At 36.4% G+C, this 72,089-nt stretch overlaps 1 protein-coding gene and 1 pseudogene across 1 annotated transcript; one reads left to right on the plus strand and one right to left on the minus strand.

Annotated features, from left to right (window-relative positions):
• Positions 1-17,518: 17,518 nt before the first annotated feature.
• On the plus strand, positions 17,519-17,682 carry LOC132055068 (small nucleolar RNA U3; annotated as a pseudogene).
• A 6,506-nt stretch (positions 17,683-24,188) lies between these two features.
• LOC132053545 ((+)-neomenthol dehydrogenase-like) lies at positions 24,189-46,124 on the minus strand. The gene is made up of 5 exons (XM_059445628.1): positions 46,000-46,124; positions 45,170-45,431; positions 31,408-31,512; positions 29,393-29,572; positions 24,189-24,697 (listed from the first exon to the last, which is right to left on the minus strand). Exons 1-5 carry the CDS (start codon positions 46,035-46,037, stop codon positions 24,317-24,319), a joined length of 966 nt encoding a protein of 321 aa, XP_059301611.1. The 5' UTR covers positions 46,038-46,124; the 3' UTR covers positions 24,189-24,316.
• Between the last annotated feature and the right edge of the window lie 25,965 nt (positions 46,125-72,089).

A 72,089-nucleotide genomic window follows, 5' to 3' on the forward strand; every position in this document is an offset into this window, starting at 1 on the left:
AAAATTATTAATTTACAACGTATGAATTACAGCTCATTTTGACTGCATTTTTCACATTTTTAAATATTACCCAGAACTATATCAATATCGGGCTTGTTTTAAAGCTAATTTTTTAACTTTATGAGTTTTAAATTTTAATTTGCCTAAATAATTGTTTTACCTACTATTATAAGTGTTTATAATATGTAGTTTATAGTTGATTAAAATAGGGTGGGAGCTTGTTTGATAAGTTTTAAAACTTACGCGGGAAGGGTGGGGGGGGGAATTAAACAAACAAATAAGGGTGAGAAGTTTGTATTTTGTAAAATACAAACTTCTCACCCCCCCCCCCCCCCCCCAAAAAAAACCTATGGGGAACTTCCTAGAAATTTCCTAAATTAGGGTGCACAAATTGGGGATTTTATCTCCGTTGTACTATTTAGTACGATTGTACCGTTTGGAATGGCACAATATAGGTTGTATTAGTACTATCCTAAATTTTCAGATTTTTTTTTTTTTGATTTTTTGATAGATCTTAGGGTACAATTGGTTGTGATTTTGTTGTCGTATGTGTGAGAATTTCGAATTATGTGATATACAGTACAAAATTTAAGGTTTTGGGGGAAAAATTTAGGATGAGGTGTCCATATCTATCCTAGGACTCCCTAATTTTGTTAAGTCTATAAATAGTAAGTTGAGAAGTTGAAATAAGGACCTTGGACCTTGACCTTTTTTTTTTTCAAAAACTTGAGAGCAAAAACTGAAGATATAAGAGTGATACAAAAAATATACACTATCTACATACATATACAAAAACAGTCTACAAATCTACATACATATACAAAAACAGTCTACAAAATACTATAGATATCTACTAATATTCACTCAATATACAAATAGATATATAAGAAGAAGAAAATATAAGAAAGAGGTTTTGGAAGACAAAGAGGGTTCTTGATTACTTGAAGTTGATTTCAACCCCTTTTTGGTCCTTAGGTTGTCTCTACAAAAGGTAATCCCTTTTTCAAACTACTTTACTTTCAATTTTGAATACTTACTATTTTATTGCTTATTCATTATGTAAATCTTATGAACTGTTGTTTCTTACTCTGCTATAATAAGATTCGGTTTTAGTTTGAATGTCTAAAGTTATAGAAAAATAAGTTAAAAATTTGGAATATGATAGTATTAAGTATGTTTATAACTTGTTATTCATAAAATGAGAAAAAAAAAAAGTTAAGAAGGGGGGTGGGGGGGGTGTATAGTCTTAAGTTCTATATTGTGCTTTGAAATATGGACATTTGGATTGTTTCATTAAAACAGTGTTATGCAGTTATTAGTTTTAGTTTAAATGAGACTATTTTGAAGTCTGGAAGTAGTTTGTGTAGTATTAGGCTCAGTTCTGTTTAAGCTGGTTGAATGTAATCATTAGTTGCTATTTGGATTCATTCTAGAGTAATATACTTGTTTGAGGTATGAAAACTGTTTTGAATTGATAACTTCCCTCCTAAAAATGAATTAGAGAATCACTTGTTTGCTTTGAATGCATTTTTGTGAAAAACTGGCTACTTGAAGTTGTTTGTATTGTTAATCATATTCTGTTCCTATTTTACTATTCTAAAACTATTAAAACATGACCCCTAAAGTTTAAGAGGTAAAAATGAACCTATTTGGACCTTAAAATGTTAAATGTAGTAATATGTTGTTGTAACTTTCTACTTGTTTGTGTCCATCGAATCTAGAATTCCAAAAACTGAGTGGGAACCTCATTTTTCAGTGACAAAACTACTTGAACTTTGTTGTGTTATAAATTGTGATAGACTGTGGGATTGACAATATTGAACCATGTCTTGTTTGGCCTTATCTGTGCTTATGGCTTAATGTTATGTTGAGTTGAATCTACTACTTTGCTAAAATAAGATCATTAAAGGTAAAAATCAATAAAACTGAATCTGTCTTCACCTAGAATGTGAACTGTGACCATTTGCTATCCTATAACTTGCAACTTGTTGGATTCTTGAATCTGGATCTTCAAAAATGAATGAAGAACCTTTCTGTGTCCTGATTGCCTTATACGATCCTTGTGTTTGTTGCTTTGCAACATAGAATAGGAGCTTGAAAATGAAATACAGGATCCATTTTATCTTGTTTATGTGCTAAGCTGAGAAAATAGGTTGTTGAACTACTAAAAATAGGATTTGTGATCTTTTGTGAAAACTGATAAAAATCGGAACTTGCTTTTTCTTAAAAAATTGACCCTGCACTTAGGTAGAGGCCTTCATATGCATACTTAGTCTAAAACCTGGATCTTGATCAACTGACACTTCATAGATATTTTAGGACACTGTTTAGAGATATAATTTGTCATTCATTTGGAATTCCACACCTTACGTTGCTGTTGATGTGGAAGGTACATTATATTGGGATTTTGGAAACTTGTTTGGTTTTAAAAAAAAAAAAAAAGAAAGTTTGGAGTTCTGTGTGTGAATATGTGCTTAACTATGTAAGTGCTAGTTTCTGTGACTCCTACTTAATTGCTTGTGCCTTATTTAAGTCTTGCAACCTGCATTATTAAGCAAAGATGACTGAAATTGATAGAACAAGGTTGAAACTTAGTATTTGAACTAGAAAGGTAAACTGCAAAATTTGAAAAAATGGAAACTGCCTACTTGTTTTGTTGACTGGCTTGACACTGCTGCATTCCACCTAGTGTCATCAACTAGTTTTGAATCTCTTTGAGAGATCATGCATTATTGGACTACATTTTAAGTTGATAAGATCATGCTATTAAGAAAACTTGCAAGAACACAATATATCTCTGTTTCTTTCCTGAGTACTGATAGAGCATTCACCATGATTGAAGTTTATTGTTAATTTTCCTACATGATACTTGTCCAAAACTGTTTGAAATTGCAACATTGATTCACTTGTGATCCTTAGGAGACTGTGAATGTTTTAACTTTGAAAACAGCTTGGGAATTTGCAGTTTTGAAAACAAAAAGCCTTCGAGCCTGTTTTGTCTTTGAATTTTCCTAAACTAATTGAGTTTGAATTGAAGACCTTGCTTGTGAATTGCATTTGTCTAACCTGTGCCTCTACTTCTTTAAAAGCTGGAAATTTGAAAACCTTTATTAAGTGAGAATTGCTCTCATTCTAGACTGTATAGATCATGAACCTTTAAGTGTTTATTTGGCTTCAAAACTTGCTTGGTATGCTATATTTGTGTGCTGATTTTGCTTTGCTTAGACTCTAGATCTTTGGCTATCTGTTTTCACTGGAATGTTACTTAAACTACTTGCCTAAAACTTGCTATGTGAGAAGAAAGACTTGCCTATCAGCTTATTTGAATCATTGTTAAGTTCTGAGTATTTTTTGGAAATTTGATGCTACTTCTGGGTAGTTTTGAGGAGTTGCTTGAAAGAGAAACACGGGAATACATAGTATACAATAAGTATATGTGGAGGGTATGCACCCTTAAGGGTCTTCATATATGGGTATATCACCTAGTATATCTAGTATATTAGGGCTTCAACACTTAGAAAAATTCAGGCTTATGTGACGGTTTGGGCCCGATTCAGCTGAGATTCTTTAAATTTTGTCCCTTTTTGCATAAAATGACCCCTCCCCTTGATATTTAGAAATTATGGGCCTGGCACAATTGTCTTGTAATTAATTTTTGGATATGTAATTAAATTTATGTCCTTAGATTAAGCACTAATATGTTGTATACCTCTTATTTTGTAAAAATCCCTATCTGTTAGTGGGTCCAACGAGGCCCACCAACTCCATTTAGATCAAGTCGACCTCAACCATGGACGAGCTAAGCATTGGAGCAGATTTGGAGCAGAATAAGTTTAAATTGCATTATTTTTCTGTTGGGCTTGGTAGGCCCAACCCCTTCACTTGATATTATTTATTTGACAATATATGCTTATTGGAACCCTTTAAAAATTGTCACGAATTTGGAGTTGCCAAAAAATTATTTCTAAGTTATAAAAACTGATTTTGATAAAAATTGACGTGTAAAAAAAATAATTTTTGGGACAGAAACTGCTTTATGGATAAAAATGGACATTTTTCAAACATAAACTATGATTTTGAATAAAGAGGACTTGGCAATTTATGGACATTGAGACAAATTAGAACCGTACCTATGGACAATTTGGACAAATGGACTTAAAATAACCTTGGATTGATATTGGACTAAAAAGAATAAAAAATCTAGAAATGTAAAAAATGGTTAACATATGGACACTAATAGTATGCCAAAAAGATTTTATAAAACTTAAAACTAAAAGCCTTTTCTAAAAAACTCGGGTGGGCTTACGTAGTGTTCTACTTAGGTTAACGCTTTCGCGTTTTAATCTAGGTGTTCTAGTCTGAAACCCAAAACACCCAATTTTGGGCAAAACTCTACCATTTTCATTTCTTAAAAAGTGAGTATTTTTGCATAAATGACACACCTTGATTTGTGAAAATATAAACAAAAGCAGTTTTTATCAAAAACAACTTATATCTACAAGGCATACTATCAGAACCCGTAAGTCAACCGTAATTTATGGATCCTTAATACCGGGTTGCCGAACACCTTTCCCGGGGGATCACCATAACCCTTATCCAAACTTTGATTTAGATTGGTTTCTTTTAAAACTTAGCCGTTTTAAATGAACCCTTTTGAAATGGTTTTCCTAACTTACCTATAAGTTAGGTGGCGACTCTAAAAAAAATGTCTATTTAGAGCACCATCCACGTAGAAGTATATTTTTTCCTTTTTCCCGATATGATTGGCAACCGTACTTTCCCGGGACACTTTCCTTTTTAAATGAGGCAAGTGCAAATACGAATCGGAAAAAATAGAACCGCTACAATATGAATTTATAATATATGGTTTATATTTTAATTAAATAAGGAGGGTTTCTTTTGGCCATTTTAATAAATAGGAGGGGGATTTTAATTAACAAACTTCCAACCCCCCCCCCCCCCCACACACACACACACACTTTATTTTCGTCTACCTGACCTTTCCTTTACCTCTCAGAGAGGCGACATGGCGATTACGGTTACACCACCTCTGGTGGTGTTTCACGGCGAATTTCAGGTCATTTGGACCTAAATTGAGAGGGCTTTTATGTCCTTTCATGTGTTCTTGCGATTACCAGGTTTAATTTCATTTAATTTTTAGTTATTTACATCATTTGAGCCACGTTCTCGTTGATGTTGCTCGGGTTTTCCACGCATGATGGTTGCCATGGGCAGGACCTCGAGTCCTTAGCCATCTTGTGCACCACACGCACTTGTGTGGAAACCTAAGGTAATTTCCACGAAGTTGCATCGGTTGGGTATGAATTTTGGGGATTTTATCCCAGTGGTACAATTCAGGTACAATTGCACCATTGGAATTGTACCATAAGGTGATTTGTGCTGGCAAGTGTACCATCCTTATATTTATCTAATTTTTTGTGGATTTTATTGAATTTTAGGATACAAGTTTGTTAGATTTTTGTTTGTCTTATTTGTTTCATTTTTGAAATTCTGATAAGGTGCAATTTAGGAAATTTTGGGGGGGGGGGGGGGGGGGGGAATGGGAGGATGTGTGTCCTTATTTTCATCCTAGGGATTCCTATACAATGGAGGTTATAAATAGTGAGTAAAAAAACAAGAAAATGGTCCACATTTTTACTCCCTAAAAAAAAACTATGTTTCATATACACTAGCTATTCAATTGATAAGGATATAAAAAAATACAATATATAGAGAAAAATATAAAAATATAAGAAGAAAAGGTGATTTAAGGATTTGTGAAGGGTTTTTGTTGCTTGGAGTGTTGAACCAATCCCCTTTTGATCTTTAGGTTGCCCCAACAAAAGGTAAATCCTCATTTCAATCCTTGTTTCATATCAAGTTATGATTATCTATCATTTGTGTCACGACCCAACCCCGTAGGTCGTGACTAGTGCCCGAGCTGGGCACCCAAACACACTTATCAAACAGAATCACATACGGATGGCTTATATATCTGTAAATATCAAACGTGGCTCCAAATGGACGCATACAAACACATAAAATGTACAAAAGCCGGTAAGGCTGTCATAATATACATAACATGTCGAAGCATATACACACGCAGCCGACAAGGCTGCCACAGCGGATGGGCCGCCCAAACACAACCCACACGTCGCATCCGAACAAAACTGTACATAACCCACATCTATGTCTACAGACCTCTAATACCGAACAATGTAATCGTATGACGGGACAGGGCCCCGCCGTACCCTGAATAAACATAAACATATACATCGGAGAGTATATACCCAAAATATCGGCTCCAGAACAAAGGGAGCACTCTGAACAGCAGAATGGAAATCCTACGCCGGTGGATCACCAAAACGCGTATCTGTACCTGCGGGCATGAAACGCAGCCCCCGAAGAAAGGGGGTCAGTACGGAATATGTACTGAGTATGCAAAGCAGAAGATATAGTAACAAATCTGAGTCATGATCGAAACAGAGGTATAGAAAGTAAACATAATAACCAGAATACCAAAATGCCTCGTTTTTTTTTTTTTTAATTAATCCGAATCACAAACAGATAGCTTACGCGTATATAAATATTAGACGCTGTTTCAGATTATATCAAGCTGTCTCAACCACAAACATATATATATATACGGAAAATCAAACATATCATATAAGCTGACAATTAACCAAATGCCGAGGAACGTACGGCCCGATCCATAAATAATACCATAATCGTAAACATACCGTAGCGCATCATAACATCATGACCGGTCATATGAGATGCCATTAACCGATGTGGGATTGGCCTAAACCAATGTGGGATTGGCCTAAACCAGTGTGGAATGTTACCTCACTACTGGGTTTGCCCCACCATTGGGTTTGCCCCACCACCGGCTCTGATTCCAACAAATCACATATTCCAAAAATCCATACATATAACATATAACGTAGTATACATACACAGTACCCGACCGAAAGGGGCTCGGCGTACCGGACACATCATAACAGCAGAATAATATATATATACGGTTCCCGGCCAAAAGGGGCGCGGCGAACTGAACACATCATACCTCAGAACACAACATTGTGCACACAATAACATAACCGGCCCGAGACTTGGCGAACCATATAACCACAGAATGTATGAACAAAATCGTGAGTAACCAAATATAGTTTAAAACATTTTCAAAGACTCAATGGGTTAATCAAAACGAACCGTCTTTTATAAGCCAAAACAATAGTTAAATCGATTTTCTTCCGAACATCACTCGGGACATACCAAACCGAACTCTGTAAACCATAGTCACGTACCAAAATCATGTGCATAAGATCATTATCATAAACTTAAAAGGTAGGTAAACGATCATACTTGAAATCGGGATAATAGTCAAATCACATTCTTTTAAAAGTCGTCAGGATTACGAAAGAAGAGTCGCGGGACCCACGGATGGGTGTCGACCCGAGTCGGGCCCGCCTATGAAAACATACTTATCATATGCCATACAATCACCTACGAGCATATCGAGGCAATCCGAGCCTTTCTGTGAAAGATACGGGCGTTCGTAGTTACGGAACTTTTAAAAGCCAAACTTTTCATGCAAAAAAGTTGAAAGTCAATTATTTCAAAGGCATAAAGGCCAATATTTCATCATATCAACATACGAATTTCCAAGAACGAATAAAAGTCATAAACATGCTCGGATTGCGAGAATAGAATCTCCTCGAGGCTCGTGTCATAGCCTATTTGTAACTAAGGCATGCCAAAAGAAGGAAGGGTTATGCTTTACATACCTCAAATGCTCTCCAAGCTACTCCAAACTCAAGCTAATGTCAACCTACGCCTCGGGCTCCCCAAGGTCTACAAATGCGTCAACGGATATCAAATATTAGCTATAGCCATTTAGGCATTTAATTCCAAACCAACACTAAATTCTACAGAAATTTGGGCAGCATTTCCCCAGTAAATAGGCCACCCCGAGAATTTAACTCAACCAAATCAACAATCAACAACAACAACAACCAACCTAGCAATATCAATAATCAATCCGAAAGGTAATATAACATTAATAGGCCCCTTTTTCATCATTCAACAACTTTCAATTTATTTGATTCAACGGCTTACGTTCAAGCCAACATTAACGCTTATACATTCAAATACTCATCCGAATCCATATCAACAACATTCAAGGACATCTTAAACAATTTATACAATATTTCCAACAATCCAACCATGGCTCCAATTTACCCGAAAACTGTCTCCAACCCGAGAACACAACTATAGTCCATTTCTAACTTCCGAATCATGATTTGCATCAATAATCCATACCATAACGATATCATTATCATAAATACACAAATTACATCAAACGCATAATAACCCTCAATTCAGCCCATACATTTACAACATCAATCTTGAATCATTAAAACTCATTTCCAACATAGAATTCATTACGACAACCACTAAAACACTAAGCGACATTAATGCGTTCTTTGTCATATAACATGACCCATTTTCGGCCAACATACCAACATGCACATATTGATAATTCTCACTCATTTCTTCACACTGCAACAATTAACATACTACATAAAACTTAATTCATCACTTAAACACAACACAACACACACACACCTCACACGGCTTATATGCTACACACACACCACCTTCACTCCAACATGCCATATTTCATGATTTTCATCCATTTTAACATACTACAACATACATACAACCTTTATAACACATAGAACATGATCAAATCTTACCTTTCTTCTTTCAACTCCACACTAAGCTAGGGTTTGCAATTGGCACAACGAATGGTTGGATGACCCGAACAACACTTCCACGCTACTTAGGGACCTCAAATTAGTGGATTTGTACCAAAGAAATAATTTTGGGATGGCTCAATTTGGACTTGGTTTTTCCTTGTCTTGGCCGAATGGGTGCTAGTGTTGTTCTTCAACTTCTTGTGTTTTTCTCTAAGTATAGAATGAAGTTAGATGACTTAGAAGTCATCTTTTAAGCACTTAGATGATCCATACATGTGTCCATGGCCCACACATATGTTGGACCAATTAAAATTGTCCACAAATTGTGTGGGCCACCTCCCCCACCAAACGGCCAACATGGCCTATTTTTGCATGATTTCCAACTTTTCAATTTTTCACTTTTGGTCCCAAATTTTCCTAATTGTTCCATGCCAACAAATTCATGCACGCTTTAGGTCTTAAAACGAAATCGAAGGTCAAAAGTCTCGACTTTGCATCCCGGAATGGTTTTGTCCCCAACCTATCATAATGTGCAAAAATGTGGGATATAACAATTTGTGATGCTTGTTAGTTAGAAAAATGATTGTATATCAGTTGATTCTATTTTAAGTGATTAAGTGAGTATTCTGTTTCCTTGTTGTTATTTGAAATTAAAAAAATGAATTAGGAAGTCTAAACTTAGAAAATGTTAAGTAAGTTTGAGTTGGTTAAGTTAATAAAAATGAAGAAAAGATAGCGTAAGTTAAGATTCTTGACACTAAGTTGGTAAAGTTGATATTTTGATCTAAGTTAGCTATTTTTGATGGTTCTTGTTAAAAAGCATTAGTGGGTTGGAAATCTATCCTAGTTGATAACCTTATGCCCTCTTGACTTTGTTTGATGTTTTTAAAATCATAAGTTGGATTGGGGAAACTGCTTGAATAGTTTGAGAGGTAGATGTGATCAAGTTGAAAACATCCCTAAGTCTAAAATGTGCCTCTTTGAACCTCTTTTAGCCTTAAGCTTTTAAAAAGACTTCTTTCCTTCATTATTGAGTGAATGTTTACTCGTTTCAATAGCTTGATTCATTTAGAACTACGTGACTGTTTCTAAGAATGTTAAAACCGTTTAAATAAGTAAGCTTTTTCCAAAATAGATCCTGGAGTCTTGTTTGAAGATTAATTGCAATTTATGAAAATTTGAGTGTCTTGTATGAGTTTGAGTGTGAAAAACCGGATTTGCAAGTCACTCTTGATTTTAAAACTGCTAAACTTTTTAATCTAGCAAAGTAGAAGGTCCTAACACTTGATTTGTAGTTTGTTAGCCTCTTGTTTTGCCAGAAAAACAATTTTTAAGAAGTAAAAGTTATTTCTGAAATGTAGTTTAGAGACTTGAAGTTTGAAATGTAGTTAAAAGTTATGTCTAAGTATGAATTATAGTTTAAAGTGAAATTTGGATGCCTTATCAGCTTTTAATTTTGTCAAAATAAATTAAAGGGTTGTAAGTTAGTCTTGTGTGTGGATTATAGAGTTGTTGAGATGCTAGACTTAACTAAGTGATGCTAAGCTTAACTTTTGGAACTTATTTTTGCTAAACTATGGTCTTATAATCCTGTGCAGTTTTCTATTTGTTCTTGTCTTGAAACTTTGGAAGTTTAAAAATAAAGTAGGCCAGAAATACCCTTGTTTTAATATTTGTCCCGTTTTGAGGTCATTTATGTTATAAAGAAATTGAAAATTGAATTGTGTCTTTCAAGAAATAAGTGTAAAAGGTTCAAACCAGTTTTAAAGTTGAGAGTAATTCCAAAATCTATAGAAGTTGTTTTCCTTTCTTTGTAAGTCATAAATTGTGCAGAACTGTCTATTTTTATGACTTGAGCTCTCAAAAACCAATTTGGCTTGATCATAGGTTCCAAAGCACTCAGTTTTAAGAGTTTTGACAATTAAAGGTTTGAGAATTAAAGGTTGCATGAATGACTAACCTTTTATTGCGGGAATCTAAAACAAAAACAGTTTTTATCAAAAATAAAATATATCCACAAGGCATACTATTAGAATCCTTAGGTCAACCGTATTTTATAGATGCTTAATACCGGAGTGCCTAACACCTTCCCTGGGGGATTACCAGAACCCTTACCCATACTTTGGCTTAGATTGGTTTCTTTTAAAATTTAACCGTATTAAATGAACCCTTTTGAACTGGTTTTCCTAACTTACCTATAAGTTCGGATGCCACTCTAAAGCAATATCCATTTAGAGCACCATCTACATAGAAGTATATTTTTTTCTTTTCCCGGTACGATTAAATCCGTACTTTCCCAGGACACTTTCCTTTTTAAATGAGGCAAGTGCAAATCCGAATCGGAAAAAATAAAATTGCTACAGTCATATCTTGAATGCATGCTTGTAATTGATTACTATCACCATTGTAGCCATCATCACTTTGAAATGTTTGAACATTTGTCATGTGATTATAGTTTTGTTTAAGTTGCTTAAGGACAAGCAAAAGTTTGAGTTTAGGGGTATGGATGTGCCGTGAAACTACGGCACATTTGATGCTAATTCCTTAGACTTTTGTGACTCTTCAAGTACTTTTGGTGTTAATTTTCTTGTGTTTGTGCCGTTTTGTAGGATAGGATGTTCGGAGAGTATAATGGAGCAAAACAGGCCAAGGATGTAGGGGAGCATGACCTGCGAACCGCAGGTCATGCCTGGGAGACGCAGATGAACCGCAGAAGGTGACATCCATTTGGGAAATTGAAAGCAACACCTGCGAGACGCGCAGGTTCAAACTGCTATCCACATTTGATGATGCCACTCACACAGTAAAGTTGGCACAACTTGCGGAAGTTTGGCGTAACTTGCAGCTCACATGCTATGCACGCAGGGGTATTTTTGTCCAAAGCTGGTGCACGTTTTTAGGATGTTATAAATATTCTCCTAGGATTTTGTAAAAAGGATTCTCTATTCAGTTTTTGTTGTCTCTTAGTATTTAAAGCATTTAATGTTGGTTGTTGAAGACTTTAAGAAGAATCTTGTACTTTTGTAATCATCTTCCATTGCCTTCGTAAGCATTATGAATATTTACTTTACTCTTGTCTTTTATTTAATGAAAATGAGTAGCTAATCCCATTAGCTAAGGTTGTGGGACCTAATGTGTAATGACCCGTTTGGTCGTTATTGCACTTCCGGCCCTTTTGACCCTTTCTCGAGCTTGGTTAGCTCATTTTGACCCGAGAGGACCGTTGACATGCTTCCCGAGGTATCTAGATTTGATTCAAGCGACTTTTTACAAAATGTGGGCTTAAGCGAAAAAGAATTGACTCAAAGTTGTTATGTGGTTTGGGAGTTGACTTTGTCAACAGGACCTTATTTGGGAAATCCGAGACTGCGGGTGAGTTCGTAGCGTATTTTTATGTATATCTGCATATTTTGCTTGTATAATTTGGATTCCGTATGATGAGTTTCGGGGATGAAATAGTGAAAACATGAAAACTGATTTCTGGTGTAGCAGTTACTAGTGTCCGCTGCAGCGGCATCGCTAGGGCGATGAGAGTACCGCTGGAGCGGTGGCGCTGCAGCAGTGACGCGACCGCTGCAGCGATGCCACTGAACCAGTAGGGTTTTATTAAATAAAAGCCTTAGTCTTTCTCATAAGTTCTATATTCGTTGAGAACAATATTGGAGGCAATTTGGAGCTCTAGAAGGTCATTTTCTTCCTAGAGTAAGTGCCTTGGCCCTATATCTTGTTATTTTAGTCTCCTAAACATGATTCTAACCTAGTAATAACTAGAATCAAAGAGGGTTTTCATGGGTTTATGGAGAAAAAGTGTTAAAAATGAAATTGATGAATAGATGGAGTTTAATGACGAAATTGTTGATGTTTATGATAGATTATCATGTTTCCATGCTTAGTAATCAATAACCCATGACTATTTCATAGAAATTCTTGAATCAAAATTAGGGTTCTTAGACTCAAATTGGGGGTTTTTTCATATAAAAAGAATTTTGAGGATTAGTTGAACATTCCTTCGATTTTAATGATGGGTTTGGGGTAATTGGTGTTGAAATTGGTATTTTGATCATAAAATTCTCGTTTTGTCCTTGAGTCCCATTTTCCTAAATTAAAGAGCGGGTTTGACCCGAATAGAATATAGCCAATATGGGTGTTGTTCTTCTCGTATTCTTTCATAGAATCTATATTTGATTAGAGTTTGATTGTGTGGAGACTCACCGTGAGGACAAGAAATTAGTTCGTGGTTCGTGATTTTGTTGTTCGGCGTTCTAGGTAGGTTATGGCTTACCCTTGGAGAGACTTCGTATAGCGAAGCATATATTTAGATTATATTATCGGAGAAAGTATGTAAACCTTCGGGTATGAAGTTGGGTTAGATATTGCCTTTGGTTGGGCCCTGTTGTGTGATTGGGGCTCTCCACCCCGCTGTGTTATGACTTGATTGTTTTATTGTGTTGGTTTGATGCCACGTGTTGTTAGTAGATATTGGGAATTGTTGTTCCATCTTGATTGTGATATTATAGTATTTTACGGGTGGATGTTAATATGAGGATAGAGTTCTATATGATTTGTGTAGTCTCTCATAATATTGTTGGCGTACCATGTTGCTACTTGTGATATTGACCTGATTCTTGATGTTGGCACATGCACTGCACACATTCTCATGATATACTATTGATACATTATTGGTACTTGATGAAACACTGTGATGAGCTGAGCTCAGTTTGCATGCAAGTGATGTGAGTAGTCCGATGTCCGATGGTTGTTCGAATCGTGGATTGTGTTAAAAAGAGATGAGAGTCCGTGATCTGAGGTCATGTACCGAAGCGGAATGAGTGTGATAAGAGATCTTGTTGTTGTCATCTGCATATTTGAATCATACATTGAGCACTCATCTTGCATATATATCTATAAGGCACATTTGATAGGGCAGTGATAATGTGGCCTATGTTGTTTTGAAATACTTAGGAGGTTTTACACTAATTGCGCGACCATTCTATGCTGTGTGATACGGGATGGTCGGCAGGCGTGAGGGGTGGAAAGGTCGTCTCTATGTTGTGTGCTACGGAGCGACATAGTACATGGACTTCGCGGGTCCCCCATGGGTTGTGCTACCGAGCCGTCGATATTTCCGTCCAGAGTACATGTGTACATAGCATTGCATTGCATATACATTTAATACATTATTTCATTGCATTGCATTGCACTTGGTTTCTGTTGTGATATCCTTTTGATGTACTTGATATTCTTGTGAGGTACTTGTGATGTATGGATTTGGACTGAGTATTTGAGGCTTGGCACATTTGGGGAGTAGATGCTTCAACTTAGGTGATGATATGTACTTGGTTCTGGCTTATGTATGACTTATACTTGTTGATTTATCTGCCCATCCTGCTTTATTGTCTGAATTATGTCAGCTATGCTTAGTCGGCCGATAATACCTACCATTACCGTTGTTTTGTACTGACCTACGCTTCTTTGCATTCTTTTATGGATGCAGAGTATTAGATAAGTTCCACTCTTTTCCCTCGGGGATGATTGGCAAGGGCCTGTAGAGTCATTCCAGGGTGAGCACGTTGACGGCCGCTGCCTGGATGTTCTCTCCGTTACTTACTTGTCTTACTCTTATTTTGAGACAGTTGTATTATGAGATTTTATCATCTTTTGGACTCGTATTATGTAGTTAGTGCTCTTGTATGACCAGACCAAATCTATGGGGTTGTACTTAGTATTTCCGCACTTTATCTTATGTGGATTATTTGAGATTTATTCTATAGTTATTTCTTCCGCCTTTACTTACATTGGTTATATTGGGATAAGGGTTCGCCTATCGTAGTGGGAATGATAGGTACCCGCACGGCCTAGTAAAATGGGTCGTGACATAATGTGTTAGTTATGTAATTGAGTTTTTGTATTCCAACTATATTTGTATGTTAAAATGTGTTTTCTATTAACTCTTCAAGCTTGAACTACTTTTAACGGTGGCCAACATTATTTGTGCCTAAATACTTTTACTTTGCTTGGAAAAGAAAGTAGAAGTTAGGAAAAGAGTTAAATAGCAAGAATTTGGGGCTTTAAACCCTATCTAATAGCTTGCTTGAGCTAGGAATAGAAAAGCTACTTGAAACTAAAATGGGTGTTCATATTTGTAACATTCTAAGGCTTGGAAAATCTTAGTAATGAGATTTACCAATTTGGTTGAAAGACTTTTGGTAAAATTAAGCAACTCATTGTTTACTACACCTAAGCATATAAATAAGTTGAATTAATACCCAGTTGCATTACTTTCCTTTGGAACCACAACCTTAGTCTTTTTACCAATAGATTAAATTCACAACAAGATTTCTCTAGCAATTAGTGTGACAAACTTAAAATCATCCAATATTTAGGCCTCATTTGTTTGCACTTATTGGAGATCTGAATCTGAATGGTTCAGACCTTAAGCCATTAAGTGCATTTGTTTATATTAAGATCTAAGCACTTATTGGGTCTGAATAGGTCTTAATCATTAAAATCTTGAACCAAGTCTTAATATCATTCAGAAGTATTTTTGTATGGAACTTTTTTACCACCAACTCCAACCCCAACCCCAACCCCAACCCTCCATCTCAACCCCACCCCCACCGGCTCTCCACTCCAACCCTACCCTGCCTCCCACCCACCCTCCACTACAACCCACCACCAACCCCAATCCCACCCAGCCCCACTACCCCTATTTCCCACCACCAACCCCACTCCCACCATCAACTCCTACCCCACACCACTCATCCCCACTCCCTACTACCCTCATCTCCCACCACCAACCCCACCCTCACTCCCCGCCAACCCCACCACCAACCCTACCCCCACCCCCACTACCTCCCACCCACTCACCCCTCCACCCCTACTCACCACCCACCACGACTACAAAACATCTCCACCTTTACTAGTGAGCATAAATGTTTCATTTTTTTTTAATCAAATAAATTTTTTTTTATTAAATTTGTATTTATTTTCTACTATTTAGTTACTTTTTAATTTGAATTGTATATTTATTATGTTTAAATAAATACATTATGCATATTCAGATATTGAAAAACAAACAGTCTTAATCATTTAGTATTCAGACCTAGAGACAACATCTTAATGATTCAGATCTGCATTCAGATTCAGACGTCTTAATCTTAATGAAAACAAATGAGGCCTTATACCCCTTCCCTAGAAATATAGACTAATAGTTGAGCATTACACTTGCTAAGCACATTTCTTCGTCGTATTCCCTATGGGATTCGACCCCAACCTCGTTGGGTTTTATATTTGACCAACAACCGCTTTACTCCTATTTTAAGGGTGTAATTTGGGCGTATCAACGCCATCCAGACCTAGCGGATGGTTGTCCTTATTGTGTCCAGTACTCGTGTTGTGATTTCCACTTGTCAACGGATACTTAGGAAAACAAAAAACTCAAGGAAAATTAGTAAGACAAACGATGGTCACAATGACAACCACAACTATCTTGGCCCTATGGTGGGCGCCAAACTGTTTACCAGAAAAACGGTTCAGTTGAATTTGTGTCTGTGGTCAAGGAAACGTGGATCAAATTGACCAGTAAATCAACATAATATGCAAGTAACTCAAATGTAAACGAAATAAAGCAAAGCAAGGTTGAGAATAGACTGAGCCTTGATTGAGCTCGGTGTTGATTTCTCCGGCCAAGCCTGGGATTTAGCCCTTAATAAAATAGTAAAAAACTTAAGAAATGAAGTAATTGCATATAAATGGTGTGTATTCCTCATGAATTTCGTGTCCTTACAATGGGAATGATAATCTCTATTTATACTAAGAGCTAGGAGCACATATTCCATGTATTACGCCCCTGCCCATAATGAGTATTAATTGGATATTAATAATGAGAAATAAAGAGGACCATTAAGCCTAATAACACCAGTAGATAACGTTCAACTCAATCTGTAAAGGCAGTCCGTTGAGCTCTATTCCGGAGCTATTCCAACAGTCTTCCGGTCCAAGTGGTTTTTCCGGTGCAATGGCATTTCCTCCGGTGACACTCAATGCTGACTCATCTTTGACTTATCCCTTAAGCCACGTGGCCTAACGATATAGGTCCAGTTATGCTTCACGAATTTAACCCAATACATACGGAAACTCAACCAATTGTAAAAAAATTTGATTATACTTGCTTGCAACGGGTGTTTATACCTAACTGAATAAATTTACTATAGTTAAGTGATTTAATGAGGTGAGAATACATGTTAATTAACCATGATTAAGTACTTAAAGATTTTATACAAGCACATGTCATGCATCGATTAACTTGGTGTAAAAATCGGGTGCGAGTACATCAATTGATACGCTATTCTAATTAATGCGTGCATCAATTGCCATGGCTGAGTGGTACAGAGTGGAAGTAACAACAAAAACTGGCAACGTATATTAATCTCAATGCCGAAAGGTAAACTTCCAAATTCAAAGAATAATTGTTCTCTCAATACCAATCTTCCCTTTTCCATAATTTCATAGAAATCTCTATAGAAAAAACAGTTGGGTTTCATCTTTGAACCATTTGAAAAGAAAGAAAACACAAAAGCGAAAAAGAACAAGGTGCTGACCAAAGACTTTCCTACCGTCATCCCTTCTCCACGGGCCCACATTAATTCTTAAATCTTTTATTAAAAGAAAAGAAGCTGTGCTTTGCCATTATCCCACATCGAGCAAGTATTGTACTGAGAAAGTGTTTTTAATGTCGAGCAGGGGGATAACAAGCGACGACCTTCCTTGAACGGGATCTGTTCTATAGGCTTGTGGAAATTGAGTTTGGTTGATGAAATCGTGGCCATTAGATCAGAGTGTGGTTAATGGTGATCAAGTAATGGAACTGTAGAGGATCCTTCTCAGGTGCTGGGATGGCCTACTGGCTGTTTGACAGACTCTCCCACTTTTTGGCCGTTATGTTATTGAAGATAAGCTAAGCCTTTCCATGGCTGCTGAGATCAGAATTTGTAATATTCACCAATTTGAATGCTAGACCAACTTTGTTGGGCACCAAAACAATGGTTACAACCACCGAGGAAAAGAACGAATGACAAGTATTTCTTCGGTGAAATTGAGTTTGGTTGATGAAATCGCGGCCATTAGATCAGAGTGTGGTTAACGGTGATCAAGTAATGGAACTGTAGAGGATCGTTCTCAAGTGCTGGGATGGTCTACTGGCTGTTTGACAGACTCTCCCACTTTTTGGCCGTTATGTTATTGAAGATAAGCTAAGCCTTTCCATGGCTGCTGAGATCAGAATTTGTAATATTCACCAATTTGAATGCTAGACCAACTTTGTTGGGCACCAAAACAATGGTTACAACCACCGAGGCAGCAACGAATGACAGTACTTTCATGTATTTTCAAGGTTTTATTTTATCAATACGGAGTAGTAATTTCTTAAACTAAAGAATATGTAATTAAGTTCATTTTTCTTGAAGCCCATATAGATAGAGTAAATACGGAGTACTTAATAAATATACTTGCCTGGAATTCTTATTGATAGGCTAGTCTTTGTTTTTCTTATTGATAGGCTAGTCTCTCGATGTGCTTGGTACCTCGGATGGGGCTTATTTCCATTTCTCATTCTCTTCATTAGACCAGAGCGTAATTAACAGTTCATTTGGCCTTCGGGTCATGGAGCTGTAGAGGATCGTTCTCAATTCTGATTCTGGTGATGGGATGGTCTAATGGCTATCTAACATACTTCTAAACCTTTTTTTATGCATTTTGAGATAAGCTATGGAAACCGCCATATGATTGTTCCCACGAAGGTGAGTTCAGAGTTTGTAATATTTTTCCACCAATTTGAATGCTAGACCAACTTTGCTGGGCATCAAAACAATGGTTAACGGTGATCAAGTAATGGAACCGCAGAGGATCCTTCTATGTGTAAGGCCGGGACGGCCACTTTCGGTCGTTTGACGTACTCTCCCACTTTTTGGCCGTTATGTTATTGAAGATAAGCTAAGCCTTTCCATGGCTGCTGAGATCAGAATTTGTAATATTCACCAATTTGAATGCTAGACCAACTTTGTTGGGCACCAAAACAATGGTTACAACCACCGAGGCAGATGTATTTTCAACGAATGACAAGATTTCTTCTAAAGAAATTGAGTTTGGTTGATGAAATCGCGGCCTTAATAAATATATTAGATCGTTTTTTCAGTGTGGTTAACGGTGATCAAGTAATGGAACCTGGTAGAGGATCGTTCTCGGGCGCCGGGATGGTCTAACATTCTAAACCGCATTTTGCCGTTTGATTGTGACTCCCCACTTTTTGGCCGTTATGTTATTGAAGATAAGCTAAGCCTTTCCATGGCCGCCGAGATCGTAATTTGTAATATTCACCAATTTGAATGCTAGACCAACTTTGTTGGGCACCAAAACAATGGTTACAACCACCGAGGCAAAGAACGAATGACAGTACTTTCATGTATTTTCAAGGTTTTATTTTATCAATACGGAGTAGTAATTTCTTAAACTAAAGAATATGTAATTAAGTTCATTTTTCTTGAAGCCCATATAGATAGAGTAAATACGGAGTACTTAATAAATATACTTGCCTGGAATTCTTATTGATAGGCTAGTCTTTGTTTTTTCTTATTGATAGGCTAGTCTCTCGATGTGCTTGGTACCTCGGATGGGGCTTATTTCCATTTCTCATTCTCTTCATTAGACCAGAGCGTAATTAACAGTTCATTTGGCCTTCGGGTCATGGAGCTGTAGAGGATCGTTCTCAATTCTGATTCTGGTGATGGGATGGTCTAATGGCTATCTAACATACTTCTAAACCTTTTTTTATGCATTTTGAGATAAGCTATGGAAACCGCCATATGATTGTTCCCACGAAGGTGAGTTCAGAGTTTGTAATATTTTTCCACCAATTTGAATGCTAGACCAACTTTGCTGGGCATCAAAACAATGGTTAACGGTGATCAAGTAATGGAACTGTAGAGGATCCTTCTCAGGTGCTGGGATGGCCTACTGGCTGTTTGACAGACTCTCCCACTTTTTGGCCGTTATGTTATTGAAGATAAGCTAAGCCTTTCCATGGCTGCTGAGATCAGAATTTGTAATATTCACCAATTTGAATGCTAGACCAACTTTGTTGGGCACCAAAACAATGGTTACAACCACCGAGGCAGCAACGAATGACAGTACTTTCAGGAAATTGAGTTTGGTTGATGAAATCGCGGCCATTAGATCAGAGTGTGGTTAACGGTGATCAAGTAATGGAACTGTAGAGGATCGTTCTCAAGTGCTGGGATGGTCTACTGGCTGTTTGACAGACTCTCCCACTTTTTGGCCGTTATGTTATTGAAGATAAGCTAAGCCTTTCCATGGCTGCTGAGATCAGAATTTGTAATATTCACCAATTTGAATGCTAGACCAACTTTGTTGGGCACCAAAACAATGGTTACAACCACCGAGGCAAAGAACGAATGACAAGACTTTCATGTATTTTCAAGGTTTTATTTTATCAATACGGAGTAGTAATTTCTTAAACTAAAGAATATGTAATTAAGTTCATTTTTCTTGAAGCCCATATAGATAGAGTAAATACGGAGTACTTAATAAATATACTTGCCTGGAATTCTTATTGATAGGCTAGTCTTTGTTTTTCTTATTGATAGGCTAGTCTCTCGATGTGCTTGGTACCTCGGATGGGGCTTATTTCCATTTCTCATTCTCTTCATTAGACCGAGCGTAATTAACAGCTCATTTGGCCTTCGGGTCCGCGAGTCGTAGAGATCGTTCTCAATTTCGATTCCGTGATGGGATGGTCTAATGGCTATCTAACATACTTCTAAACCTTTTTTTATGCATTTTGAGATAAGCTATGGAAACCGCCATATGATTGTTCCCACGAAGGTGAGTTCAGAGTTTGTAATATTTTTCCACCAATTTGAATGCTAGACAGTCTTTGGATCCTTCTCAAAGCCAACATGGGGCCGAGATCGAATTTGTAATATTCACCAATTTGAATGCTAGACCAACTTTGTTGGGCACCAAAACAATGGTTACAACCACCGAGGCAAAGAGATAAGCTAAGCCTTTCCGAGTTTTTGATGAAATCGCGCCATTAGATAGAGTAAACCAATTTGTTAATATTCATCAATTCTTATTGATAGGCTAGTCTTTGCATCAAAACAATGGTTAAACCCATTTTGGCCGTTATGTTATTGAAGATAAGCATTTGGCCTTTCGGGAATGATATTACTTTCATGTATTCTCAAAGGTTTTATTTTATCAATTGGAGTAGTAATTTCTTAAACTAAAGAACATGTAATTAAGTTCATTTTTCTTGTAGCCGATATAGATAGAGTAAATAAGGAGTACTTAATAAATATACTTGCCTAGAATTATTGAGAGGAGCTTTTCTTATTGATAGACTAGTCTTTGGTTTTCTTATTGACAGGCTAGTCTCTCAATGTGCTTGGTACATCGGATGGGGCTTACTTCCATTTCTTGTTCTCTTCACTTCCCCAAATTTCTTCTTGGACGATAGAATTGTGCCATAGTTAAGAAATAAACAAATTGAATAAACTTGTTCATTTTATTCATTTTTTGTTGCTAAAAATGTGAATGGAACAAAACCATCAGCTTCATGCTTGGTATAAACCGGTAGGGGTGGCTGTAGTGACAGGGTTAATCCATGTGTCTAGGTTTTTTATTTTATTTCACTTGTCCTACAGTCTTGCTGTAAGTAATATTAATGCAATTTAACTCTACCATAATATCATAAATAAAATGGACAAAATTAAACAACACACTCACCAAGACCAAGAGATGTATAGATAGGTCCTTCTCATCCACATCGCATAAAATATTTTTTTGTTACTTTGACGAGTATATATATATATATATATAACATAAGCATTACCACCTTTTGCATCCAGGGGCGGAGCTACAATGTGGCATGGGGGTTCGGGCGAACCTAATAGCTTTTGAGTCGAGCCTGTATTTGTATTAGAAATTCCAGTCAATTTACATCAATACTAATGTGCAAACCCACATCAAAACAAGTAGATAGTTCAATGGTAATGAAGAGGCTTGCAATGCCCTACTTTCTACGTGATGTGGGTTCAAAACCTCATGTCTCATGCAATTTTCATTTTTAGCTTTTACTCTTTTTGGCTATTTGCACTGATTCTCTTTTTGAAAGGAACAATAAAATAAACTTTCAAAGGCACAATATAATAGACTTTGCATCAGTTTTCTGTTTTTGCTATATGGAGAAATTGCTTTATTAAACTTTTTTTAATAAAAGAAAACATAAAATAAACAACTAAAAAAAAAAGGAAAAAACATCTTCCTCTCTAAACAAAAGATAGTTCAGTTCCTTTCACAAAATCAAATATATGCTCAAACCCAAAATTAGATTTTCAAAGAAATTTAGGGTTCTAACTTTTGCCGCTGACCACCACTGCCGTCTATCGAACCGTGGCAAACGTCCTGCTGACTGCAGTATTCTCTTTCTCCACTCTTCCTCCTCTTTTTAATACTAAAAAAAAAAAAAATGTTTTGGTTCAGATGAATCCATTTTTTATAAAAATAAAAAAATGAAGAATCATTTGTTTGTCTATTTTGGTGTTTTAAGTGGTTCGTTACTTTTTAATTATATATTGAATATCAACACTCGGTAATTAGTTTGGTGGTTATTATATTGCTTGCTGGCGTCGTATGCTGCGTCAACTTTCCGAACTCACAAACCTCGAATCCTGGCTCCGCCTCTAATTGCATCCAACGAAGTTCCACATGACAACCCAAAAAAGAATGGTACATAAATATAATTTGAAGATAAGTAATTCGCATACCACTTCTTCACCACCAAACTGTCCTTCTAAAGCCATTTTTTGATTTGCATCTTCAACTGATTCGTTAACAAATATAAACCTAAAAAGTAATAAGCAAATAGTTAATCTTACCAATCAAAGAGGGACAACAAAAGAAAAAACATTAGAGAAAACTAGAAAAATTCATCATTGCAACATACTACATACCATTTAATGAGAGGGCTAACCTGACACTAAAATAAAAAGAAGCACACACGCCAAGATGTTAGATCGTGTGTCCTAAATGAAAAGAAAATAGAAAATAGTCAACCCGTGAAGTTCATGGAGATTGTGGATCCCTCAATCTGCCTATCTCTATCAAAATCGAGTAGTAGGGGTATCTATCATTTATCTATTTAATCAATAAAAAGAAGATTCACTTATTACGAAAAATATGTTATTTAAGTAAAGATGGGGAAAAATGACAATTACCTACACCTACACAATCATCTTAGAAATAAATTACATACATTAATCATACATAAGGAATAATTAAAGACTACATTAATTATACATAAGGAATAATTAAAGACTTTAGTCACAGGACCCCTTGAAAAATCGTGTCGCCTCAATTGTAATTAAAGCACGGGAGGGAAGTTATTGAAAGAGACATGTTTCCAAGTATCCTGAGAAACATTTAATGCTTGATTATTACTAAAGATAACTAAATATCATGACACTCAACCAATTTAATTACTGCAAGTTCATTCAACTCGAGAATTTAACCTGCAAAAAAAATGTTATCGTCATGTATTGATTATCACCGGTAAGAAATTGTATTTCAAGCATAGATCGCTCAAGGATAGGTCACTAAAACATCTATTTAGGCATTCAACAGTTAACGGCTCCCAAAATCTTTGCTATTATTAAATAACTAGTTATTAGTATGTGTTTATAGTTTATAGTCCTGTATGTAAAAAAGTGACATGTCTTATTATATAACTTGGGAAAGGTTCTTTCAAGTTAATAAGAAGTTAGGAATTTGTTGGAATACAATATCTTCGTTCTTGTTGTCAAAAATTTTATTGGTAGATATCAAGATTTAAATAATTTCATTCAAAGCTCTAGAATATCAAATAGAGTTCTATTGTCATTTAATTAAAAACAGAAAATTTTGAACAGAAAATTTATTACATTCCTAATGCCATGACCATATAAGAAAATAATCAACTTTTCTCATATTAATTATAATTGTAACTTTATAATACGTATAGTAATTTCCTAGTCGTTATAAAAAGGCTTTTGCTGAATAATTAAAATTAATTGTAACTTGAGATATTAAAATAAAAACTTGAAAATATAGAAAGGATACAATTGAAAAATATTTCTTAGATAATGGAATAAGAATCTCCATAACAGTGATAATTAGATTTATTATTTTGCCTATATAGAACGACAAATATTATTGTTACTTCTTTTTTTATAAATTTTATCAAGCCTATCCGCCATTGTTGCAAACAATAGTTTATAAGCCTGATGTCTACTGATTTCATTCTTATGATTCAAACGATTCACCAGCTATGGGGCAGTTAGAGACATCAAGTAAGGGCTCGTACGCTACTCATGCCAAATGAACATCCGATTTTATTCAGGGGAAATAGAAGAATTCTATTCTTTAACATATAATAGTACAAGTTCATGTGGTGTTTTATGTAAGTAGCTTCACAACGCTTAAATTGGACCTTTTTCTTTTCAGAATGTTGTCGGAACGTTCTTCTGATGAAAGAACTGGCCAGTAGGCCCACCTTCAGGCAAAAGGGCCAGAAGTATTGGGCCTTCAGCAGCATCTTGTGGAGTCATAGGCCCAGTATTACAAGTAATATCTGTCTTTGCAAAGCCTGGGCAAATGCAGTTGACACATATGGAAGAATTCTTTTGGGCCACAATTCTTGTGTATGCATTCATGACTGCTTTTGAGACTGTATAAGCTGCCATATCAGTGAGCCAGCCCTTTTCTTTTAATAGGCCCTCCTTGAAATCCATAAGAAACTCATTGAGTACTTCATCCACTTTTTCTGTTGTAAGGCCTTCTCCATCACTTAAAGTCTTTATGGCCCATTCATTTGATACCAGCTGAACATGTATTTTAAAAAAAAAAAAAGTGCAGTATAAGAAAACAAAAAAGATGATAAAAAGGCAAGAGAAAATAGTATTGTGAGCTGAAACTGTCTCTTTTAGATCCCGTTCAGATTAGCTGAATGTAAATAGATGATAAGCATTTTGTGCTTTTGAGTGTTGAAATTAATTTTGTAAGTAAGTTGTTACGTATTTGGATAAAAGTGTCAAAATTAGTAATAAGAAAATGATGTGTTTGGTAAAAGAGTGTTGATAAGCTGTTCCATTATTAAAAAATCAAATGCCCTTAATTTTTTTAATAAAATTATTAATCTAAAAGTATCTTTGCAACGAAAAGGATGAACAACAAATATAGAATGTAGAGGAAATTAGCAATTTTGTTTTGACCAAGTACTTTTAGAATTAAAAGATATTAAGGATAAAATAGGAAAAAATTTGGTCAAATTGAAAGTGCTTATAAGCGGGAAAATCACAAAATAAGGGTGACCTACTTGTAACTCTAGGCTTAAAGTACTTGATTTATAAGCACTTTTGATGTTTACCGAACGCGTAAATAACCGAAAAAATGCATATAAATTAATTTGATCAACTTATAAACTTAGCCAAACACCCTCTTAGAATTACGACCCTAAGCATTCAAAAACAGGTGAAATGGTTTTTCCGAAACTTCTTTTCATATTATATCAAGAATTGACAAAATTCTCGCAAAGAAAAAATAAATAACTTTTCTCTAATGACAACAACAACAAGCCCAGTATAATCCCACCATGTGGGGTCTGGGGAGGGTAGAGTGTACGCAGACCTAACCCCCACCTTGGGTAGGGCGGTTGTTTTCGAAAACCCTCGGCTCAAGAGAGGAGAAGAGGAAGATAAGAGGAAAACAAGACAAAAGGTCGGATAGGGCCAAGCATATCGAAAACAATACGATAACACAAATACCAAAAGCGAGAAAGTCATGGTAGACCGATCAAGACATAAAGGAGCATTAACTACTATATATAAATAAAATAATCAAAGTACCAACGGCCCAACAAATATAAGCAGCAATCAGATGCATAAACCAAAGGTAATAAACAAATGAGCGAAACTGCAACTACTAAGGTGAAAGGGTAAGCCACCTAGCCTTCTATCCTAATCTGAGTCCTCCACAACCTCCTATCTAAGGTCATGTCCTCGGTGAGAAAACCGTGTCATATCCTGTCTAATCACCTCTCCCCAATACTTCTTCGGCCTCCCTTTACCTCGCCTGAAACTATCCATAGCCAACCTCTCACACCTCCGCACTGCAACATCTTTGTCTCTCCTCTTCACATGCCCAAACCATCTCAGCCTTGCTTCCCGCATCTTGTCCTCCACCGATGCCACTCCCACCTTGTCTCGGATATCTTCATTCCTAATTCTATCTCTCTAGTGTGCCCACACATCCACCGCAAGCATTCGCATTTCGCGACTTTCATCTTCCGAATGTGGCATTTTTGACCGGCCAACACTCCGCTCCGTACAATAAAGTCGGCCTAACCACCACTTTGTAGAACTTGCCTTTAAGTTTTGGAGGCACTTTCTTATCACACAAACACTCCGGAGGCGAGTCTCATTTCATCCACCCTGCACCAATACGATGTGAAACATCGTCGTCGATATCCCCATCTTCCTGTATAATAGACCCAAGGTACTTGAAACTTCCTTTCTTTTGAATGGCCTGGGTACCAAGCCTCACTTCCTCATCCCCCTCACGCGGTACGCCACTGAACCTGCACTCCAAGTATTCTGTCTTGGTCCTACTCAATTTAAATCCTTTAGACTCCAACGTCGTGCCTCAAAACCCTCAAACTTATCGTTAACTCCGTTGCGAGTCTCGTCAATCGTAACTATGTCATCTCATGCGAACAACATACACCAAGGCACCTCACCTTGTATTTGTCGCGTCAATTCATCCATCACCAAGGCGAACAGAAACGGGCTAAGAGTCGATCCCACGCAACCCCACCGAACCGTGGGAAGTGCTTCCGAGTCTCCTCCTACCGTCCTTACCCTCGGTCTTAGCTCCATTATACATGTCCTTTATCGCTCTAACGTACACCGCGGTGCACACCTTTAGCCTCCAAGCATCTCCATAGTGACCTCTCTGGCACCTTGTCGTAGCCTTTTCTAGGTCAATGAATACCATGTGCAAGTCCCTCTTCCGCTCCCTATATCGCTCCACCAATCTCCTTACAATATGAATGGCTTCTGTAGTCGAGCGCCCCGGCATGAAACCAAACTGGTTCTCTGAAATAGACACACCTCTCCTCACCCTCATTTCCACCACCCTTTCCCACACTTTCATAGTGTGACTTAGCAGCTTGATACCTCTATAGTTGTTGCAGCTTTGAATGTCTCCTTGTCCTTGTACACGGGAATCATTGTACTCCATCTCCATTCTTCCCGCATCTTCGCCGACTTGAAAATGACATTAAACAATCTAGTCGCCCACTCCAAGCCTACCCCCGCCCCGCATTCTTCCAAAATTCTCCGAGGAATCTCGTCGGGTCCTGGCCGCTCTTCCTCGCGCATCCTACGAATGCCTCCCTTAACCTCCTCAACCTTTATACTCCTACAATAACCAAAGTCGCGACGCCTATCGTAGTGCTCCACCCTCCCAACACAATGTCTCTCGTCCGCTCCTTCGTTCAAGAGTTCATGAAAGTATGACGCGCATCATCTCTGTCTAATGCGGTCTTCCTGTACCAACACTTGGCCATCCTCGTCCTTGATGCACTTCACTTGATCCAAGTCGCGTGCCTTCCTCTCTCTCGCCTTGGCGAGCTTAAATAGCTTCTTATCCCCACCTCTGTCCTCTAGTTCTGCATAAAGGCGTTCAAAGGCTGCCGTTTTAGTTGCCGAAACTGCCAACTTCGCCTCCTTTCTCGCCATCTTATACTTTTCCCTATTCGTCCGCTTCTCTTCATCGTCCTTGCTATCTACCCCTTCATATATACCTCTTCTTTGCTTCTACCTTCCCTTGGACTTCTCCATTCCACCACCAATCCCCTCGGTGCCCACGACGGCGGCCTCGCGAGACCCCCCAATACCTCTCTAGTCGCTTCCCGAATGCACCGGCCGTCCTATCCCACACATCGCTCGCATCCCCCCTACTATCCCACGCTCCCATAGCTATCAACTTCTCCCCCATCTCTAGGGCACTAGACGGAGTCAAACTCCCCCACCTAATCCTCGGTCGGTCATCCACAACCTTTTTCTTCTTCTTCTTCCTTCTTACCTCCAAATCCATCACCAGTAGCTTATGTTGGGTCGTAAGATTCTCACTCGGTATGACCTTGCAGTCCTTACAGAGGCCTTTATCATCTTTTCTAAAGAGCAAGAAGTCTATTTGCGTCGCGCCCACCGAGCTACAAAAGGTTACCAAGTGCTCCTCCTTCTTCGGAAAACACGAGTTGGCTACCACCAATCCAAAAGCTTTTGCGAAATCCGGAGTGAGACTCCTCCACCATTCCCGTCCCCCGAAGCCAAATCCTCCACGCACCTCGTCATAACCCCTCGAAACGTACCCAATGTGCCCATTGAAATCTCCTCCTATGAATAACTTCTCAGTAGGCGGTATACTTACCACCACTTCGTCCAAGTCCTCCCAAAAGCGTCTTTTTACTTCCTCGTCCAAACCCACTTGTGGCGCGTAGGCACTAATAATGTTCAAGGTGAACCCTCCAACGACTAACTTAATCGCCATCATCCGTCGTCGATCCTCCTAACCTCTACCACCGATCTCTAAGCTCACTATCTACCAAGATCCCTACCCCATTCCTATACCTCGACTTGCCCGAGAACCAAAGCTTGTACCCGTCCACATCCTTAGCTTTAGGTCCTACCCATTTAGTCTCTGGACACAAGCTATATTAATCCTCCTCTTTTAAGAATCTTAACTAACTCTATGGACTTTCCCGATAAAGTCCCAATATTCCAAGACCCTACTCTCAATCTAAGAGGCTCCTCAACCCCCTTAGCCCCCTAACCCTAGTCCCCCGATCCCAACCGAGAACATGACCCTAGTCTACGATCCCTCACCAAAGCCAGTAACGCAAATATACGCTAGTGAAAGGTTAATCTAAGACAAACGAAAGATCAATACTATAGCACACGTTAGTAATAGTCTATAAGCAAAGAAATAGGTATTCAATCAGGCAAGCAGGCAAAAATTTATAAGGCTAAGTGACAGGAAATGGGCTATTGGAGGTACCAACTCCAAGTAAGTAAAACCTGTTCACCACCGAGAAATCTCTGTTTGCCGCCGAAACACCGGTTTCTCTCGCCGGAAAATACCGTTCACCGACCGGAATCACCGTTTCACCGACCGGAATCATCGTTCCCGATCGGTGCGTAAATTGCCCGAAACCCACCGGTGCGGTCGAAAGATAGAGAAAAAAAAAAAAAAGGAAGGAGAGAAAAGAGAGAACAGAGGAGAGAGAAAGAGATCTGGCCGGCCGGAAACAGTGGTGGTGGTCGCCGGTTGGGGTGGGTGGGGTGGGGGTTGGGGGGGGGAGGAGGTCACTTACCGTTACTTATGAGAGGAGAGAGAAAATAAGAGATGAGAGGAGAGAGAAAAATTATGCCCAACTTTTCTCTAATGACATTAAGTGGAAACAAATTTGCAATTCAGCAAGTCGTTATTAGTAAAAGGAAAAAATACAATCGTACCTTTATCTTTCCAAGCGAAGAAGAAACATTAACAACCCTTGGTGAAGGAGACAAGAGGAGTAGTGGAATAAAGGCATCAATCATTCTTTTTGCTCCATAATAATTAGTGTTTATACATTCTTCTGCCCATTCAAAATTCTCTATCAATTTTCCAGTTGACTTGATTGGAACTTCATCCTCCTGCATTAGTATATTTCAGAGTTAACCATATTTAATACAAAATTCAATTACTATCAATGAGTTTATTTTACTCACAATTGTATTTTTTATGGTATTGTATATTTTTCAAGGGAGAGAATGGTAGATAAGAGTTGACACAATTTGAACCTTAACAACAATAACATACTCAGCGTAAACCCACAACAATTGGAACTTAATGGTTAAAAATACTTTGAAATAGGTGGTTATATCAACATAAATGATCAAGCTTTAGACTAGTGGTTACAGTGCTATCTAGTATTCGCACATTAGAAAAAGGATAGTGGCATATTAAGCATCTTGGTATAACGAAAACTTTTTCCCGAGAATTGTTTTAAAAAAAAATTATTTTTTCTTGGTTAGTTGTTGATATTGTTTTTTTTTTTTTTTTCCCATCAAATGGAGGAAGATAATTTTGCCTTACTTTGGGCGAAAATCATTCTCTTCATAACCATCTTTCGTAGCTTCATGTCAATAATCTAGTTAACCAACACTGATACATTAATACCAACTTTTGATTATATTCAAAAACTTCATTGTAACATTATCTAATTTGTTGACATTATTATTAATCTTTAATAAATATTTCTCCAAAAAGTATTTTGAACTATTCAATCTAACTATGTTGTATGGAGTAGAATGTTGACTAGTCAAGAACCCCCATGTTCAAAAGATGAAAGTTGAGAAAATGAAGATGTTGATATAGATGTGGGCATAGTAGGAGAGATAGGATAAAAAATGAAGATATTCCAGGCAAGGTGGGAGTGGCCCAGTGGCAGATGCGGGAATGTAAAGAGTCCCACATTGGTGGGTTAACGGGTACATGGTCTCCTTATATGGACATGGGCAATCCTCCTCTCATGAGCTAGCTTTTGGGGTAGAGTTAGGCTCAAGATCCATTTCTTACATGGTATCAGAGTCAAGCCCGCGCGCCCAATTCATTATTACCAATGTTGTGCCCACATATTAAAATTGCCCACGCACTAAATGTCCAGCCCTGGGCATGAGGTGTGGTATTAAGAGTCTAACATTGGTGGATTAAAGGATAGAGGATCTCCTTATATGGACTTGGGCAATCCTCCCCTCATGAGCTAGCTTTTGGGGTTGAGTTAGGTCCTAAATCCATTTCTTTACAGGAAGGCAAGGGTACATGTGAAGAGGAGACATGCAGATGCCCCAGTGAGAAGGTGTGAGAGGTTGACGATGATGGGTTTAAGGAGAGGTACAGGCAGGGCAAAGAAGCATTGGGGAGAAGTTATTAGACAGGACATGATGCATCTTCTGCTTACTAAGGACATGACCCTAGATAGGGGGATACAAAGGTCGCTCATTAAGGTAGACAGTTAGCTAGTAGGGCGCATTGTCTCAATTTTCTCGGATAGGCTTGGTATAGTTTGGAGCATTGTATCTGCTTCTCCTTTCATACTAGTCGTAGTAGTAGTAGTATCCTCGTAGTTCCTTGTTCTTCGATTTTCTGTTACTATCTATTGTCGCATTATTTAGTTGTTCTTTCTCTTAGAGTGCTATGTCTTGCTTTTCTTATTATTTGTCATGGTTTCTTCACTTCCGTATTTTATTTTTGTTAAACTGCTTTGAATTGTTTTCCTTGAACCGAAGGTCTATTGAAAACAACCGCTCTACCTTCCCGAGGTAAGAGTAAAGTCTGCACACATTATTAGGTCTGCACACATTATTCTTCCTAGACTCCACTTATAAGATTACACTGGGTTTTTTGTTGTTGTTATAATCCAACACCGAAAAACATTTTTTACGAATATATAGGGATTGGAAAATGTAGCGAAAAATAAAGCACTAACCTCAGTTGTGTTGCATAAACCTCGAGCAGCTTGTCTTTCTATCATCTCCGGAAGGATTGAAACATCTCCCTCTACCATTATTCCATTAACTCCTGCATTATTTACCTGCAATTATCCAATTTCACAATTCCTTATCATGGAAAAATAAAAATAAACTGAGTATTAAGTAATAAATTTGTAGTATAACTATTAACTCATTCAAATAATTTTAAGGTGGTTTATTATAAGTTCCTAAAGTTAATTAACTAACACAGAAGAATAACCTTTTTAATTACTCCTACTTATAGTAGAGTTAAATCTAAGTAAACTTGTCTCGTGTGTAATAAGAAAAATCAACCTTCTGGTTTTTAGAGTTCCATTAACCACATATTTCCTAACAAATCAAGTACTTGCACATATATGTCGATAATGCGTTTTAAAAAGAGGGGGCGTGAGGCGGCGCATTTTACTTAGTACGGATCAAGACATGGATTGTAAGTTCCATGAATTTTTAATTTTTGAAAACTTATACTTTAATAAAGTAGCATAATAACAATAAAAATGTAGAAAGTACATTAAACGTTTAAGAAAACTAAAGAACTCCCAAGAAATAAAATATCTAGCATATATTCACAGGTACAAACAATGCAATAGCATTAAAGTCATCATGAGATATAAATTAACTATATGTATTAGCATCCAAATAATTGAAAAATCCCAATTTCTTACAGGACAAAAGGTTAAATTTGGTCCTGAATTACGCGAAATGGAACATAATTGCCCTCCATTAATAGTTGATATCAAATTTGCCCCTGAACTTTGTGAAATAGAACAAATCTGCCCTTATTTTAAATGGTGCAAGCTTAGCACCCAGTAATGACATGTGTCACGCAACTAAGAATTAATCTTTTTAAACGGAGGAAAAATTAGACCCTTTCGCATTGTTCAGCGGAAAATTTGACCCTTTCGCATAGTTCAAGGACAAATTTGATTCAAGGACAAATTTGATCCTTTCTCCTAATTTTGAGTTTTCTATATTTTTTTTTTGTTCCTCCTTTCTCTCTTTCCACCACTACCTCTACCACAAATCACCCTTTCTTCCTCCTTCCTCCTTTCTTCTTGTCTCTCTTCCCACCACCATTGTTGCCATCACCTCCACCACCATCTTCTCTTTTCATTTTCTTTCTCTTTCTGTCTCCCCGTCACCCAACCACCACCTATACCACCAGGTGGAAATGCGCTAAACGACTTAAACATGCAATATAGAATACTAATGCAGGTGTATAGCTGCATAGGGGTCAAAGGAGGAATAAAGGGTTATTGGTGGTAGATGTAGTGCGCGGAGAGAGAAAAGAGGAACAAAATGTGACCCCTATCGTCAATCACCCTTTTTTCCTCCTTTGCTCTCTATGTGGCTATACATATTCATTTAAATAGTATTTTATATTACATGTTCAAGTCGTTTAGCCCATTCCCTCCTAGAGGTGTAGGTGAGGTGGGGTAACAGGAAGAGGGAAAGAAAAATGATAGGGGAAGAGAAAAAGGTGGCGGAGGTGATGATGACATTGGTGGCGGGGAGAGATGTTACATCTTGTATTTTCATACGTCAAGTATGTCGTAGGTCAATTGATGTAATCTCGAAAATGAGATCGTCCTTGAGATTATACAAAGTAAGTTAATGTAATGACCTGCCTGGTTGTTATAGTGTTTTTGACCCATTTACCCTTGTCGACCCTTCTCCAAGTCCCGTTAGTATGATCTATGACTTAATGAAGTCATTTTTTTGGTTCCCGCAAGGTTCGAGTGTAAATTGAGTCATTGATGGAGAAGCCAGTTAAGTTAACGAGTTAGAGTTGACCACGATTAACGTCGGGTTAGGATGACCCCGTGTCAATATTTTGGAAGTTCCAGCAAGTTAATATGATGATTTTGAACTTGTCCACAAGTTTTGGTAAGGTTCCGAAGAGTTTCAGATGGGTTTGGGTTTTGTCGCGCTCGTATTCGATGTTTTCGCCTTAGGTCTTTGGCTAGAAAGGGATCCATATTGATTAAACGACCTTTGTTTTGTGTGAGGATTGAACCATTAGATCCGTATCATAACTACGAAGCTATAGCAAAAAGAATAGTTGCGTTTCTCCTCCGTATGAGGGAGTTATGACCATTTTTGTGCAGACTGTTCCAGCAGGTCTGTTGTAGCGGACTCAGGGCCGCTGTAGCGGGACTGCCGCAGCAGACATGGTGACCGCTGCAGCGACCGACTGGGGTAGAAAACCCTATTTTTATATTCCAACTCCAAACCATTACCCATAAGACCCCAAAGTCAGTTTTCAAGAGAGAAATAGGCAAATTTCATTCCATTCATTGGTGAAAGCATCTTGGAGGGTAAGTCCCCACCTTTATTTGCCCATTTTCCATTCTTCTTCAAGTTCCATGATTAGTTTAAGGTCCATCAATGGTGGGTGAAAATCCTAGAACCCTAGAATTAGTAAACCTTTAAATAATTGATGGGTTGTTGATTTTGCTGTTGATTAATCATCTAGGAGTATAGATTATCACTTTCTAGGAAGGAAATTTGATTTCTTATGGTTGAAATTGCATGCTGAGACTTAAGGTTCTAATAAAAATGGAAACTTTGTCCTAAAATCTGTTTCAAGGGACAAAATTGATTAGAAACTCATGAATTGAAGGTTAATGATTGTAGAGATAGAAGTTATAATAAATTCACCATTAAAGGATGGTTTCATCCATTGAAAAGGGTAGAAGTGAGTGGGTCTTCTTCCCCAAATTGTTGTTCTTGTTTAAATACATGGTTTGTTGCTTACTTAGCATCATATTTTTAGACTTTGACCGTTCTGAGGTGCTTCGGAAACAGAAGGCTCGTGTGGAGTAGTTATTGGCTCTTGTTCTGCATTCGAAGTAGGTTACGGCTTACTTTAGTTAGACTTTGATTAGCGAAATGTATATATTGTGTAGAATTGATAGGAGAAAGCATGATTAGGTCTTCGGACATAGAGTTTGGGTTGGATATTCCTAGGTTGGTATTGATTGATTGATTATGTGGGCTTGTCGCCATTATTTACGCATTGTGAAGGTGTAGTTTTATTCATACAGTGGCGATTTGGGATGGATTTCTATTAGTTTGGTTGATAGTGGCTTGTTGCCTTGTTATTGTGATTAGACTTATTACCTAAATTGTTGTGTTGTGCTACGGGTTGTACTAAATTCTCTCTTATTGTGACACATATCATCGGAGAAAGGAAGGATAATGAGTTTAGACCTGAATCGTGATTTATATACCTATGATAGTACCCAAATGAAAACTTGACGTATGATTTACTGTTGATGATGAGATCATACTTAGCATGCATTCTCAATTCATAAATATATTTATATTGAATTATGACTTGGTATTGATGATAATATATGAGAAAATGGAGCATCTTGGTAATACAACAGTTAGTTGTGAGGTGTACTCGTTATATTTGGAAGTAAAGAGGGACATAGACTTTTTATGTTGACAGAGATGGTTTGTATGATTCATTCCATAGTTGAGATGATTTATCGAAAGTCCTAGGATGGTTTGTAGCCTTGTAACTTGCACCTTTATTTGCACTTGACTTCATTAATTGATCATGCTTACTGTAAAGTTAATTTATAAAAGTCTTGATAGGGCTTATAGTGTTGTGACTTCCATAGCATATTCGTTGGTATTTATTGCATTGATTTAGCATTTATGCATTCATACATGATGGAAATGGTTTGGAACTGATTAATGAAAGACTTATGGTATCTATAAGAGAAAATGTTTTAAATGCCCGATGGGAAATGGTTCCAGGTGATGTGATGTTATATGATATGATTTGATGAAGATCCTCTATGGGCAAAGATCCGGAGACTCGTTACCGTTGGGCAAAGATTCGGAACGAGTGATACATGGACACCATGGGTCTCCTGTAGGTCATAGCTATTGGGTAAAGACACCAATTAGCATGTATATACAGTTCGAGTGGTTGGCCAGTGCATTGCATTGCACATCATCATATTTTGCATTGCACATCAATACATTTTACTCTGCATTATTATATGCTCATTTGGTTTTGATGTATGGATGTTGAATGCCTATTGTGATATAAATATGATTAGTGACTCTACCTAGGGACGGAACTTGGACTTGTGATTATCAGGGGAGATTATTGAGACTTGACAGAATTGTGGTTTAAGCTTCATCTTAGGTTGTGACTCTATTATGGGATATTCTGTGACTTGGATTTGAGTATTAAGTGCCTATCTATTTATCTTGTTGATTTTATGCTTATATACGTGAACTAATCTTAGTCGGCCTATGATGCTTACCGGTACATAGTGTTTGTACTGATACTACCTTGCTGCACCCTTTTTTAGTGCAGATTGTGTTCCAGAGATTTCATCCAGACTACATCTCTAGCTTGAAGCTAGTTTGCTCGATTAGATCTGAGGGTGAGCTTCTACCCATGCCATGCCACGCCACCTGAAGATCTCCCTTTCCAAATTTCTACTTTAAATTCTAGACATTATTTATTATTATATTCGACATATATTTCATTCTTTAGATATTGTTGGTTAGAGTCCTTATACGATGACTTTCAGATTTTGGGGATGTCATAGTTAAGACTTTCGCACTTATATTATTTATTATTTATGACTTGGTCAGACTATTTATTCATTCACTTATTTATTGATTGTTAGAGGATAAATGATTAAAGAAGTTGAAATTGGCTAGTGATTAATGGGTTAACGGGCAAGGGTTCGCCTACTAGTGATAATAAGGTAGGTGCCCGCGCCATCGGTAATTTGGGTCATGACAGTTAATCATGTTACCTTAGAGGTTACAAAGGTTTAAGATCAAAGTACCAAGAGGGTTAGAAGTTAAACGAGTCGAAGAAGATAAGTTTCATCGAAAGTTGGGAATGTTATAACCCATACTTTTAAGGACGACTAGGAGTGCTTAACATGCTAAGAAGGGAATTTTATGAGGTATTTTAGTTTTATGATAGTCGTGTGTTAAGTTTTGGAGTCAAGCTAGTTGTAAAACAAATTACGTTTATATGTTACCTGAAACTTGGGTCAGATGTCACTGAGTTTTTCTCCCAATCTACTTGGAGTTATGCGTCTATCTACCCACCAAATTGAAGGTCTACGAGTCTAGTTTCCAACGCATTAAACCGCTTGCTGATAAGACGTCATAATAGAGAGATATTCGCATTTTTGTAAGACTGCACAGGCAGCCCCTGTTGGGACTCACGTAGGCGGTGGGAAATTTCTTTTAATGTATAAGTTGGTTGCTTGCTTATCAGAACTCATTTTTGACACCAACAGATCTTAAATACCCCAAAATACTCTGTAAAGGGTTTCTACATGATCCAAGGGAAAACCAAAGGTAAATAGCGCAAATCAAACGTCGGGAATCCCGTGGTGCTAGTGAGTTTCTTGTTCTTCTTGTGGTTACTGATTTTGGAGGGGTTACAGTTCTTGTGGAGAGTTGTTTTAAGGATCTTAAGGTAATATTTTTATCCTCCTCCTTGTATTTGAGTTCATAGAACTTTTGACTAGCTTGTACGGTTGATAACCCGTAAGATAAAAGTCGAAAATCGTAGTTTTGTTGTCGTTGTTTGTTGAACTGTTTCGAAGATCCCATTATCTATTTTGTGGCTCTTGGAATGAATTGAGTATGTTGTGGTTGTTGTTGTTAACAAGTTACGGAAGTAAGAAAGGGTTTAAAGCTATAGTTATGTCAATCATAAACCAAGCTTGTCGCTCGTTGTGTTGTTGCTTGAGTTGGAGGTTGCTTCAAGGTGAAGTAAGCCCAATATAGGGGTTTTCCGTGTTATGTAAGGTAATACTCTTCCCCCTCTCATTTATAAGAGTTATTTTAAGTCTACGGAAGGTTAGATGGATGAAGAACATGTTAAATATCCACTAGAAGTCAGAAACGTGTTTTAGTAGTCTGAAAAATCAGTTTTAAGGTTGTTGAACTTCATGGACTGTTTTCTTGTTATTTTGTGAAATATAAGGCTGGAAAACTGGATGAATATACTTGTCATCATGTTATAGATATTGTTGAGTTAAAGTAAGAAATTCATAAGGGGTGTCAAGGGTTATATGGGTTCCAATCCGAGCTTACCGCTCATCGTGATATGTTGATGACTTGTTAATGATATATTGTATCTTTTTGTGTTGCTCTGGTTGTTGTTAATGATGTGTGGAGTTGGAGTAAGTCAAATTCATAAGAGAGATGCTGCCCAAATTTATTTAGACAAGCTACTAGCTTAGAGCTACGAACATAGTTCCTTCTTGGCATTAATCATGAATCTTATTGTATTGATGTAGATTGAGCTGTATCGTGGGCTGCTTTGAAAGTATTAAAGAGACAAGGAGATCGAGCTATGTAAAGGCTATCCTTCTTTCTTTGTTTGGCATGATTCCTTATCAAGCGAGTCCCGACCAAGTGCACAAAGAAATTCCATTCACAGAGATTCCATGTCTATGTTGTTTCATGATATTCATATAGTAGTTTCCCTCATCAGCAGTTCACTTTTAGTTAGCATTGTTGGTCATGTAGCTAGTAGATAAAAGTGAGATTGTACAGTCTAAAGAAGTATATATTTGCCTTCGGGGCTACGATGTTTTCCTTCGGGGCTATGATATTTGCCTTCGGGGCTATGATGTTGGCCTACGGGACTATTGGCCATACAGATGCTTTCGGGGCTATATAGAAGCGTGCTTGCCTTCGGGGCTATGATGTTTGCCTTCGGGGCTATGATACTTGCCTTCGGGGCTATAATGCTTGCCTTCGGGGCTATGATACTTGCCTTCGGGGCTATAATGTTTGCCTTCAGAGCTATGATGTTTGCCTTTGGGGCTATGATATTTGCCTTTGGGGCTATAATGCTTGCCTACAGGGCTATTGACCATACAGATGCCTTCGGAGCTATACAGACGCTCGCTTGCCTTCGGGGCTATGATTATACATACAGACTGCCTTCGGGGCTACATTGAGTGCCTACGAGGCTAGTCATGCATGTCTAGAAGCCTTATACGAGGCTAAGTAGTTTTATGTCGCATTATTAGTTAATAGATGGCAGAGGCAGGTAAGTACAGCCGGATTTCTTATTGACTCTTCAGTTTATGTTCAGTTATCTTATATTTTAGTGTCAGTCGCCTTACATACTTGGTACATTATTTCGTACTGATGTCCCTGTCCTGGCCATAGTACAGTCATTACTCTTTAGAGGCTTGTAGACATATCTTGTATGTTATGGATGTCAGTGTGGCAGTCTCGTCGGCCTACACAGTTTTATACATATAAATTTTGGGTGTGCTTACCCTTCAGACAAGATTGATGTTATGTTAAGATGATTCAGGATACGGCCTTGTCACCTTAGTTGGTATTATCTGTTTGCAGGTAGGCCTCGTCGACTAAGTGAAGGGTTACCCTTCCAGAGTCATATTTACACAATGGTACGCTCGGACCGAGTATGGCATCAGGTGCCGGCCACGCCTCTCCAGAGTTGGGGCGTGACAAGAGACAAGGAGGAAGAAGGAAGAAAGGATGATTGGTGGAGGTAGTGGCATGAAGAGAGAAAGGAGGAACAAATTTTTTTTTTTTAAACACAAAATTAAGGGGAAGGATAAATTTGCTCCTGAACTATATGAAAGGTTCAAATTTACCCTCCGTTGAAAATAATTAATTCTTAATTGCGTGACACATGTCATCATCAAGTGTTAAGCTTCCACCTTTAAAAATAAGGACAAATTTATTCCATTTCGCATAGCTTAGGGAAAATTTGACCCAACTAGTAACGGTGAGAGCATATTTGACCCCAACCATTAACGAAGGGAAAATCTGCATAGTTCAGAGGCAAATTTGACCCTTTATCGTTTCTCAAAAAATATTATCAAGCTACACATATTACCCCCTAAAAGTAAATAATCACTAGATATTGTCAGTGCTACAATTTAAATATTACTTTTTGATGAATAAATATAAAATTACTTTCAAATAGCAAAATTGCAAAGGTCTGATAATTTTGAGAAATAAACATAGAACTAAGACATGAAGACTAATAGGAAATGAAGATACAAATTTTCAGTCATCTAACTAACTTCATAAGGATATTCAAATGATATTTATCCACTTGATGTTCTTAATTAGTAACTATGCAATATTAGGACTTGTTGTTTGAGTTACTCTCAATCTTCATTTTTCTATAAATATATTTAACTTTTATTATTCATTTGTTAAAGAATTTGAGGGCCAACAGTACCAATTAAGAAATTTGACACATGATTTTAGTAGGAACTGTTAAGCGAGTTCCGAACGTTGAGTGATAGCCGTGTTTAGAGCACATAGTCTAGTACTTGAGGCGTAAGCCTCGCAAATTTAAGCCTCACATGTGAATTCAAGGCGTTTTGCAAATTAACTACACTGGGGTTGGTATATATATATATATATATATATATATATATATATATATAAAGCTATTTAAAATAAAGGTTAGCGTGTTTTGTGTGTTTCATATGCTTATATAGATATATCCAAAATTTTAAAGTTCATTATATATATGCACTTACAATGTAATGAAATTTCTATAATAAAAAATATATGTGTGCGCGCGCGTGTGCGCGCTTAGCTATTCATAAAAATAGAATTAATAATTTAAAAATTAATTTTTTTTATTGGAACAAATATAATGTTTACATCATCGATGGAAACTGTCAATATGAGCTGGCTTAGCCCTGCTGAGATTAGCCTACGCGAGCTTTAAAATTTAACGGGCCAGCCTAGGTACAGTGATGTACGCATGATTTTTCATAAGCAGTGTCACATTTTAATATGAGAACAAATAAATAAAATACTATTATCGTCATATTAAAAAAAGAACACAATATAAATAAAACAAAACTCCCGTATATTACTCGACCTCTTCTCGATGAATTTTCATTTGTTGAAATATTTTCAAAATAACCTTATTATAAATAATACTAAACAATTCTTTTTATACAAGGCATCAGACGATCACTAAAAAGCTTATCATTCAATTGATTCCGCGAATCAATCTTAATCAATTTCATCGACGAGAAAGAAGATGAAAGGAAAAAAAAAATAGCACAATCACTAATCAGGAAAGCAACAGTATTCTTACTTATCAAATATTTTCTTGTCGCAAGTCCTTAAGAAGCTACTGTGAACAAATTGGTTCAAGCTTTTGTTAACTTGTGAGAGGTCAAGGTGTTGAGTTTCGAACTCAAGTCTTTTAAAAGAAAATAGAGGCGCCTGAACAAGTAAGTTGCACGGCTATCTATGCCAAGCAGTGTCACTTTATTGTATTTATCTTCGTTTTTCTTTCCAGCTTCCAATTATCCATAAATATTTAGTAAATTTTTTTGATGAAGCAATGTCACGTGACACCCCTCGGCCTAAGATAAATCTGCCCCTGCCTAGATAGACTCACCATGGTGACAGACCTTAAAATGGCCAGTCTAGCCCTGCGTGGGCCATGGGTTATGCTGTGTCGGCCACCTTTTCTAAGACATATTCTTATAATTTTTAATCTAAATTCTAACCTAAAAATGCTATTATAAATATTTTATGATAATATTACATAGTGTTGCAAATCAAGTCTCAAAATGTAATCAAATTATCCCAACAATACTTATTAAATACGAAGTATCAATGCTTTCAATTGTTAGTATTGTCCATTACATTGGAAATTTTCATATTGAATTGTTGGTTTCATTACAGTTTTGTTGCATGCAGTTCAGTTATGTCTGACTGAAATGCAGACATATATGAAAAATGTAAAGAGTGCTAAATGTATTTGTTAGATTTGTTGTTGATTTGACAAATTGATGATTGTGATTTGTTCTTTATAATATATGAAACTTTTGTTTCAAATTTTGAGCTTATTTGGAGTAGATCTGGGTGTTAAATCGTGTGTTGGCTTGTTGAAATTTGAAGAATATATATATATTTTTTTTTTGGCAAAAATATTCAGACACACATGATCGAAATTTTAGCCAACATTTACATGCACTTCAGTTACGTACGACTGAATTTCAGGCATACACGAAAAATTCAAATCATAAAATTTAGCCAATGTTTACATGCATGCCATAGAAAATGACCGAACTTTGTCTTAGCCCATACCAAACTTTTGGTAGAAATGTATGATGTTTGGCCTTCACAAGGCCACACATCATATGCAAATGTAAAAAGTAGCAAAATTTCAGACGTTACTGCTTGAAGTTGTGTCCCAAGTGAATAAACTTTAAAAAAATTCAACTAAGTCCCAAAAAACAAATATTGGTACACAACCCAAGAATATGTGGCCGTATTGGGTCCACTTATGATACTTTCTACGGAAAAGGGCCAAAATTACCCCTGAACTTTTGAAAATAGTTTATTTATACTCTTCGTTATACTATTAGGCTAATTGTGCCCTTACCATTATATTATGGGCCAAATATACCCCTGAACTTTCGGAAATAGTTTATTTATACCCTTCGTTATACTATTGGGTCAATTGTGCCCTCATCGTTATACTATGGGACAATTATACCCTTAAGTTACCCGGTCTGCCACGTGTCACAATCACAATGGCCCAACCCACTTCCCCCTGTAATTACACCCAGATTAAATTAATCATTGAATCCGACCCGTCACTTTATTTCACCCAACCCGTTTTGTTTATTTCAAACCCAACTAAAGTACCTGTACTAGTTTTGTTTATTTCATTACAGGTTTCGTTTCTGTAAAACGTGCTAGTATACAAAATGAAAACCCAAATAAAAAATTTCACCACGTTAATAGGATCGTTACAGTAACAAAAACAAATTTATCCTTTCTTCATAGAAATGAAAACAATGCAAAGAACTCAGGCAGAGGGGAAGAGAAAAGAAACAGAAAAAACCATTCTATCCCAGGAAATCCATCATGGAATAGTTGAGCCTGTTCCTCTCGACTTAATTCATCAATGGACCACCAACCAAGTAGCCTGCTTATAGAAAATACCAACACATACTAGCCTTCACTTAATTGCAATTTTAAGAATCACCATTTATGTGACAGTTAAAACCAAAAAGTCATTGTGTTATCCATAATTTTATGATCCTTCATTTTGGGTTTTCATTTTGTATACTACCATGTTTTACAGAAACAAAACCTGTAATGAAATATACAAAACGGGTACGGGTACTTTATTTGGGTTTGAAATAAACAAAACGGGTTGGGTGAAATAAAGAGATGGGTCGGATCGGGTGATTGATTTAATATGGGTGTAATTATAGGGGGAAATGGGTGTGATTGTGACACGTGGCAGATCATGTAACTTAAGGGTATATTTGGCCCATAGTATAACGGTGAGGGCACAATTGGCCCAATAGTATAACGAAGGGTATAAATAAACTATTTTCGAAAGTTCAGGGGTATATTTGGCCCATAGTATAACGGTAAGGGCACAATTAGCCCAATAGTATAACGAAGGGTATAAATAAACTATTTCTGAAAGTTCAGGGGTAATATTGGCCCTTTTCCGTACTTTCTATGTCTCCATCGCTCGTTCCTAGAAAGATGGAATAGTTTCCTAACTAGAAAATATCGTCCACTAAACTCCATATGAGACTATTTTATAATAACTTGACAAGAAACCGATCGACCGAAAAAAAAATATATAAGAAAGATAAAATCGACGAACCAAAAAAAAAGAAGGAGATAATGTTATGTTCTAATCTGTTTATTTTCAATGAATCTTGGATTAAACGATATTAATTAATTTAATTACAAAAGCCATTAGACAAACTCAAGGATAAATTGGATTACTTTCATGAATGGTCAACTAAACTTACGACTTTTTGCAATAAAGTCAAAAAGTTTTTTTTTTTCTTACTTAAATATAACTACATCTTACTACGTTGCTTAGAAGATTAAAATGCTCAAAAAAAAAAAAAAAACAAAGTCATTAGCGGAATTCCCGAATGCCAAATTTGACACGCCAAATCAGAGAAAATGTCAAGATTATTTTGACATATAACGTCCTAAAAAGAGATACATTATTTTTTTCGCCGTATAAAAGTGTCCCCTTCCCTTAATTACCAGATAATATTTTTTTATCGGATAAATGATATCTGGTACAAAAAGAAAAGCTTTTTACAAATTACTAAAATAGTACTTATAAAGATATCAGGAGTAGATTGTTTACACTTTACGGTACAAACTCGACGAAACTTAGTAATTTTGTCCCAATTTTGTATTTGTTTTACTTCTTCTTAGTAATATGTACAAAATATAAATTTAGAATCTTTTTCGGATAAAAAAAGAGTGTCCACTTATTCTTTTTTTTAAAAAAAAATTCAAAAAGAGTGTCCACTTACCAAATCAAGAAAGAATTAACCTTATTCTTCCAAAATTGTCCTTATTAAGTATTAAGTGATCAAATCTCAATACTTATTTAATTAGGAATAGGTTAGTCAAATTACCTATTTTGATCTAGGAATTAATATTTTCTTAAAGCGTATGTAAATGACTAAGCGGACACTCTTTTCGATCCGAAGGGAGTAACTTGCAAGCTAAAAGCCAGAATCTAGAAACTTCAAATTTTGTCCTCGGCTGAAAGATATGGATGGTGAACTATGAAATTAACTGTTATAGTTCATAAGGTTGAACAAGAAGAAAGGGAATTCTTCCAAAACTGTACATGTCCAACACAACATGTTGCACCCACCTATTTATATTTTTAGCTTATGTCCGCATAACTAATTTTTTCGCAACTGTGTTTATACACCAAGTATAAAGTATTATAAATATTGTAAATAATGTATCAACCTTTAATAAAAGTGTATAATAGTGTACTAGAGGTGTTATACAAACTTTTACACTATTATACAAAAGACATAATACATAAATATACCCTCAAACGTATACGCAAAGTAAGATGCCTCCAACTTTAGGTGTGCCCAAGTAGGCACCTCAACTTGTATAAAGTTGAACACGTAAACACAAATGCTGACGTGACAAATAAATTTTGAAAGTGTCTAGATGATCATTTTGTAAGTTGGAGTGTTCAACTGACAAAGTGGAGACAAATTGAAGTGTCTACTTGTGCACACCAAAAGTTAGAGGGCATACTTGCCAGCTGAAACCAAGTTTGAGTGTCTGTTAATGTATTATGCCTATATAAAATTATACAAACTTGTAATACAATTGGATTTCATCTACGAAACTCCATCGAAATGGGTCAAAAACAGCACCAAATAGCTCACATCTTCACCTAATAGCTTCAAAATGACATCTTCACCCCAATCACCAATTTGTCAAAAATTTTAACAAATCACGAAATTCATTTGTGAGTTTTCAAGCTTTTAAAAATTTCAATAATGGAATTTTAGTTTTTTCACTTTAATTCACCTAACAATGTTTAAATTTGTGATGATAAACATGAATATCACTCTCAATCAACTTTCTAAGCATCAAAAAATGAAAATCATAATCACAAATTAAAAAATTATTGTCTTTTCCCTAAATAATCCAAATTATAGTACAAAATATGCTAAATATGGTAAAATCTAAAAATATAAACTCATTTCTATGATAATATTGAGGCAAGTGATGTATGAAATTATGTAATTCCTATTTGAGAACATGTGTATGTTGCTATATTTTCATTGGAAAAAGGAGTAGTTGTAGATGACTTACCAAAATATCAAGCTATATTTTCATTGGAAAAAGGAGTAGTTGTAGATGACTTACCAAAATATCAAGCTTTCCATATTTAGATTTGATGAAGTCAACCAAAGAGGAAACACTTTGTGGATCCACAACATCAACTTGATGAAACACTACAAGATTCATTTGATGAAAATAACAAGACTCTTCTCTCAATAGCTTTTCAACAGCTTCTTTGCCTCTTTTTTCATCCCTAGCTGTTAAAATTACCATTACTCCTTTTTCCATTAGCTGCCTGCATATTTCATACCCTATACCTTTGTTTCCCCCTGTAACAACTGCATTCCTGAAAAAAAAAAAAAAAAAAAGAGAGAAATTAATATTAATTATTTTCTCTGTCTCGATTTATGTGGCACAGTTTGAATCCGGAAGTCAAACAGTTCAATTTTGATCATGAATTCAGGCATGAAATCTTTCAATTTTTTGAAATAAACACTAATAAAAAAATCACTATTTTCTCACTAAAAAATGTTCAGTGGAAATAGCCACTAAATGTCGGGAGGAAAAACCTAAATAGTAGTGTTTTCACACAAAAAAACTAGCAAGTTTCCCAGTGTTTCAATCAAACCTGTTTCACACCATGAATTTTCCTAATGAGCTGGTCGGTGGGAATGAGATGAAAAAAGCACATTTTATAACACAAATTTTTCACTGAATGAGAAAAATTTTTATTTCTAGTACAATAATTGACAATTCAAAATATTTAAATGATATATAAAAAAAATTACGGTAAAAAAAAAGAATTGTTTGAATCTCGAAATCTGAAAGGTGCCACATAAATTAATAGAGAGGGAGTAACAAAGAGCTTAATTACTGAAAAGAGAAAGATTTTGAGGGCAAGGCAGAGGACTTACTTTCTTATTGGATGGTTGTTTAGGGACTCTTCTGCCATTCTTTTTTTTCCTTTTACACAACTCTCTGTTCGGTGTGCTTTTCTAGAGGAAAATAGGCAGAGCTGCAAGGCATATATATAGTGCTAGTGGTGTTAGGAATAAAGAAATAAAAAAAAGATCTTGATACGTGAAATGTATCAAAATGTCACTTATCATATAATATTATTTTTTGTTCATGAAGAAGTTACGTTGTAATTATAATATTAATAAATTTTATTGATTATTTGCTTATAGGGAGATAAAATGAATAGTATGATACTAATAGTGTTTTAAGAAACTGTGGTTTTTTCAGTGTTTGAAAGTTAAGATGTTAGAATTGATTTGCATTTCATAATAACTTTTATTTCATTGTATTATTTATACCTGTAAAATTATGTTATATATAATTACAAGTTGTAAGTGGCGTATAATGGATTGTTTTGATTAGTTTTTTGTGAGGATCAAGTGTGTGTGTATATATATATATTTCATTTATTTACAGTTTTCTTTTATTTTTTATGTAATTTTACCTATTTAAAAATATTTATTGTAATTATATTCTTTTATGAAATACTAAAAATTAAATAGTCATGGGGCTTACGCCCCGTGCCTCGCGTATGTAAACGCCCGTCTTATGCCCCCGCCTTTAAGAATTGATATATATATATATATATATATATATATATATATATATATATATATATATATATATATATATATATATGTCTTGTATCCACTTAGTTCATGTAGACTACGTGCTTGGATGAACGTTTTTGAAACTATTTTTTTTTTTTTGGCTAAAAACATATCATAATTTACTTTCTCTCTAATTGGAAAAAAGATTTGAATCAACATATGAGGGTCAAAGAATTCAATTTTCTCGAATAATTTGAAAACATATATTCCTTTCTGTAACTTTAAATTAAATGGAAATTACTTGGAAAGTATTCTAAGTCATAATTTCTTATAACTATAAATATTTTTCAAGAAACGACTAAACCAAAAAAGTTGTTGTTGACTAAAAAAACCAAAAAAAAAGTCACGCATGAAAAACTGGAACGAAACGACATGCAAAAATAATATTACAATTGACACCAATGGATACGCTGTTGTTGTTGACTAAACCAAAAAAGTCACGCAGGAAAGCTGGAACGAAAACGACATGCATAATTGTATTTATATTGACATGAATGGGAACTGGGAAGTGTCGAATACTCGAATGAGGAATATTTTGTTTGGTTATGATGTTTGCTAAACCTTTATATTATTTTATACCAAACGAACTCCAATTATGGAGAGTGCTCATATTTTCTAATCAAGAAAATAGAAAAAAGAAATCTAGAAAACATTTTTTGCCATCGATTATATCAACTAGATCATAGTTTGATATTACAAAACGATGTTAGAAAACCACGTGGGAAAGGAATGACAGACATATAATTATATATTGTCACGATTAGGAAAATTCAAAAGAAGAATATTTTGTATGCATTTGATGTTTGAATTTTGTTTGATGTTTGAATTTTGATTAACTTGTTTATCTAACTTTTGAAAAAAGAGTTTTTGCTTGATTGAGGGTGCTGATATTACTTTTTTTTTTTTAGGGTGCCGATATTACGGGCACTCTTTCATGTCCTTTCTATTGTATGAGTGTCAGCAGATAATATTATACCAACTTCAGAAAATATATACATAAATGTCGAGTTTTACGGAGAAACAATGGATTCACGTGCCCCAAATTTTACATATAAGTTCGACCACTACCCACACATGTGTACAGGGAGTAAATTACAGTCGCAGACGCGTTGACAAAGTTTGGCTATACTTAGGGTCGAAGCCAAGTGGGTGGAATTAACGGGGTTTGAATGAACCCCATTCGGCGGAAAATCACATTATATATACAAGGTTAAGATTATTTTTATTTTATATAGACTATAATAAATGTTGAATTCCCTGACATTTTTTATGAGTTCTCTTTCTTTATATTTGAACTTTCTTAGTGAAAACTGCAAACAACTGAGTATATATCCGGGTTTTTAAACAACTACCGGTTTTTTGTGTTGGAAGCTGACCAAATGTGTTGCTAGTATTTCTTGTTCGGATGGAGCTCCTCTCCATTTCCACTCTCTCCATTTTCCCCAAGTTCCTATTTGGATGAAAGACACATGTCATAGTTAATAATTAATGGTTGAGATCTAATTGACCAAATCAAGGTCCTAACTATAGTTAGAATGACAAATATTTTCTTTGTTTATTCTAAAAAAAAATGACAATCCCAAAATTCTAACTAAAACATTATCTCACTTATAAATTAATCCTAATTTTTTTTTCTTTTCCTATTTATTACGTGCTCTTCCTTTTTTTTTGCTTCTTTTGAACTTTTTTTTTTTTTTTTTTTTGTGCGAGTTCTTCTTTATCCCCCCCCCCCCCCCCCCCCCCCCACCGTCCATCCGGATGTGTTCCCATATTTTTTATTTTTTTTTTGTATACTTCATGCTTTAATTTTAATTCAAGAAAAGAAAATTTATAAGTCATTTATATGACACGTAATAAATAGGAAAGTAAGAAAATTTTAGGATTAATTTATAGGAAAGAAAATTTTAGGATTAATTTATAGGCGAGATAATGTTTTAGCTAGAATTTTGAGATTGTCAAATCTTTTTAGAGTAAATAAAGAAAATATTTGCTATTCTAACTATGGTTAGGACCTTGATTTAGGCAATCAGATCTCAATCATTAATTATTAATTATGACATGTGTCTTTCATCCAAATAAGAACTTGGGGAAAATGGAGAGAGTGGAAATGGAGAGGAGCTTCATCCTTCTTGTTCCGTTTGTAACCATGCTGCCAACACGGCACAACATATAAGTTCTCCCTGTACCACTATATATATATATATATATATATAAGGCCTGTTCAACAGATAAAAATAATAATATTTTAATTAAAGAAGTATTCGTTATTATTAAAGTTTTCTAGTCACCTAGTTAGATAATTTTTAAACAAAAAATTATTTACGGGGAAGAAATTTTGGCAAAAAAATTATTAAATATCAAAGGGACACAATTGACTCAACATTATGTAAAATAACATGATTTAAATTATATACAACTGGATGAAACAAAAATATAGCATTTTTATCAATAGTTTTAAATACGTAAACAAAAATTATTTATAGATAGAAATAGATTTTGTTTTTATATTTATTAAGTTTTAATTTCACTTATAATATTTCTATCTGTAAAAAAAAATTATTTACAGATAGAAATAGATTTTTTTTTTATATTTATTAAGTTTTAATTTCACTTATAATATTTCATGTAGCAAGAGTTTATGCTAGTTAAATGTGGCCATTTAAACTTAGTTTTAGACTAAACTAAGCGAAAAAAACTAAATTCATTAAATGAATCTCAAGATCAATAAGTTATGAGAGAATCTATGTATTACTTTATGCAGGATATATAGGTTGAATAACTAATACATGAATAACTAAATCCCGCATAAAATAATACATAAATTCCCTCATAATAATAAAAAAAAGTTATTAATACCTTCTTGATTATATAAATAATATTTACTCGAATTAAATATAAAAATAAATAAAAAACCATATAATATAAACTGGAGAAAATAAAGGACAAGAAAAGATTTCAACAAAAAATTGCTACATTGCCAACAGGGCAATTCGGTGAATGCCTCTTATTCAGTGTGGTCTTTAATTTTTTCCCCTCAAATTGTTGGTCTTTAATTTTTGTCCCTCAAATTGCTGGTCTTTAATTTTTGTCCCTCAAATTGCTGGTCTTTAATTTTTGTCCCTCAAATTGCTGGTCTTTAATTTTTTTCCTTCGCCTAGAATATCTTGAGGTTCTGGGTTCAAACTCCGGCTCAGGCATAAAAATAAAATAAAAATCGCAAGGCAAGGCTTTTGGAAAAGTCTGCCTTATGCGGCATAGGTTGTCTTAAGGCATAACTAATTAAAGTTCTGCCGGATCCGGCAGATGTTGCCTTATAAGGCAGACTTTTAGTTATGCCTTAAGGTAACCTATGCCGCATGAGGCAGACTTTTCCCAAAGCCTTGCCTTGCGAATTTTTTTTTACTAACTGGGGGTTCGAACCCAGAACCTCGGGGTATTTTTCGCCAACCTTTTACGCGAAGAACAAAAATTAAAGACCAGCAATTTGAGGGACAAAAATTAAAGACCACCCCAAAAGAAAGACAATCCGCACAAAAAAATGTTGCCAACATACATTAATTACAGAGGCCCATATAGAAGGGTTATCCCCTCAAGTGGTGTAACGACCAGCTTGGTCGTTATGCGTGCGTTGACCATTCTACGCTTGCTAGTACTTATCCTAGGTTAGGAATGAGCGGACCTAAATAAATTGGGGTGTGTTTTATGTTGTGTTTTGTGACTTATAAGTGACTCTGTGATGTGTTTTTAACTTGGTTTGTTTGTTGATAAGTTGGTATTTTAGCAACTTATTTCTTCTTTAAGCTTAAACTTTTGTAATGTTTAATTAAGAAAATAGTGCATTTAATGTCGTTTACTCCTATTTTACAGGTTTATGTGATTTAGAAGTGATCGGAAAAGAAACCAAGTGAAAACAAGTCAAAAGAGGCCAAATTGAAGAAAATGAGAAAACTGGCTAAAATTGCAAAAACGGCCAGATTTGTAATTCCGAAAATCAATGGCTGTTTTGGACATATTTTTGATTGGAAAATTGTGCAACTATAAAAGGAATACTTGAAGGAAAATATCATCATCTTTGGTCATTTCATACTAGCCTTGGAGAGCTAGGGTTCATCAACCACACCATTGTAGGAGAAGATTGGAGCACTTTAATGATAAATGTCTTAACCCTTTCTTCAATTTCTTGCTTTGTATTGTATATCTAAGTGTGTAGAAGTTTATTTCATCACTTTAATCTTGTTTATGAAAATATTCATTTGCAAAGTTGGATGAAATCTCTTATTATGCTTATGTATTGAATGATTTTAATTCCTATTGAAGTGGGTTTTTATTGTTTTAATTAATCTTGTTCTTTAATATTTCTTAAGGGATTAGCTAACCCTAAGATCTGCCCACTTACTCCGATTTAAGCTCGAGAGAGGAAGATTGAGGTTGGGAAAAATTAATTAACAAGAATTTAGGGCTTTAAAACCCATCTAATAATTTAAGCTAGAGATAGGAAAGTTACTTCAGATTACATTGATTGTGCTTAATATCACACTCTATTGAAGTGGGTCTTTGTTGTTTTAATTAATCTTATTCTTTAATGTTTCTTAAGGGATTAGCTAACCCTAATATCCGCTCATTTACTTCGATTTAAGCTCGAGAGAGGAAGATTGAGGTTGGGCAAGATTAACTAATAAGAATTTGGGGCTTTAAAACCCATCTAATAACTTGAGCTAGAGCTAGGAAAGTTACTTGAGATTATATCGATTGTGCTTAATATCACACTCTAAGGCTTGAGAAAGCTTAGAGTGAAATTCATTGAGTTGGTTGAGAGACTTTTGATGAGATTTTAGAGATCATTATCTAATTAGCGTAAACTCACTCATTGTTGTAAAATAGTGAAATACATTGGATCGTTACTTGAGCGTAATTTCCTTTGTATCCATGCTTGTGACCATTGATCATTTTACCCACTTTCTAGTTAGTTTTATCTTTGTTAGTTGTTAAAACAAAAATCAAATATTGAAAAAGTGTTTGGCTTAGCGTAGTTGGTGATAATGCCTTACTTGTTTAAAAAGCCTTTATATTGTTCCCTATGGATTCGATCCCGACTCATAGTTGGGTAAATTATATTGCGACGACAGTGTACACTTTCTCTTTGAGGAGTGGATTTGGACGTTATCAATTTTGGCGTCGTTGCCGGGGAACAATATGGCGTATTTGAGTTAGTTTGGGAATTAAGATTACTTGCTTTGGTCCAAACTTGTGAATATTTGTGTAGTTATTTTCTTTGACTTTGTTTATTTTCTTAGTTGTTGTAAATGACATCATATAATGAAAATTGGTCGGATGGTAGTTGTTCATACTTTGATGACCCTTATCCTTATTGTGGAGGACCACACTCATGGCAAAATTGTTTGAATTCTCCTGGGGGCGGATTTTGCCCACAATCTCAAACCTACGAGTGGAATATTTGTGATAGTTGTGGTGGTCAAAATGGTCATTGGGCTAATTGTGCTTATTTGTCCTTTCCTTTCCCGAATCTCCACTATGACGATTCTACTTTTGATTTTGATGATGATAGGGATATGGAAGTGGAAGAAGTCTCAAATGCTCAAAATGAGAGGATAATGCTAATGCTGGAGACCATTCTTGAAAGAGAAGAAAAGTTGAACTTAGCACTCGAGGACTTGAGGCAAGCAAATATTTGCAATGACAAAGTTATTCACACCTTGGAGGAGAAGATGAAGTTATTGGTTGAGGCTCATAATGCTCACCAACTTGAGGATATTGAAAGTAGTCAAGAAAGTGTCAAGAACATGGATTTCTCAATGGGTGAGTTTTAACAAGCTTTGAACGACTCTCACCATGATGAAAAACTTGACAAAGTGGAAATTGTGAGCCAAAATTGGCTTATGAATCAAGCTCAACAACTTGGAATCTATGGGGATCATCGTGAAGGCATTTCATGGATGATGAAAGAATTTTTAAAAACTCATGTTGAGTAAAGTCAAGAAGTGGAGCGACTTGAAATTGCTATCCGGAAATTGGAGGCCGAATTGAATGTAAAAATTGAGGCATGTGATGCTCAATATCAAAGGGCCATGGATAGTAGTTTTGAGTTGGTTTCCAATGAAGAAGAGGTCAAGATTGATTTTCAAAAGCTAATGGTGAATTGCTAACCGACCAACCCAAAAATAATGCGAGATTGATGAAATGATACTAGAGTTGAATGAAAGAGTTAATAACATAATATTTGACAGACTGTAGTGCATTTTTTGGTGAGGATGTCAAAATTCATGCAAGTTTGAATTTGGAGCGCCTTAGACCGCATTCAAACCATTTTTCAACATTGTGCTTGGTTGATGATATGAAAATCGAACTAACCGAGCCTATGGAGGATTTTGGAGGTGAAGAACAAGATGTTTTCATTTTGGAATTTTTCATGCCAAAACGACAAAATGATATCCCTCACTTGAAGGCCAAAAAGTGTAAAATGCGATACCCGAGAGTTGACTTCTTTGCTTTTCTACCACCGCCCTATGAGCATCATCGTAATCTTGATTCAAAGTTGGGGAGAAAATTCATATCCTCCAAGTGGAGAGAAAAGTGGTAAAGTTGACTCATGTCGTGCCACAACGTTAAATGCGGCGCTCTTGGGGAGGCAACCCATATTTTCTTTATTTTTAATTTAATTTTGCAATTTTATTTTTTAGAATAGTTTATTTTATTATTTTTGACTAATCTACCAAGTTTCATAATTTTTGAAATTATTTTGGATACAATTGGGGTGTTGAAGTGGCTACACAGTGCAAAATATGAACAAAACTGTTTCAGGTCAGTCTCGGCTGTTCCAGTTTTGCGCTCAACAGCTGTTCCAGTTTTGCGCTCAACAGCCACAAAGTGCAGACCACACTTGGGGGTTATTTCAGTTGGCATGTCTCCATTTTCCCAAGTTTGCACAGTCCAGGGGTTAGCAGTGATGAGACTCAATTTTATATACATTGCACAGCTACAGGTAAGTACAGTTTTATGCACTTAACTCCCAGACCCCTACTCTTACTTCTCTTTTGCATAAAACACGCACCAAACCCAAACTCCTGCCCTTTTTGTTTTATTTCTTCCTTGGCTTAAAACACAAAAGTAACCTTGGACAAGTCCACGCCCTTTTCCCTCGCTGCAGGCCACCATCAACCAGGTAATTCTACTCTTCTCCTTTCCTCTTATCTTCCATTCTCTGTTTCTCTCGTATTCTCGCCTCTTCTATCTCTCCTCTCCTCTTCTCTCTTTCTCTCCCTCACTTTGTTTCTATTACAGAACTGTTTTTTTTTCTTTCACTGGGTTGTTGGATGTAGAGTTTGGACACATATTGTGAAATTTTTGGGTTGTTGGCTGATTGAAGTGTAATTGTGCTTCATTGAACTGTAATTTTCATTAAATTGGGAGGGTAATTCAATTGCCTAGATATGTCTAACAGTTTGGCTAAAGTTATGCACGTAACCTGTTCGATGAATTGTCTGAGAGGGAAAATAGTTCGCCGGTGAAGTTTGAGTAACCGAGCGCTATTAAGAGTTGATTGTGAGTAAGTTTTGGGCAGGGGCGGAGCCAGCCCATCGGATGTGGGTTCGGCCGAACTCAGTAGCTTTTATCTGAACCATGTAATTGTATTAAATTTTTTGTCAAATATGTACAAATTATTAATTAAGAACCCAGTAACTTTAAAGAATTAGAACTCCAACCCATTTTGCTTTTTAATCTAGGTCTACTTCTCTGGTTTTGGGTAGTCGAGTAGGTTGTATACTGCTTGTTCAGATCGCTTGATCATAGGCTGTCCATCACCATCAAATTGTTAGCTACGCTTGCGAGTAGCCATGGAATTGCTTAATTGTGTTGCAAGTGAATCATTCCCTGATAGCCGTAGAGTTTGTTAATTCTGACAAGATTGGAATCACGATTAAGTCATCTAAATTGGGAAGAAAGTATGTTTACAGTGGGATGGGTTTACACTGTGAGGTTTGAAAAAGAATATTTTTTCCATGTAGTCTATGTATTAATTTTCGTCTGCGTACCAAGATAATGACAACCAGGATTTGAACTATCGAGCTTATTGTTGTCTTGGAATTGTTCCTGTTTTTTGTGTGATTGTTTTGTCTTGTCAAATGAAGCATCGTTTCTACAGTAGCGAGGGGGCGTGATTGTAATGTTATGATGTTTCAAGCTTCTAAATACAATTCTCTTCACCGTTTTTGAAGTTTCGAACAAAGAGGCTCAATGAGCACTTGATGGTACTATCACACAAGATGGCTTCCAGTTCATCCTGATGCTCGAGCCTAGTGACACAATCTTTTCAGGGAGCCCTCTTACTTTACTTTAATTATATAATTACATTGAGGACAATGCAACATTTTTAGTTGGGGGTGGCTCTTTGCATTGTGCGTGAATATATCATGATAGATGGTATTTGGTAGATTGACTTTATTTGGGTATTTTTTTTTAAATATTAATATGATTCTTTTTTATTTTTTTAAATTTTTTAACTACCAGCTTCTTTAGTTTTTGTTAGGAGTAAAAGTGGTCTGGGATGTGATTTTTGTCCCTTGACCCTTTTTTGGCTTGCTTAGTACCAACACATTTAAACCTTGGCATATGAATTTTTGAATTTTGAAAAAGAAAAATGATTGAAGTAAGGATTCTTGTTCTGACTTTTAGACTCAATTTTTGGCTCTTACTTTCACTAATTAGTCTCTTTAGGCTATGAATGACTTTTTGAGTTCATTTGTTTCAATTGGGTTTTGGATACATATTCTACTTGGATTTTCATGGGCCATGTGTGGTGATATTTTCGTGAGTTCTTTTGCATTATTTGTGGTCTAGAACTTACCTGGAATGTGTTTCAAGGCAAAATTCTAGGTTACACTTCGTTTGAAAAATGATGTTAGGACTTCTTTGGATCGTTTTTGCCTTAAATTTTCTACCCTTGCATATTTTCCCTAGTCAACCTCTTTTGAGCCTTTAACCTTTTCTTTGACAACCATGTCACAAGCTTTAACCTTTTGTTCTTTATTGATTTATCTTTTGGCATCCCACCTCCCTAAGTGCTTTGAAAGTGTAAACATAGGCTAAAAGTCTAAGTTTGGGGGTGATGGTTGGAAAAGTTGTGATGTGGAAGTTGCTTAAAGGTGAAAGGGTAAAAACCAAAAAAATTTTTGGAAACTTCCTTGTTATTTTGAAAAAGAAAAAAAAAAAGATAAAGGAAGGAATAATAAGAGTTGTGAATAAAGGGAAGACTAATTGGTGAAATGAAAAATGAAGAAAGGGATGGAAAAGTTTCAAAGGTAGTGTGCTTTGAATGTTGAAAATTGTAGTGCTTAGGGAGGTTTTGAGTCACTTTTACCCAAATTGTGCCCTACCTTAACCAAAAGCCTACATTACAACCCTTTAAGTCCTAATTGATTTTGAACCAAGTGTGTATGCATTAGTGGAGAAATACATGAAGGTCAAGCTTATGGTACTACTTGGGTGCATTTGAGCATCTTTGTGAGAGAGAGAGAGAGTTAATTCTTTCTATTTGATATCCCATTTGTGTTTTGAATTACATTTTCTAGGTGTGGGATTCTCTCTTGAGTGTGAGGACACATGAGAATTTAAGTTGTGAATTTGTTCCATTTTCCAATTGAGAGGAATGAACAAAAGAAAGTTGTTTTGTGATAATGAGGCAAATTTTGAAGCTTTAGCGTCATGACTTGATTGCTACTTTGATTAACTTGGTGTTTGAGCACTAGAAATGAAAATGAAATTTTTGAGAAGAAGTTGGTGATTCATATATTTTGGATTAATTGGTGGTACCAATCAAAGTCATGTGTTTGTGCTTAAAGTAGATTTTTTGACTTGGTATGATGTTGTTGCACTTTTGAATGGAGTCCTTTGAAGGAAATTGTATGATTTGATTTGCTTGAGAACAAGCAATAGTTTAAGTTTGAGGGTTTGATAAGTTGGTATTTTAGCACCTTATTTCTTCTTTAAGCTTAGACTTTTGCAATGTTTGATTAAGAAAATAGTGCATTTAATGTCATTTACTCCTATTTTACAGGTTTATGTGATTTAGAAGTGATCGGAAAAGAAACCAAGTGAAAACAAGTCAAAAGAGGCCAAATTGAAGAAAATGAGAAAAATGGCTAAAATTGCAAAAACGGCCAGATTTGTAATTCCGAAAATCAGTGGCTGTTTTGGACATACTTTTGATTGAAAAATTGTGCAACTATAAAAGGAAGACTTGAAGGAAAATATCATCATCTTTGGCCATTTTTTATACAAGTCTTGGAGAGCTAGGGTTCATCAACCACACCATTGGAAGAGAAGATTGGAGCACTTTAATTATAAATTTCTTAACCCTTTCTTCAATTTCTTGCTTTGTATTGTATATCTAAGTGTGTAGAAGTTTATTCCATCACTTTAATCTTGTTTATGAAAATATTCATTTGCAAAGTTGGATGAAATCTCTTGTTATGCTTATGTATTGAATGATTTTTATTTCTATTGAAGTGGGCCCATTTACTTCGATTTAAGCTCGAGAGAGGAAGATTGAGATTGGAAAAGATTAATTAACAAGAATTTGGGGCTTTAAAACCCATCTAATAACTTAAGCTAGAGATAGAAAAATTACTTGAGATTATATTGATTGTGCTTAATATCACACTCTATTGAAGTGGGTCTTTGTTATTTTAATTAATCTTGTTCTTTAATGTTTCTTAAGGGATTAGCTAACCTTAAGATCCGCTCATTTACTTCAATTTAAGCTCAAGAGAGGAAGATTGAGGTTGGGGAAAATTAATTAACAAGAATTTGGGGCGGGGCTTTAAAACCCATCTAATAACTTAAGCTAGAGATAGGAAAGTTACTTGAGATTATATTGATTGTACTTAATATCACACTCTAAGGCTTGAGAAAGCTTAGAGTGAAATTCATTGAGTTGGTTGAGAGACTTTTGATGAGATTTTAGAGATCATTATCTAATTAGCATAAACTCACTCATAGTTGTAAAATAGTGAAATACATTGGATCGTTACTTGAGCGTAATTTCTTTTGTATCCATACTCGTGGCCATTGATCATTTTACCCGCTTTCTAGTTAGTTTTATCTTTGTTAGTTGTTAAAGCAAAAATCAAATATTGAAAAATTATTTGGCTTAGAGTAGTTGGTGATAATTCCTTACTTGTTTAAATCGCCTTTATATTGTTCCCTGTGGATTCGACCCCGACTCATAGTTGGGTAAATTATATTGCGACTACCGTGTACACTTTCTCTTTGAGGAGTGGATTTGGACGTTATCATTTATTGGCTTGTGTTGATAGGGCCTTAAAATGATTTTGAGAGATTAAGTATAAAAATGTAGAAAAATTCGTGATTTTGCCTAAAACGCATTCTTTGCAACGGAAGGATGTTCGTAACGATGAGACCATAGACCGACGAGAGAGGGGTCCGATATATTTACACGCCCGAAGGGTGCATTTCTCAAAGGCTTATTCGAGGGTGGTTCTCGCTGCAACGGTCCTCATCAAGTCAGAAACCCGAAGTTAAATACCTTATTTCGACCCACTCCTCACATAACTCCAAAAACAGTTCCCAAGAACCCTTGAGGCCTCACCCTCGCTGCAGCAGTCCTCATTAAGTCAGAAACCCGAAGTTAAATACCTTATTTCGACCCACTCCTCATATAACTCCAAAAACAGTTCCCAAGAACCCTTGAGGCAAATTTTCTAAGGCAAGGTCAATACACTTCATCAAGGTAACTTTCCACCACTAATCTCGTTAGTTCTTTAATCATATTAACTCCTAACACCAAATAAAGGCTAGTTTGGGGAAGAATTGAAGGGTTAGAACACCTAAGTTCATGAAACCCTAAAATATTAATAGGTTATTGTTTATTGTTTTTTATTGATTGTTTAATCATCTAAGGGTAGAGATTATCACTTCATAGCATGAAAATTGGATATTCAATGATGGGAATTGTTTGTGGAGACCTAGGGTTCCAATAAAAATGAGAACTTTGGCTAAAACCAAATTTGTAGGCTTGAAATGATTAGAGAACCCATTAATTGATTCAATATGATGCATGAGACTAGCATTAGGCTGATTATGGTCAACCCATTTGATTAAGGGTAGAATTGGTGGGGTTGTCATCCCCAATTTGTTATTGTTAAGTTGATGATCCTTTACTTACTTAGAATTGTAATTCTAGACTTTAAACGTTCTGAAGCTTTAAGGAAAGGAAAAGCTATTGCAGAATAATTGCATTGTTCTAGTTCGGCTTCAAGGTAGATTACCGTTTACTTGAGTTAGACTTTGATTAGTTGATTGTATATGTCATAGAATCTATGGGAGAAAGCATGTCTAGGACTTTGGACATGATGTTTGGGTGATTGTTGTTAGTTGTATGATTAAATTGTGTGAAATGTTTCTCCATTATTGAGGTTGATAAACTTGAATTGTATTCTTGAGACCGTTGTAAGGAAGGTGTTCATATATACCCTTCAAAGACTGATTGAGATAGCTTCATATTATATTCTTATTGATCAGATTATTTGTGGGTCTTATTATGACTTGTATTATTTGGTTATACTTCATTGATGTTGACCTGATACATGTTCTTGAGTCATTCCTTGTGATTTGATTATGAGACGTTGTTGAGGATGATTGAGATGGAACATATACATCTTTTAAGACACATTTGACCGGGGGGGGTGACGATGTAGCCTAGTGTGAGCTTGTGGTCGAGGTTCGTTCGGGTTGGTGGTACATGAACACCATGGGGGGGAGAGGTCATGGCTATTTGGGGAAAACATTTCCATTTAGCATGTGTGTACAGATATGTGACAGAGTTGGAAATTTATTGTTTATTCTACTTATTTTGGCTTGAGCATTGGTGTTTCATTGTTGATAATTGGTGACTTATTCTGAAAGTGGATTATCTGAGAATCTTATTTGTGATACATGTTTGTTGTGCCTGTCTGCCTGTTTCATTTATTTTATGTATGTATGCATGATACTTATCTTAGTCGGCCTACGATACCCACTAGTACGTGTTGTTTGTATTGACCTACACTTGCCGCACTTTTTTGGAGTGCACATTTTGAGCTAGAGACATCTTCCAGACCTCGCATCTAGTTGAGGCTGTTCGTTACCAAGACCAGAGGGTGAGCTCCTATCCGTGCCATGCCGCCTGAAGATCTTTTTTTACTTTCAGATATTTATTTTCATCCCACATTATGTTTAATTTTAGACAGTATCTCTTCTTTTAGACATTGTTGGTTAGAGTCCTTATACGATGACTTTCAGATTTTGGGGATGTAATAGCTAGATTTCCGCACTTGCTATTTAGTTTTTTTTTTTGTCAGACATTTTATTCCATTATTCGTGAGCAATGTTTATTAATTGGTTTAAGTAATTGGAATTGACTTGATAATAGGTTATGGGATTGGTTCGCCCACTATAGGACTAGTTTGGGTGCCACTCACGTCAGTTGGGACGTGACAAGTAGATATTTGTCCAGTAATGTTCAATGACACTGTTGATTCGTGCCATCTATATATATGTAGTGTTTAATGGTTGGGATCATCTCACTTTTATGGTTCCTAAAGCAATTAAAAATCTGGAATAATTCTTTTTCAGAAAAACAGAAAAAAAGAACACTACCAAATTTAAGGCGACGCGCCGGTAAACGTCTAACCACCTAAGTTTTTCACTCTGTAAAACATTTTCAAAAAAATAAACTCAGATATTAGAATTACACTTTATTTATGTATCTATTAATTGATAGGATTTCTCCTCAAATGAAAACATTTTTGTTTTTCTTTTCCTTTTGTGTTGGATATATTGGTTAGGAAATTTTTGAAATATCATTGTATTTGAAAAAAGTATATAACACTCTTTATGTATTTAGGTCCATTATTATTGAATTTATCAATGCTCAAATTAATTTACACAATGCATAAAAAGCAAGCAAATAACTATTAAAAGGTATTTCTGATTAGCTGTAAGATATATAGATACTATTTGCCAGTGCAACATTTTTAAACTACAAATAAGATACTCCCACTGTCCCAATTTATATGAAAGTTGACCAGTTTGGGAATCAAACAGTTTTTTTTTTTACTCTATTTTAAACGTAAATTTTTCAAATTTTTTAAAATAAAATTTACATATTTGAAAACTATATAAAAAGTAAGTTTGCTTAATTAATAATTCACAATATATGAAAAAATCTGAAGAAAACGTAGTCAAAGAAAGGGTTGTTTGACTCTCCAAATTGACCAACCTTCATATAAATTGGGACGGAGGAACGACCTGCCGGCTTTAGCCTAAAGCCACTAAAGCAGTGGCTTTAGGCCCCAACCATATTGAGGCCCCAAAATTACTCATATTATATGTATAATTCATATAATTATATACTCATATTTTATGTATAAACTATGGTACATCTGATTGCGTTATCAAGTTAGTCATAAAAGAAATCTTTTGAATTATTTGTTGTCAATTTTTTATCATTGTTACACACATATATTTCAAAGTTATGCTACTTTTAGAAAATATAATTGCTGTAATTAAAATTGAAAGGTGTAGATAATTTTTTTTTCGTACTTCTTAATATAATCTAATTCACCTTAAATTTAATCAATCTTGTTTATAATTTTGGCTTTATAAGATCTTTTTAAAAAATTTGAGTATTTTTTAGACATTTTTCAAGCCCAACCTAAGCAATTATTAAACGATTAGATAACCTTGAATGTCATTTAAAGCATAGTAAAGGGTAGCCCGTTGCAGAAATCGTCCTACGTTAGCAGGGTCCGAAAAAGGGTTGGAACCCAATAGTCACTGTAATATTGATAGTTTTAATCTACTTTTAAAATTATCGTAATAGAAAAAATTATATAAGTAGAAGATGATACTCTTATTGGTATATTCTGTATTTTAAAATGTTACTATTGCTTATAGAATTTTTGGAATAACTTCGGAGACCTCCCATCAGATTTCGCTCTATCACACTGACCTCCCTCGTAGTTTACGATATTGCGCTTACCTCCCCTAATTTGATTTTATTGTAACAATTCTTTTTATCTATATATTATTAATATAAAAAATTATGACATGACAAATCTACCCTTACTAGTATTAAACTATGTTATTGATAGAATGGTCCTAACCTCTTTTAATTACTTAAAATTAATTCTATGTATATTTTATTTAACAAATCTCTTAAAGGATAAAAAAAACCTAAATCTTTAGGCCTCGCTAGTTTTCTCTTCCAAGTTCTTCCTTTTCAATCTTATTTGCAAGAGTGATTTTCAGTTTTAGAGCAATAACCGATCATTTCTGCAAAAGAAATCAAATAAGATATTTTTCCTGCAATTGTATGATTCCTATATATGCCTTGTTCAAGCTTTTAATGAAAGTGTTACTACGGGTCAAATTATGGAGATTTCGGCAATGCATTGCCAACAAATTAGTTGGGATGATTAATCGAGACAATGGTGAGATTAGGTATTTTCAAGAATGTGGTTTGGTAATTGATACACTCAAATTACACCTTTAATAGTAGGAGTAAGCGGTCGTTGTAAAATATAGAACCCAACGAGGTTGGGGTCGAATCCCACAGAGAATACAATGAAGAAATATACTTGTTGAGTGTAATGCTTGACTCTTAATCTATATTTCGAGGGAAGGGGAGTATAATAATGTTTGATTTTGGTCTTTGACCATTATGTCTATGCTTTGTTAATATGAGATTTAACTATTTGGAAGTCGAACTAAGGTTGTGGTTCCAATGGAAAGTAATGCACTTGGGTATCACTTCAACTCATTTCTACACATAAATGTATTAGACCAAGGGTCACTTAATTCTTGTCAAAAGTTTTCCAACCAAATTAGAAAATTTCATTCTAAGCTTTTCCAAGCCTTAGAATGTTTTATATGAGAACACCCATTTAGTCTCAACTAGCTTTCCTATTCCTAGCTCAAGCTATTAGATGGATGTAATGACCCAAATCGTTGCTATTAGCTCTTTTCCTAACCTCTACTCTCTTTTCTAAGCAAAGTAATGGTATTTAGGCACAAGTAATGTTGTACACCATCACAAGACATTAAAGCTTGAAGAGTTAATAAAAAACACCTTTGACATATAAATGGAGTATGACTATGAAACCCAATCACATAACTAACACACTTGGTCCCACAACCTTAACTATTGGGTTTAGCCACTAATATTCATTAAAATTAAAGTAATAACATAAAGAGTATTCATAAAGCTTACAAAAGTATTAAATGAAGAAGATGACAAAAATAGAGAATCTCCTTAAAAGCTTCAACCACCAATAATAAATAAGCTCCACAAAAAGACAACTTCAGAAAATGTAGAATAATGAATCCAAAACCCTAGAATTCTATTTATAGACTTGCCAAAACGGGAACAATTTTTGGACAAAAATACCCCTGCGCGTCTGATGCTAATCGCATCTGGTGTCGCATGTGCAACTTTGCCGATCGCAGAGTTACACCAAAGTTTCACATGTTGCCGTCTTGCACTGCAAGCAAGGCAAAGATATCTTTGTAAAAAGTGCGGCTCGCATGCACCACATGCGCCTCACATGTGCTGCACTAACGATCTTCAGTTCTTTAATATCTCTGTCATCATTTGCTGCAGTACCTGGGACTCGCATACAATACCTGCGACTCGCAGGTGGTGTTTCGGTCCAATTTGGCTTGTATTGCTTCATTTAGGGTCGTGTTGCTTCCAACACCTGTTATTCTACCAATCAACACTAAAACACGAAAAGTGGCATCAAAAGTACTTGAGGATTCACAAAAGATTAAGCAATTGGCATCGAATGTGTCGTAATTTCACGGCACATCAACACCCCCAAACTTATACTTTTGCTTGTCCTCAAGCAATTAAAGCAACATTACAATACATGACAATTGCTCAAGTATTAAAAGGTACTGATGGCTACAAAGTGATCAGTTACAAGCATACATTCACAATATGATTACCCTTCCCTCTCATTGCAAAATATGGTGCATTTCCTCAAAGGTTGAGCATTAACCAATCGCTTCACTTGGTGACACAATGTTATTCTAGCTTTTAAAGGAACGACTTCGAATGATAAGCCAAGAAGCAATTCTTTCATTAAGCTTTGTAATCCACATACCCTCACAAAAAGACCAAAGAAATTCCCAAAACACACATATTCACAAATAACAAATGGGACAAAAGACGAATAAGAAGAGAAAAACTCACCCTCAGAAAGAAGATGTGCAAGTACACAAATGCGATGCCATAAGCTTGCCCTTTAAGTAATTTCTCCACTAACATAAACACACTTTGTTCAAAATCAACTAGGACTTGTGGGTTATAATGAAGGTTCGCAGGTTAAGGTAGGATGCATTTTTTATAAGAGTAACTTAACGTCTCCCTAAGCATTATCGAACACGTTCCTTCACCTAATTAGTCCTTTTTTTCATCATTTATCTACCACCCATTAGTAGCTCCTTAAGCCAAAACCATTATTACCTCCCTAGATTCCCAATTTATTTCCTTAGTTACAACCATTATTTACACACTCGTATTCACAACTACATATACAATCTATATATACATATGCACACCTATATCTATACTATATATATACATCTCTCATTTTTCTTTTCTTTTTTTCTTTTTTTGTGTGTGCCCTTTAACTTTTCATCACATAACACACCATTCCTTGCCAACCACCACCCCCAAACTTAGGCGTTTTTGCTGATTTTAGTGTATTCGAATCACTTAGGGAGCTAAGGTGCCAAAAGATGAGTCAATATGAGCAAAAGGGATAGGGCTTGTAACAAGGTTGTCATAAAAGAAAAGAAAGAAAAAAATTAAGGCTAAAAAGGGGTTGACTAGGGTAGACATATAATGGGTAGGCATTTTAAGGTTTTTAGTAACGGTCCAAAGAAAGCCTAATATCCTTTTTCAAACAAGTGTAGTTTAGGATTTCGCCTTGAGACACTTTCCGGGCAAGTTCTAGATCACAATTATGCACAAGACTAGAACAATAACATCTCACAACACATGGCACATGGATTACTTGACTATTTTCTAATTACTTCTCAACCTATCATTCTGTGCTTGCAAAACAACTATGTCACCAAACAAGTGATGTTATTTATGCTACTTCCCTCTGAGTACTTATGCACATCAAAAATAATAATTGGGAAGAGTATTATTAAAACAAGACAAAAATATTTATGCTATAAACTAATCAACCATCACTAGCATACTTGGCAACGAAAAACTAAGAGTACACAAAAGCATAAAACATGAACTATCCTACATAAAAAACATGAAACATGAGCTATCCCACCCCCAACAAAAAGAATATGCAATGTCCCCAATGCATCAAATGTAATACAAGAGATGAGTAGCTCACAAAGGATGCATCAAGCATCCGATGGCGTCTAATCAGCAGGAAGGACATCCAATGGGGGCACCATCAATGGAGTCATCTCAGGACCACCTCCACTATCGCCTCCAGCTCGGGTGTCACTATCTCAGGGCCCACTGACGGTGAAAATGGCGTATCAGCTGGGGGGCAATGGATTAACTGGCTTTACCTTCCCTTGGGGGCTATGGTGCCCCCCCAGACTCCCTGCTCGCCTCAAAGGACTGCTGCATGGCCACAAACGTGTCAATCTCATCCTCAGGAATACCGGCAGCCCGTGCTAAAGTATGTGCCTCGTCGAGATGCTCTCTCTCTTAGGCCTCCTGCTCTATCTCACCAACTCGAGACGGCTACACCCTCTCAACTGCTAGGTCACCCTCAAGGTCAGTCCCTCAATCTCTCTTCTTCTTCTTCTTCTTCTTCTTCTTCTTTTCTTCTTCTTCTTCTTCTTCTCTTCTTCTTCTTCTTCTTCTTCTTCTTCTTCCTCATTTTCTTCTTCTTCCTCCGGTACCTCCTCAACTCCTTTCCCCTAAGGCGTGGTGGGTGTTGTGGGCCTAGTAGAGAATAGGGAGGCACCGAATGGTAGAATAGGTGCACTAAGCTTAATGTCCAGCACTTTCAGCACCCGAATATCCTCCTTGACCTTTTCCAGGTCTGCCCGAATGGCTGGAAGTCCTCCATCACCACCACCCTCAATACGCTCTTATCGAAAGTTGACCTGGCGTACATGATCCTTAATCTTATCCTGCTCATTTTGAATCTCTGTGATGGCCCTTGTATATGGTGCCATCGCTGCCTCAATAGCCTCTTTCACAAAATTAGGAAGCTTCTCCACAAGCTAATTAACCTTGGCATCAGCTGCCCGAAGCACTCGCATACTCTCGCTAGAAACCCCACGAGTCAGTAGTGGATGGTGGAATAGAGCGAGTAAGGGCCTACGGTCAGCGGAGGAGGGGGCACTTAGAGGTACGTGCCTCGAGCGAGAGGCATAGAACTAGGAGCAGTGGCAGCATCATCAGTAGCCAAGTCCTCAGGCTCAAGAATGTGAGCATCAAGCACTGCCGCCGAGGCTCTCGGCTCTGGACTCACCCACTTCCTCTTTTTACTACCCGGTTCCAATTTGGTGTAATCTATTGTTTGGTCACCCTTTACCATCCTGTCCACGCCAGGAATACTACAAACATTCTTTCTACGGCATAATTCAGTGATCAAGTAAGGAAAAAGGAATGATGTGTCTTTCTGGGTGGACTTATTCGTGATCTCATCCCTAATAATTACGCCCATATTAACGAGATATCCGGACATGAGTGAAGCAATGAGAATACCCTTCGCAATGGGTATGTCGGTATTATTCTTCAAAGGAATCACCCACGAGGATACTAGAGATAGCCAAAACTTAGCTTCGCGGTACAAAGTGTTCTTCTCAATGGAAACTGATGGATCCAGCCACGCCGGAGTCCCTGATGCAATCACTAAAGAAACCCACTCATGCTGCTCCTCCGGGTTCTCCATCCTTAGATCATATTCGGAGTTCACCGGAGGCCAACCTTCAACAGGGTCGGTTTCTCTTCTCTGATCATCAATAATGGAACTCATAGTGTCAGCCGCATAATCAACATCCTTCCCCCGAATCGGGATCCAACAGAAGTGTTCAATATTCTTTTTGGGCTGGCGGCGCAAGATTTTCACATTCAACTTAGCCGCATATGCCGCATAGAACTCCATAACAAGGGCCGGACAATATTCGGCCGGCTGCATGAAATAAGTCCATCTCAATGCCTTAAGCTTACGGATGATGCCCGGGCATTGGTCCTGTAGACCATTCAAGGTGACCCTTTTTTCTACAATGAAACCCCGGTCTAGATTTCCATCGGGTTTAATAACCCCCCAAGACTTGTACAATTCCTTGGACCCAGGCACTGTGAACCTTTGCTCCACAGCTTCCCTTTTTTCACCTCTTGTGATGAAATCCTCGGGATCGGATGAGGAAGCCTCATGTGTCCCCTCTTCAAACTGGGGGACAGGATCCACAAGTGCTTTTTCTTTTCTCTTAGAGGTGGAGGCTTGTCGTGTTGCCTTTTTCCCTCTACCTTTTGTTTTGTTTCTTCGAGCCATCCTGCAAATCACACAATAAATACCCACTATTTATGGTGCTCTTAAGTAAGAAGAAGTAAGCAAAGCAAATGGAACCCGAAAGAAAAAAAGTGCACTGGTGGCAACATGAAAATAATAATGCCACTCGCATGTGGTGGCATCCACCTCGAACTTTCATTTCTTTATGTTTTTTGTCAACACATGCGACAAGGCAGTCGCATGTACAACATGCCACTTGCGTGTGATGTCGCAGTGTTGCCACCGAAGAACTTTTGTTTTGTTTTGTTTTTTTTTTTTTTTTTTTGTTTTGTTTACACAAGCACAGTGATATATACACACACATATTCACGGGTAATCATATTCACACACACAAGAACATCCTCATGTAACTATTTCCCTTAAGAAGGTTGTCAACCTGTCTATCATTGGGAAAAGCTATTTAATCGTTTAGGACAATGTACAATGACTACCCCTCATAATTAAACATCAAATTTACAAGATTCTGAGGGCACCATGGGTTCTAATCAACAACCAATATGCTTTGGGTACAAGACTTCCCCAAGTTTAGTAAACTCTCTAATTTCCACAAAATCTAAGCACATATGGTCATTCAGGTATTTCATCAAACACGCTGTGAGCATTCATCAACAATCAACTATCACAACCATGGGTACTCAAGAATGCCCCAGATTTCTCATCATTATTAACTCACTTTTCATTTGACCACACAAGCATGGGTACTCAAAGGGGTGGGCTCATTTTTCGATTCGGTTTTATCAAACCTATTGGCTATTTCGGGTTTAGTTTTTTAAAGGTGGTTCGAACACCGAACCAAACTAGTTCCGATTCTCGGTTTTAATTTTTTAAACATACAATTTTCAATTTTTTTCAATTCGGTTTTTTTGATATAATATTAGAAGAGTGACACTAATTCATATTCTCAAAAGCAATAAAATATGATAAATTGAAATCAAAAGCAAACAAAAGATACACAAGAAAGTAAAAACTATTTGGTATAGGATTACTAGGTGTTATATTCCGTAAGAATAATTAAGAAAACACATAAAGGACATACATTAATCCTAAAGAGACATCCTAGTTACTTTTCTTTGTTAAGGATATTTGTTTTTTTTTCAATTAAAGTGGAAAATTAGGGATACAAATGCAAAAGAAGACTTATTACAATTGGGTTTTTTTTCTTTAAACTTAATGGGCCTGGACTATTTTAATTTTTTTTTGGATAATGATTAAATTTTGGTGTGCGTTCGGTTTTTCGGTTTGGTTTTATCAAACTTTTCGGCTATTTCAGCTTTTTTTTACGGTGGACACCAAACATGACCAAACACACATTCGGTTCGGTTTGTTGATGTTTCGGTTCGGTTCGGTTCGATTTTTCGATTTTCGGTATTTATGCCCAGCCCTACTCAAGAATTCCCCATTTTTCATCAATTTCAAACAACCCACATTATTAAAAAGATAGTTCTTCATAAAAACTAAATAATTACATTACATGGAGATGAATGGCAACTCAATGGTTTGAAACACTACTTGGGCATCACTTAGTGAAAAGAGGAATAGAGTATTCATACCTTGAGAGTTGATGAAGATTTGCACAATGGAAAGAACTTTGCCAAAATTTTTTGATTTTGTACGAACCTTAGTTAAGAATTGTTGTGTGAATTTAATTGAATTGAGTGAAGGAATTATATAGGAGGGAAGGGGAACGGTTAAGAAGAGGAAGAGGGAAAGGTGGTAACTGATGTAACATCAGTTACACACCCTTTTATTTTTGAATTTAAAAGTTCATCGGGTCGGGTTGGGTCAGCTGACCCGCGTGTTACCTACTTACCCGCACCACATGCGTCTCGCATATGGAGCAGCATGTTGCGCATGCGTTTCATATAAGGTGCACATCCATCGCACCTGCTGATAGAGAAAATGACCTTCTTGGCTTGTTACTTTGCACCACATGCGAGACGCAGATGCTGTAGCAGGCATGACATGCGAGTGGCATGTGCTGCAACATGTCATGCCTGTTGACATTTTCCCAACTCTTCTTCATTTGTGCAACCCAACTTACTCTTACACACTTAAACACACATTAAAAACATCACGAAAGTAAAAACAAAATACACATGAAAATGAAAACTTGGGTTGCCTCTCAAGAAGCGCTTGATTTTACGTCGCAGCACGATGTTGGTACCTTTTCATGGCTCATTGAGGAAGAATACCTCGATGATCTTTGTTTCATTCGGGGACCCCAAGTAATGCTTCACTCTTTGCCCGTTCACCTTGATTTTATTTCCACTTGGGCACACAAGTTCAATTGCTCTATGTGGGAACACTTGGGTGATTTCAAACGGGCCGGACCATTTGGATTTCAACTTTTCGGGAAACAACCGGAGTCTTGAATTGAACAATAACACCCGGTCCCTAGAACTGAACTCTCTTTGCACGATTTTATTGTCATAAAAATGCTTCATGCGGGCTTTGTAGATGGAAGAGCTCACATAGGTTCTAAATCGGAATTCATCCAGCTCATTTAGTTAATCCATCCTTAGTTGCGAAGCATCTCCCCAATCAAGATTCAACTTTTTCAATGCCCAAAGTGCCTTGTGTTCAAGTTCCACCGGAAGGTGACAAGCTTTGCCAAATACCAATTGATAGGGAGACATGCCAATGGGTGTTTTGTATGCAGTTCGGTATGCCCATAGAGCATCATCCAACTTCTTCGACCAATCGGTCCTATTTGCATTAACTGTCTTGGAGAGGATGCTCTTGATTTCCCGATTCGACACCTCAACTTGGCCACTTGTTTGGGGATGATAAGGGGTGGCCACTTTATACTTGACTCCATATATCTTAAGAAGCGCTTTGAATAAGCGGTTGCAAAAGTGAGTACCCCCATCACTAATGATGGCCCTTGGAGTTCTAAACCTTGAGAATATGTGCTTTTTCAAGAATGCGGTGACACTCTGACCTTCATTATTGGGAAGCGGAACGGCCTCCAACCATTTGGACATATAGTCCACCGCCACAAGGATATATTTGTTATTGTAGGAACTCACAAACGGCCCCATGAAATCAATGCCCCATACATCAAACAACTCCACCTCAAGAATTGGTGTCATAGGCAATTTATGCCTTCTAGAGATACCCCTTTGCCGTTGACATTAATCACATGCTTTCACAAAGTCGTGGGCATCTTGATGAATGTTAGGCCAATAGAAACCACTTTGGAGGACTTTTGCCGCTATTCTTGAACTACTATGATGACCGCCCACGGGTGATGAGTGACATGCCTCAATGATAGGCATCATTTCCGCCTCGGGTATGCACCTTCTTATTATGTTGTCGGCACAAATTCAGAATAGGTAAGGCTCATCCCAATAAAATTTCTGCACATCGCTCAAGAACTTTTTCTTTTGATGGAAGTTCAAGTCCTCCGGCATTATATCACTAGCATGGTAGTTGGCAAAGTTGACATACCAAGAAATCATATCAAAAGACCTAGCCATCACTTGTTCATCCGGGAATGTCTCATTGATTTCAAGACCATCAAAGGGCTTCCCGCCCTCTTCAAGCCGTGACAAGTGATCCACAACTTGATTCTCACACCCCTTTCTATCTTTGACTTCAAAGTCAAATTCTTGCAACAAGAGGTTCCATCATATCAATCTTGGTTTAGCATCCTTCTTGGTCATGAGATAGCGAAGTACCGCATGGTCGGTGTGAACCATCACATGAGTTCCCAACAAGTATGCCCGAAATCTTTCAAAGGAAAACACAATGGCAAGTAGCTCTTGCTCGGTAACCGTGTAGTTCAATTGAGCACCATTTAGAGTCTTGCTTGCATAGTAGATGGGATGAAAAATCTTGTCACGCTTTTGGCCAAGAACGGCCCTCATGGCAAATCCACTTACATCACACATTAATTCAAAGGGCTTAGACCAATCCAGAGCAATGATGATAGGAGTCAGTGTGAGTCTCTCTTTCAAGCACTCAAACGCCTTCAAGCAAGCATCATCAAAACAATCTTGGACTCCTTTTCTAACAATTTGTATAGAGGATTGGCTATTTTTGAGAAATCCTTAATAAATCTTCTATAAAATCTGGTATGACCAAGGAAGCTACGAACACCCTTGACGGAAATAGGGGGAGGAAGTTTGACAATAACTTCAATTTTAGCTTGATCAACCTCAAGCCCTTTTTCCGAAATCTTGTGACCCAAGACAATTCCTTCTCTAACCATAAAGTGACACTTCTCCCATTTGAGAACCAAATTTGTCTCCTCGCATGTTTTTAATACTTGGGTAAGATTTTCTAAGCACCCACCAAACGAGTCCCCAACCACGGAGAATTCATCCATGAAGATTTCTATGGACTCTTCAATCATGTCGGAGAAAATAGACAACATCCAACGTTGAAAAGTTGCGGGGGCATTACATAGCCTAAAGGGCATCCTCTTGAAATCAAATGTCCCATAAGGACAAGTGAAAGTGGTTTTCTCTTGGTCCTCGGGAGCATTTATGATTTGATTGTATCCGGAATAGCTATCAAGGAAGCAATAATAATCTCTTCCCGCAAGCCTATCAAGCATTTGATCCATGAAAGGCATTGGGAAGTGATCTTTTTTTGTCCATTTGTTCAACTTCCTATAATCCATGCATACCCGCCATCCGGTGACCGTGCGTGTGGGGATCAATTCATTTTTAGCATTTGGCACCACGGTTATTCCACATTTCTTGGGGACACATTAGACCAAACTCACCCAAGAGCTATCCGCTATCGGATACACAACCCCGACATCTAACCACTTGATGATCTCGG

Source organism: Lycium ferocissimum, chromosome 4, assembly GCF_029784015.1.
Source record: "Lycium ferocissimum isolate CSIRO_LF1 chromosome 4, AGI_CSIRO_Lferr_CH_V1, whole genome shotgun sequence".
In the NCBI taxonomy this organism is placed as follows: domain Eukaryota; kingdom Viridiplantae; phylum Streptophyta; class Magnoliopsida; order Solanales; family Solanaceae; genus Lycium; species Lycium ferocissimum.

Coding starts and splice junctions, on each gene's coding strand:
- LOC132053545 (XM_059445628.1), bottom strand. CDS start 46,037: ATGGCAGAAGAGTCCCTAAACAACCATCCAATAAGAAA. Junction 31,513..45,169: donor ATGGAAAGCTTGATATTTTG/GTAAGTCATCTA, acceptor GGATAATTGCAG/GTAAATAATGCAGGAGTTAA. Junction 29,573..31,407: donor GTTTATGCAACACAACTGAG/GTTAGTGCTTTA, acceptor ATACTAATGCAG/GAGGATGAAGTTCCAATCAA.